This window comes from Sorex araneus, chromosome 1 (assembly GCF_027595985.1).
Source record: "Sorex araneus isolate mSorAra2 chromosome 1, mSorAra2.pri, whole genome shotgun sequence".
NCBI lineage: Eukaryota > Metazoa > Chordata > Mammalia > Eulipotyphla > Soricidae > Sorex > Sorex araneus.
Window position 1 is genome coordinate 255139775 of NC_073302.1, and position 72089 is coordinate 255211863.

Sequence of the window (72089 nt, forward strand, 5' to 3'; positions counted from 1 at the left end):
TTTAAACATTTAGTATGTTTTTTATAGACATATATTCTTTCTGGTTTTGACACTTAGCCAATATGGAACCATTAATGTACTTTGTTTTCACACTGAATAAATATAAGGCCATTAAAGGATTCTGGTGAAAAGAGGATAGGAAAGATATAAATTGTATTTTAACAATAACAGTCTGAGTGTTCCAGGTTTGAGTTTATATGAGTGTGAACAGAGGGAATCAAGATACTAGAGAATAAGAAAAGTATTGTATAACTCATATGACAGCAAAATCTAGATGGTACCAAATATGCAAGAGATCCAAGATCTTAATTCAATCTAATAAAAAATGTAAAGCCCTTTTAAATTTATGAAATAAATGAAATTGCTGCATTAAGCCTATCTATTAGCCTATTGGAAATTCTGGAAGATAGACTATGAAACCAAATCTTCTCACTTCTAAAACTTGTGGTGAGTTTCTATTAGGTAAATATTAGTTGGACAATTCTATACATCTGACAGGCTGAAATTCCAGAATGATAACAGAAAATACAGAAATTTTGTTAAGAATGAAATATATTTGGCTGCTGCAATTTCTAAATTTGCGGCAAGGAAATATTCAACTTCTCCCATGTAAGACAGCATCATTTTATATATCACTTTAAGCTCTTCTATAGAAGATTAAAAACTCCTAGTTGAGAATCGTTGCAATTAGGGTATAAATATTGCCATATTCTTATAGATTTTTATGGTAACTGTTATATTGTTATTAACTGTATCTGGAAGTAGTGCAATTAAGGTTCTTGGTCATAGTGAGAGAAATGTAATTGATCAATAACTCAGTTGCTTTGGGCTTGAACAGGAAAAAGGCAAAGAATGGGGGAAAAAGTTAAAAGTAAGCATTACCATAGATAATAATATTGCATTAGATTGAATTAGATTTAATTACAATTAGACTAAGATAGATAAACTTGAGAAAATATATATGAATTAACTTATTTTAAAGGTAATACCAAATCTATAATTTGATAATGCTTTTACCTCTTTTAGAATTTGAAATTTTTTCTCTTTGAACACTTTCTCTCTTACATTTGGAGTTCCAGAAAAATCTCTCTGGTACTCTAAATAAACATCTTATGCCTAGCATGACTTTTCATATACTCTAATTTTCACATTGCAATTTAGGTAAAATTTAAGCATTCTTCCTTGTATCTCCATTAGTATTCTATTATTCTATCTTCTGGTTTTTTCTTTTGTTAAATAATTGAATGAAATAATCCAAGTCCCAAGCTTGGAGATAGTACACAGGTATTAGAACACTGCCTTTGCTATGGAAGACCCCATTTGGGTCCTAGCACCACATATGGTCCTTCAAGTTGGGAATAAGCCATGATCATGGCTATGTGTAGTCTAACAGCAACGCCCCCTCCCTCAGCAAAAATAGTGCAGGACCTTCATTCATTTGTAGAAGACAGCAAGATTCTTTTCCTCATGTAGTAGTACAGAATGGAACAAGGGCTCCAGTAGGTAATCAAAATGTTAGATTTAGTTAAAACATTTTGAAGCAGACATATGGACAATTAAAAGATGATCTAATGAAGAAAATTAATGTGTCCTTAAAAGAGGTGATATATGGAAATTTAGAGCTAAAGACTGAAAAATAGTAGCAAAACAGTCCAAGAGCAAAGCATTTTGAACTAAAGAATCAAACAATTATAAAACATCAACAATGAAACAAATCTTACTTTTTTGTAAGGGGCCAAAGAGTTATTAACTAACTGGAATGTGGAATGTAGAAGAGTGAAATGAGGTAAACAATGTCCAAATGTATTCATTGATTAAAAGGTCATACATTATCTAACATAGTATATTTTGTTTATGTCGTAACATATTTTATTTATTTTTACAACCTAGCATGGGAGTATACATTCCTAAACATGACTGAAAATTCTGAAGTATAAAAAAGATACTGAATTTTTTGTTGATGTACTTCAACATCATAGAACTGCATGTACAATAACAAACAAGCCTGAACAAAGTTACAAATCGAATAAATTTGTAGGGGAAAAATTCACTATATATCACTGCACTTAAGACCCCTGTTTTTTTTTTTTTTTTTTTTTTTTTTTTTTTGCTTTTTGGGTCACACCCGGCGATGCACAGGGGTTACTCCTGGCTCTGCACTCAGGAATTACTCCTGGCGGTGCTCAGGGGACCATATGGGATGCTGGGATTCGAACCCAGGTCGGCCGAGTGCAAGGCAAATGCCCTACCCGCTGTGCTATCGATCCAGCCCTGAAGACCCCTGTATTTTTTTTTTAATTCAGAAAGCCCATATCATTTCAAAGCCAGTAACAGTGGCTTATGAAAATATTTTAAAAAGAAACACACTATTAAATCCCCTTTAAAACAAATGATTAAGCCTCCTTTAAAAATTAAAAGGATTTTAAAATATATAAAATGACCATGATTTACAAAGTTATTCATAATTGATTTTTAGGCAAACAATCTTCCAACACAAAGCACACCACAATTGTCAACTTCCCACTACCAATATCCTGTTTCCCCTTCAAATCCAGACTGTCTCCCCCACGGGTATGTTTTTAAGTTTAGTTGTAGTATGGATCTCATGCTTTCTATAGTATTGCTTCTTTGATTCTGGTCTATACATATGCCACAGCTCCATGCCTCAAATGTGCTCATAACCTCTAGCCTTGTTACCTCCCATTCATCTTTTCTTACTTCCCACTCCATTTTTTCTTAAATACTTCTTTTACAGTAACAGTTATGTGATTTTCCCATTGATGTATTAGTACATGCCTATCTCAATTTCTAAAATTTTACTCTAACTTCAGAGGCATTGTCTGCTGTCATTCTTTTGGATGCCAGAGATCAAATTCAATTCCTCACACATGGTAGGTACTATAGTTTACAAATTCTGTTATTGGTGGGGTTTCATGAATAAACATGCAAAACTATATCAAAGTGCTTTATTCCGCCATTTCCCAACCCCCCACCTCCCACCAATCAAGCTCTACACTCCATCCTTAAGTAAGCTTCTTTCTGAAGACCAGTTCTCAGTTTCCATTGAAACTGAGAAATTTTTTTATTCCTCTATTATGTTTCTTTATACCCCACATATTAGGGGAAACATTATGGGTCTGTCCCTTTTTGTCTGACTAGCTTTACCCAGCATGATACTCTCTATATTTTTCTACAGTAGAAAACTTCATTATTTCATTTTTCTTAAAGCCAGGTGGCATTCTATGGTGTATATGTGCCATAGTTTATCCAGTCATCTTTTCTTGGACACTTTATTTGTTCCTAGATTTTGGCAATGAACATAGTAGTACAAATAAATTTTCTGAACAGAGTATTTCAGCCTTTAGGGTACAGACCAACAAGTGGAATTGCTGAGTCATATGGAAGTCAATTCCTAGGGGTTTTTTGGTGGTTTTTTTTTTTGGACAAGTGTTCATATTGTTTTGCTAAAAGACTGGACCTGTCAGCATCCCACTAGCAGTCACTTCCTCCCCACATCCATGTCAACATTGATTGATTTTATTCTTTGTGATGTGTGCCAGAATCACTGCTGTGAAGTGCTATCTGTTGTTTTTATTTCATTTCTCAGATTATACGTAAAGAACATCATTTTTATATAATTTTGGCCATCTGTAAGTTTTTCTTGAGGAAGTTTATTTTCATACCTGTCTTTGTAGTTTCTAAACCTGAATGTAGATGTGATACAGCATAATTGGAAAATCATATGCTGCATCCAAGGCAAATGCCCTACCTACCTGCTGTGCTATTGCTCCAGCACCAGAAAATATACTTTTTAAACTTAAATTTCAATATAATAATTATGGCATAATAAGAAAATATACACTGGAGAATTTATGTAAGGCACATTCAAGTATACATAAAAGGTGTATTGCTGTGAAAGGCTAAGAAATTGGAAATAGAAGATTGTTATATAGACTAAAGTCAAAGAAATTCGACAATTTAATCTAATGTGTAATTGTTTTTGTTTGTTTTGGGGCCACATCCAACTGTGCTCAATGATTACTCCTGGGCCTCTGCTAAAGGGTCATTCTTTGTTTTGCTTGGGTGGGGTTTGGGGGAAGGGGTGTGGCAATTTGGTGCCAGGATCAAACTCAGTTCTAGTGCATGCAAGGCAAACATCTTACCCATTGTACTAACCCTCTGGCCTCCGGTGCAAGATTCTTAATGTGCAAACTTTAAATAGTCACACTTATTTTGCCTATACTTTCATCAAGAATTGATGTCTAGTCATATAATGTTCAAATACAAAACAAGACAGGATAGGACAGAACAGGACAAAAGAAGAAAAGATGCCTTAGGCCCTGCTACATAACTATGATTATCAAGGGGCAGGATGTCTAAAATGGTCCAATGGACTATGGTTAAAATATTCCTTTACCAGTGCACATTTTCCAGTGCTAGTGTCCCCAGCTTCCCTCCCAGAACTGAAACCCAACTGAAACCCAATCATGAATGCCTTGGATCAATATATCCCACAACAATTCCATTAAAAAAATAAAGAAAAGAAATGATGTCTCATCCCTTTCTCTTGAGCCAATGTTAGCTTTTAAATTGCTTAGAATTTACAATTGGCAGAGTGACTCTGAGAGTTCTCAGGCAAGAGATTTTGGCTTTATTTTAGTCTTTTGCATGCCAGATATGTGTTTTATGAAGTTTTTTTCCCCAGAAACTCAATTTTCCCCCAAGGGCTTTCATTTTTAATTTGAAATCACTTTAAAAATGTTTTGTAGGCACAGATTTTCCACTCTACACTCTCTAAAAAAGGGTCAATATGTTTCAACTATATTCCATTGGACCATTTTAGACATCCCACCCCTTGATAATCTTAGTTCTGTGGCAAGGGTCTGAAGTGTCTTGTCTTGTCTTGTTTTGCCTTGTCCAGTCCTGTCCTGTCTTCCTTGTTTGACCACATTTAGTATTAGAATTTACTCCTGGTTCTGTGCTTGGGAATCACTCCTGAACTGCTCAGGTGGTCAAAACTGAGTCAGATGCACGCAAGGCAAGGGCCCTACCAACTATACTATCTTTTCAGCGCTATAAATTTTTCATTAAGCATTATCTATTCACTTTTTAAAAATTATTCATATCCTGATTATGAGGGAAAGACCATGCAGTTTATAACTTTCTTCTGACTTATTTTGCTTAGCATGACCCTTTCCATTTCCATTGATGTTGGAACAAAAGACAGGTAGTTAATAACCACATGGAAGTTGCTCTTATGACGTGAGAAGCTTTATTAGATATTCTAGCTTTAATAATGTTCCAGCTGAATGTATTCACTTGTTACAGGCAGCCAATTTGCCAACATCAATCACACCACCACTGTCACCTTCCCTCCATCATTACCTCCATTTTCCCAACCACCCCTCAAATTCGTCCCCAGAGCAGGTCACTATAATTCATTCTACATTTCTCGTCATCACAAAATGGCTACTGGGGTGATCACAAAATATTTCAGTAAAAGAAAATATGTGAAAATTGTGTTTTACAATGGGTACATTTAGTCTTTGAGGATTTACTAAGATTTTGTGGCAAATTCAGCATTCCGTGTTAATGTCCTTTTATTGGAGACGTCCCATCGAATCTGGTGTGCTTCCACTAAGATGCAAGTACTGTAAAGTTTGCAGATGTTGATCTAGAAAATCCAGAATATTTAACTGGACTATCGAGTCAGAGGCATGACAGCGGCTATTGAGGTGTGAGGGTGGCTACCTCTGCCTGGGGTTCACCTGTTCCCATCCATGCTTCTAACACTTGCTCAAGATTCTTGATATGACTTGTGGTTCCAGGGCTGTGTATTCATAGTGCACAAAAGAACCATGCCTTTCCCAGGGCCAGTGAGACTGTATGTAAAGTGGTTTGTTGGTACTTTTTTCAAGGTGTTAAATCATGTGGAGGATGAAATAGGACTGAGATGAGGGTGGTGGTGGTGGTGGTGTTGGTGGTGGTGTGTGTGTGTGTGTGTGTGCAGAAGAAGCCACTCACCCCCAGGCTCAGATGAAACCGAAAGCCCACTTCCTCCTTCCTTCCATGAGAATGCTTGGAGTCATCCCACACCCCGCTTTCTGCTTCCTTTCTACATGAATCAGGTAAATAGATGAGGTGTAACAGAAATATATATATAGAGAGAGAGATTCTTCCTATATCTATCTATCTATCTATCTATCTATCTATCTATCTATCTATCTATCTATCTATCTATCTATCTATCTTTCTAGAGATATTCTTCCAGCTTTGGTAAGGTAGGAAACTGGTCCACCACTGTCCTTATGACGTGAGAAGCTCACTTATGACTGAGTATCTGAGAAATTTTCGTAGCTAGTTGATCTCTTTTGAGATTTATTTATGAATCTCTGGGACAAAGCAGGTAGATGAACTTAAGTGATGGGTGTGGTGGGACATGGGTGTGGCACCGGGGCTTCAGAAAGGATGTAGCAGTGCGGGGAGCTCACACATCCTGACTCTGAGTTGACCCAGACATTTCCGCCAAAGCTGGAACCCCATGAACCTGAAATTTTCCACTGCTTATCATCTCTAACATCTTAATTTTTGAAGACAGGATAATCAACTGAGCAAAATAATTCGAGGACTTACTCAAGAGTACTTTTTGTGGTACAGATTTTTTTTTTCTAAATCTATCCTATAAAAATCTATCTTATAAAAAAACGTTGTGATCGTGGACTCTGGGCTCAACTGGACCCTGGAGCAGAGATCCTCTGCCTACTTCCCACAATCTCCAGCGACCCAAGGGTCACACCCATAAGCTAGTTCCTGCCGGAGGCACAAAATCTTCTCATTAGCCACCCTCCAGAACTCACGGCTGCTCCTCCTGGAAGGGAACATGAAATAAGGCCCCCATAACAAAGCCACCGGACTCTGCACCAAGGATGCACCAGAGGTGGGCAGGTGAGAGCCCTCCCATTTCCAAGGGACCCAGCCAACCTCTACTACCCCACCACCGCTATATTCCAGGCCACTTTCCACACGCTCAGGCCGAGCCTCACGCATGCATGAACATATTCCTGAACACATCATCATAGAGGGATATATATATATACACTATATACATATATATATATCTAAAAATCCAAGAGTATTCTACCTGCACAGAAGAGCCTGGCAAACTTCCTGTGGCATATTTGATATGCCAAATACAGTAACAGTAACAGGTCTCAGTCCCCTGACCCTGAAAAGAGCCTCCAATCGTTGGGAAAAATGAGTAAGGAGAGGCTGCTAAAATCTCAGGGCTGGGATGAATGGAGATGTTACTTATGCCTGCTCAAGTAAAGTGATGAACAACGGGATGAGAGAGATACAGTGATAGAGTGATCTTATAAGATGAACTTTTCAGGCCAAAGATGAGGGTTATATATGATGACAACACATACATTATTTTTTGAGTCAACATTATTGATTTGATTTTTTTCAAAACATGGTTTGGTCGTCTGATAGAACAATAAGTTCTGGCATTTTTTTCTTTCTTTTTTTTTCTTTTTCTTCTTTTTGCTTTTTCTACCTCATAAATAGTTATAAAGTTAAATAAAACATGTAATATCTACAATTTAGAAACTGAAAAGCAGCAAAAGGTTATTTCTCTGTTTTAAAACTGCCTTTCCCTTTGTTAAATGTGAAATTAAAATTCAGGATGTGAGCAATCACTATAATAACAACTGGTTCTGACACATTCTAAGATTTAAAACAGTTTTTATATAGTCTACACCTACGTAAACTTTTTTCCTGTATTTGATTTTATTGATGGAAGAGAATGATCTTTAGTGTAACATCTCCTATACTTTTAAAACTAACAAAAGGTCATGTAAATATTTACCCTGTGTCCTGACATTTGAAAATGGACACAAGTTTGTAATATTGTCTAGATTACTGATAGCTGAAAATTAACATGCTTTTCCTAAAAACTTTAACATATTTTGGTGAATTTTTATATAATTTGTAGTAAATATTAATAGAAGTAGAAAGAAATAAAGTAGGGGTGGGGGGAAAGGAAGGACAGAAGGGATAAAAAGAAAGAGAAAAGAAAAAAAAAGGAATTTATGAATATAAATGCATCTTTAAACATATTCATTTTGTGAGTTAGTACATGCCTATACATATAATTTCATACAAGAGATATGTAAGCAAGTTATTTTCTGTCACTGTCACTGTCATCCCTTTGCTCATTGATTTGTTCGAACAGGCACCAGTAATGTCTCTCATTGTGAGACTTATTGTTACTATATTAGTGAGTTTTATCTGTAAATGCATTATTGATGAGCATAAGTTTCAATACAAATATTTTTAGCATTTGGATTTCTTTAAAGAGAATGTGGATTAAAAATATATATATTTATAATGAAGCAGAAGTTAAAATTAAGAGGAAGGCCGGATATATAGTACAGTGGCTTAAGATATTTGCCTTATACACAGTTCAACCAGGCTTCATCTCTGCTGTTCCATACTGTTCCTGAAGCACTTCCAGAAGTATGCCTTAAGCATAGCTGGGTGTTGTTCAAAAGCTGCAATGAAGGGGGCCGGAGCGATAGCACAGCGGGTAGGGCGCTTGCCTTGCACGCGGCCGACCCGGGTTCGATCCCCGGCATCCCATATGGTCCCCCAAGCACCGCCAGGAGTAATTCCTGAGTGCAAAGCCAGGAGTAACCCCTGAGCATCGCTGGGTGTGACCCAAAAAGAAAAAAAAAAGCTGCAATGAAGAAAAAAATTTACCTTGTACATATTTAAAAATTAAAGCTACTTTTAAACCTAGTCTTATAAAAATTTGTTATGCAGATGTTTGCATGTGAAGAAATCTGTCACTGTCATCCCATTGCTCATAGATTTGTTCGAGTGGGCACCAGTAATGTCTCATTGTAAGACTTACTGTTATTGTTTTTGGAATATCCAATATGCCATGGGTACCTTGCCAGGCTCTGCCATGCAGGAGTGATACTCTCGGTAGCTTTTCAGGCTCTGCAAGAGGGGCAGAGGAATCGATCATGGGTCGGCCATGTGAAAGGCGAATGCCCTACCACTGCTGTGCTATTGCTCCAGCCTGTGAAATACTATTAAATAAGAATGAATCTGTTCTATGATCACAATCTTATTATTTAGAGTAAATTTAAGACCAGTTTGTAGTAAGACTTTCTTTCAGAGATTTTCTTTCTTTATTTTTTGGCTAGGTCACCAAGTGACTTGGTATCACTGTATTACTGTCATTCCATTGTTCGTCAATTTACTGGAGTGGGCACCAGTAATGTCCCCATTCCTCCCAGCCTCTCCTTACTCATAATTCCCAAAGATTGGGGGTTCTTTCAGGGTCAAGGGATTGAGACCTATCATTACTGTTTTTGGCACATCGAATACACCATATATAACTTGCCAGGTTCTTCCCTTGCAGGCGTGATACTCTCCGTAGCTTGCCAGGCTCTTCGAGAGGTATATGTATATACATATATATACATGTATATATAGTATATATATTATGATAATATATATATATTACTCTCTATGATTTGTTGCCTACTGTCTGTACTTCATCAAATATGGTGTGGTTATTATGGAAAATGGGTAGGAAGCTTCTTATACTGTGTCCGGAAAGTGACCTGGAGCATTGCAGCTGTTGGGTAGTGGAATTCGGCTGCTGGGGCTGGGTCCCTTGGGGTGGGGCTCCCTTCTGGGGTGCCCTGAGTGAAAACAGCCTGAAGTGGAGTCCGGTGGCATGGCTATGGGGGCCTCATTTTATACTCCCGACTGAGAGGAGCAGTCATTGACATATGGAGGGTGGCTGATGAGGAGATTATCTGGTGCCGGCAGGGTGTGGCTTAAGGGTGTGATCCCTGGGTCACAAGAGATTGGGGGATAGCAGGCAGAGGATCTCTGCTTCCAGGTCCCATTGAGTCCAGAGTCAAGGTCACAAAGTTCCGCATTATCTGGATTCCGTGGGACTCCATTCATGTTTGAAGCATTACTTGGTATACTTTATATATTCTATAAAGTTTTAAAACTAGTATTGATAATCATCGAGATTCTCCCAGTTTATAAATGATTTAGTTGAAGGAGAATAAGTGCTTTGGTGAAGTTTACTAACTTTTCCAGGAGCCCATGATATCATTTAACAAATGGTAACTGTTTCTTCTCATCAATGTCCCATTACACCCAAGTCATGTATCATATGTCAGGTAAATATAGTTCTTATTTGTTGACTGAACTGGACAGATTAAAAGCCTTTCCGAAGAGAATAAAATGAGCCCAAAAAGAAAAAAAATCTACTGCCACCCAATAGTGCTTATAATAAGTCATTAGTTCATATTCCTTTCACATTACCAGAGTTCACTTTAGCATACTTCCATATTTTGCAGCATTTATTAACCTGAAACGAGAGTCAAAGCACTAAGAAATGTGCTCTTCATTGTCGATCAGAGAAGCCAATTACAACTTCTAGTAAATCCCTGTCTAAGTCAGCAAAGTGCCAGGCAAGCAAAAAGTCACTTCTCCAGGGTGTGCCTTTTCAGCAAGATTTGACAACTTATAAAGAATTATCTGAAATAGATGATCACAATCATTATGTGTCTATCACACAAGTGTTAAATGGATGCCTACTACATATATTCCATAAGAATGGGAAAGACATTTAAAGGATATTGGATTACAATGATTTCTGTTACCTTGTAACCACATTGAGCGGATAGTCCAAACATGTTGTCTTGTAATTTAACCTCTGTGAATAAAACAATGCTTTAAATTACCTTATAATTTTCATCTCCTATAAATTTCATCTATATTTTACAAAAACTTTAAAGCAAACACTTGCTGTCTGAACACAAAGATTATTTACTTATTTATTTATTTTTAATTATTATTATTTTTAAATTAAATCACCATGTGGAAAGTTACAAAGTTTCCAGGCTTATGTCTCGGTTATACACTGCTCGAACACCCGTCCCTTCACCAGTGCCCATACTCCACCACCAAAAACACCAGTATACCTCCCACCCCCCGACCCCCCCCACCCCCACCTGCGTAGTTGATACATTTCCCATCATTTTATCTTTACCTTGATTACATTACATATTTCAACACAAAATTCACGACTGTTGTTGGAGTTTCCCCCCAAAAAAAACAGTCCTGCTGATAAGGAAGCATTTGATAGTTAGTTTTCCATTGCTGAGAATGATGAGATATGAAGTCATGAGGTGTTAGCGGCTGCACAGTTTAGGATTTCTGTATTTTAGAATTTTAGTAATTAAGTCAAGGGAGATTTATGTTAGAAATTGCATCATTTCCCTTCCTGGGGCAGCATGGGTCTATGGCTTAGTTCACAGTCTAGAGACATTGGTGGAAGCAGTTGCTGGTACCAAAAGTAGTTTTGCTGGCCTCTTGATCATGGTCAGCAGCAGCAGAGTGGCAGCACAAACATGTGGCCCCCCAGGTCACATCTTGGCGGAGCGTGCACCGATATCGCCTCGGCCCGAGACTGCCCACACGTGTACTGCTGTTTTAAGTTTCAACCTCTTTTTTTTTTTTTTTCTTCCCATGCCACCAAGTTCTTACCTGCTTAAAAGTTCTCATAATATGGCGGACGCCACTCCGCTTTCCCCTGAAAAGGGAATAAAAAAAACGAGAAAGATATTTCCCCTCCTTGGCCTGCGTGGGGCTATGGCTTAGATCACAGTCTAGAGACATTGGTGCAAGCAGTTGTATCACCCCCGCCAGAGACTGCCCACATGCGCGTCCTGCTGTTTTAAGTTCCAACCTCTTATTTTACTTTTTTCTTTACGCACCATCAAGTTTGTACCTGCTTAAAAGTCCTCATAATATGGTGGAAGCCATGCCACTTTCCCCAAAAAAGGGAAAAAAAAAAAAAACAAGAACGATCTTTCCCCTCCTTGGCCAGCATGGGGCTATGTCTTAGTTCACAGACTAGAGACATTTGTGGAAGCAGTCGATGGTACCATAAGTAGTTTATCTGGCCTCCGGATCGTGGTTATCAGCAGCAGAGTGGCCGCACAAACATGTGGCCACCCAGGTCCTGAACATATAGATTATTGAATGAGCAGAAGATCCTAGAAATAAATTTCCAGTTGACAATTGCTTTGATAAAAATAAAATAAAAATATTTAATGAAATCAACTTCCCAAGAGGGGATAGACCCCACTCAAGTAGCAGAAAAAAACAGGTATGCAGGAACCCATGACTGAGATCTCCAAGCCCACTTGGATCAGAACTGGGCCTCCTCCCCCAAGCTCCCTAGTTTTCTAGTAGCTTGGCAATCACACACACACACTACACCCAGTGCCATGTAATATAATCAATGGCCAAGACCCAGAGACTATAAACTAAAGCTACCTGAAGAGAGAGCTGCAGAAGCCCTGATGCCGTGCCAGGCTGTCTTCACCAAGGCACCTTAGAGGGGGTCGGGTTGATTTTCCCTCACCACCCCAAGCAGAACCCTGGCAGCCGAAAATCTATAGAACTCAACCACTGTCATGCTCAAGGCCACTTTCCAAATGCTCGGACGAGCCTCACCAAGAGGGGTTGAACCTCACCCAAGAGGGTATGTATCTCACTCAAGAGGGGACCAGCAGAAAATCTCAGGTATGCAGGAACCTGTGACTGAGATCTCCAAGCCCACTCCCATTGGAACTTAGCCTCCTCCCTCCAGCTCCCCAGTTTTCCAGTAGATTGGCAGTCACACCCACAAACTACCCCCAGTGCCAGGTAATCTCATCAACAGCCAAGATCCAGAGATTGACCGCCGAGATGTGATCCCGGGGGCCGCACGCATGTGCGGCCTCTCCGCAGCTGCACAAGCGTGAATCCAGACCCAGCAAAACCCCTTTCGGCATGGGCAACTCCTCGCAGAATGTCTCCAGCCTGAGAACTAAGCCTTGGCCCTGTGCCCGCCCAGGAGGGGAAAGGTATTTCTTTCTCTCGCCTCTTTCTCTCCGGGGATGAAGGGCGCGGTGGCCGCCATATTAAGACGACCACAGATTGGGTTTTAAAGCCTGCAATTATCTAATATCTGGAAGAAATCTCCCTGGACTTCTTGTTAAAATACAGAAATTCAAAACCGCGCGGCCGCTACTGCGGCCGCAGGACCTTATTTGTCTTCACAGTAGGTCTGAATCTAGTGGGGTACTCCTAACAACAATAGTGAGGTTTGTGTTGAAATATTGAATGTAACCAAAGTAAACAGAATGTAAAATGAAACTTATCAGTTACAAGGTAGGGGGTGGGGGGGCGGGATGGGAGGTGTACTGTGTGGGTTTTTTTTTTTTTTTTGGTGGTGGTATATGGGCACTGGTGAAGGGATGGTTGTTTCAGCATTGTATAACTGAGACCTAAGCCTGAAAGCATTGTAATCATCCACACGGTGATTTAATAAAATAAAATTAAAAAAAAAAAGATCCAGAGATTATAAACTAAAGCTCCCTGAAGAGAGCATCACAGAATTTCCTGGAGAGCATGGCCATATTCGTGGCCACACAACCTCTTACACTCTATCTCACTTACTTATCAAAAGTAGCACACATTTGTTTAGTTTTAACATACTTGTTTGTATTCTCTTATATTCAGGCCTAAATGGCTCCAGAATGAAATACACATTTCACACAGTTTCCTCTTACTGTGGTGAAAAGGTACTCGGTGGTGGAATTGGTGGTGAATAGTATCTGTAATGTACTATTGTGAACTAATTTTGTCACTTGTCACTTGTCATCCTGTTGATCTTCAATTTGCTTGAGTGGGTGCCAGTAATGTCTCCATTCATCCATGTCAGTGCTAGTGTAGCACAATGGTATCTACTCACTCCAGGAACACGAAGAGCCTCAAACCGTTGGTTCCTTCAAGGTTTGGATGAAGAAGTCTGACCATCTCGTAGGTGGGCAGCCAGGCATTCTTTTGATGTCTCGTGTCTGGCCCATCTGATTTTTGCCTTGGCAAATGAGACAGCATGCCTGAATCTTGATCGTTGATGGAGGTTGGAACTCCGGATTCCTTCTCTCACTTGAGTGAAATGTGATACTCCAGCAGAGCTCTTTCCATTCCTGTTTGGGATACCTGAATAGCATTCTGATTCTGTTTTCATAGAGTCTAGGTCTCTGAGGTGTATGTTAGTGCAGGAAAAACGTAGTAGTCAAAAAGATGTGTCTAGAGCCGGAGGTTATTTGTCCCCTGAACCACTTATTCGACGCTCTTGAAGGCGTTCCATGCTGCTCTCTTCCTCCTGCACAGTTCTGGCACCAAGTTATTCCTCATGTTGAGATCTCGACCCAGGACACAAAGCTGCTGCATTCAGAGATGTTCTTTCCATTGAGAGCAAATGGAACTACAATGACTAGTTTGTTTTTCATGAATGTTATTTTGGTGAGATACAGCTAGAGTCTGACATTTCCACACTCACGGTCAAAGTTGGAGTCAGGGGAACAGCTCGAAGGACTCATGAGCATTGACTCAAGGCTTGCATGCTGAAGGCTGATGCTGAATCCCCAGCACCACACCACTTGGTCCTCTATGCACCACCAGGAAATGTGAGCAGTGAATCTGAGTCATCAACAGAGTGTAGCCTCTGAGCACCAATGAATATGATGTAAAAAGACAAGAAGAAAAGAAAAAGCATTAGCATTATTATATCTTATTTCTGTGTAATTATAAACCTATGGCATTTATTATAATACAAAGCTTTCACGATTACTTTATAATGTTTTAGAAACATTCTCTCTATCTCCTATAATTTTATCATTATCATTGACAAAAGATAGAGAGAAAAAATGTTACTACAAGATTTGCTTCATTTTCTGGCATCACCTGACCGTTTTCAGAGCTTACGCCTTGTTTTGTGCTCAGGGATGATTCCTGACTGGGTTTGGACAATAGTAGGTGCCAACCATTAATCTGAGGTGGGCTCCCTGCGAGGTAAGCACTTTACCTGTTGTATTATCTTTCTAGGCCCTCTATCACAATTTTATGTTTAACCAAACTTTCTCAATAATTTGCTTTCTATTATCTATGTAGCTTGCACCCTTTACTTTCCAGAACACTTATATCTTCTCTCAACATAATTCTTAGCTATGATTAGAATATTCTGTAAAATCTGAAATGGAACCTTCAGATTATCAGATCTCGTCTAACCTTCAGGTATCTGAATTATCAGATTTTTCTGCAAAAATGTTCTTTTCAATTAAAAAATAAAAAAATATGGGAACATATTTGCAATAGTGTTGGCATTTACAGTGTCACTGTACAATTTTCTCACCACTACCAAATCCCTACCCTTTATCCTTTGGTATTTTTTTTTTCATGACCAAATGTCCTTGCTTGGAATTTAAGAATGCCCTAATGTGATTTTAATCCAGTTTTTCTAGTTCCTTATTATTGTTCATTACATATATATCAGTTCACTGATGAAAATGAACTTTCTAATTTCTACCAACTATGCTTAAACTCTAAATCCTTGGTTGAGAATTTATTCCTTTATCAGCACTTTCTAGTTTAACATGAAACCCCATAGGAAAAAATTACGGGACCTGTAAATTAATAATTTGAATTACAAACTTGCTATTTTGTACTTTGCAAATTTCCTCAATTGGATTTTTAAGATCCACAAGGACAGAACCTGGATCTCATTCATTCTTCATCCCCTGCAGACGTACACTATCTGACACATAGTAAATACTATACTTTTTTAATCAGAAAGTACTAATAATATAGAAAATATATGATCAAATACAAAGTAGTTATCTGAAATTAGTCCAAATGGAATGTTTGCTGAGTCCCCATGCAGTACTCTGGAGGCCAAGGAAACTGACCCAGTGATTATTGGCTAACAGGGCAACCAATTCCCATTCTAGGACCCCAACGATGCAGCGTTATCAGGGACTGTGATGCGCAGTGGCTTCTAGGACCTCACACAGTAATAAATGCAGAATCAAGTTGTGTGGGGCTCAAATCATGGTCAGCTTGTATGATTTGCAAAGCTTGCACTGTGACCCCTGTAATATCTTTCTGTTACCCAAATGTGATTTATATATCTGTATATATAAATATTTGTAATGTATTATATATACACCATAATTCACTTAATAACCATTTTCCATCATGATCACACCATATTTGATGGGGTTCAAATATGGTGGGAACCATGGGAACACATGTAAGGGCAATTAGAGGCAGCCCTTAGGCCTCGATCCCTCTCAGAGAGCCCAGCAGTATCCTGCCCACATGGCAGAGCGTGGAAAGCTACCCCTGGCATATTTGACATGCCAAAACAGTAACAAAAATGGGCCTCATTTGCCTAAGACTGAAAGAACCCCCAATACGGCAGCATTAAGAAGGATGAGCAAGGAGAGACTGATAAAATCTCCGGGACAAACTAAACTACCAAAATGAAGAAGGACTAAAATCACTGTCTGTACTCTCAATGCATGTACGCTGGCATCAGAAGCATCCATCAATGACCTGATGGTGCAAGCGCAGAAGTTCAAGTACGATGTCATTGGTCTGACCAAAACCAGAAGGCATCGATCAAATTATGCCATTTTCACACTGGAGAAAAACTGTTCCTTGGAACATGCGACAATAGAGGTGTTGGTGGCTTCAGTGTCCTTGTCAACACGAACTTGGCCATGAGCATTGATTCATTTGATGCCTAACAACCTGCATCGGACGATTATGCTTGAATAGATGTGGCTCCACTGCCGGCAGTTTCTATCTTTGTCGTCTACGCACCAACATCCAACTACGATGAAGAAAAAATTGAGAAGTTCTACATGGAGCTGAAGAAATACTATAAAGATGACCGCATCTTCTACAAGATCATTGTCAGTGATTTTAATGCCAAGATAGGACTGAAAAGGTCGCCTGAATAACTCCACATTGGGACCCATGGCCTAGAATTGAACGATCAGGGTGAGAGACTGTCTGAGTTCATCATGTAGATCAAGACCATCCACAGTAAGGCTGAATCTAAACGTTGGATATGGGAATTTCTCAGTGGACAGTGCCGCAATGAAATTGTCCACATCATATTCAATCGATGGATTTGCCTAACCAATGTTGCTGTTGTCCCAAAATTCAAAATGGGATCAGACCACTGTCTCCTTCATGCAAAAATCTACTTCACAGAGCTTGGAGAAAGGTCTGCAAAGTTTAAGTTTAAGAAGAGAACTCCCAGAATGACCATAAAATGGGAGCTCTTTGTCACTATTGCAGCAATGTGGGAAGATGCCATCCTTGACAACATCGATGAGGAACACAATTGACTGGTTTAGCACTCCATGACTGTAAGAGGAATGCTGAGAGTAGGAAAGCCACAAACAGATGCCTGTCTTCGAAATTCTCGAGCTCATTCACCAACATGGTTTGGCACGTGCCTCAGGAAATCACAAGCTAACGTCTGCGCTCGCAAAGCTGTGCAGAGAAGCGATAAAGGAAGACCTCAAAGAGAGAAGAGCAACCGTTTTGGCCAATGAGGCAGAAGCCGGGAAAAGTATTCACAACACTCTCCTGTCCTTCGCTACCTACAAGACCAAATGACTGCCCAACAATGTCCTGAGGGATCTAACACATCTTCCAGAAGGGCAATGGAAAAGATAATTCAAGATTTCTACTCTTTGACAGATACGTCAACCAGCCCACATACCAAACTCTGCAGGATGTATATGTCATTCCCAACATCCTCCCTTCCAAAATCCAACATGCCATTTTGTTGGTAAAGACATGTACAGCACCCGGTCTAGACAAGGTCAGACCCGAACACCTGAAGAATCTGTTGCCAGTACTTGTCAATATACTGGCTCCTTTATTCATATCCTGCCTGTCCAAATACAAGGTTCCGTCCTAATGGAAAACCAGCAGGACCATTCTGTTATACAAGAAGGGAGACATTCACGACATCAGCAACTATCACCCAATCTGCCTGCCCAATCTGCCTGTTGTCCCTTGTCTACAAGTTATTTACTCGAGTCATCCTAAATAGAATAGGCAGAACACTAGACAAAGGACAACCATGTGATCAAGCTGGGTTCCAAAAAGGATTCAGCACAAAAGACCATATTCACAGAGTGACCAAGCTCATTGAAGTTTCAAGAGAGTTCAAGATGCCACTCTGTCTAACCTTCATGGATTTAAAGAAGGCCTTTGATTCTGTTGAGATTGAAGTGGTCATCGAAGCTCTAGCCAAACAATTCAATCTCAGTACATCAAGATCTCTATGAACTATATTACAGATTCACCACAAGTATCTCATCATCCTTCAAGGAAGTGATGATTGACATAAATAGAGAGGTTTAACAGGGTGATAGCATTTCACCGAAACTCTTCAGTGCGACCCTCAAGAACGTCAAGTAACAACTGGGATGGGAAGGTAAGGGAGTGAAGATAGATGATCGGCAACAACACCACCTCCGCTTCATTGATGACATCGTTCTAATAACACAAAACATTAGTAAAGCGGCACGAATGCTGGCCAGCTTCGAGCACAGTGTGGAAAGGTTGGACTGCTGCTGAATCTCACAAAGACAATGTTCATGAAATGCGAACTAGTTCCTGACGTTCCATTTGCTCTCAATGGAATGAACATCTCCAAATGCAGCAGATATGTGTACCTGGGTTGAGATCCCAACATGATGAATGACTTGGCGCCAGAACTGTGCAGGAGAAAGAGAGCAGCGTAGAACACCTTCAAGAGTGTCAAAGATGTTGTTAAGAGGATGAAGAACCTTCAGGTCCAAGAATATCTTTTAGACTCCACTGTTATTCCCGCACTAAGATAAGCCTCAGAGACCTGGACCCTACAAAAACAGGATGAGAACACTCTTCAGGTATCCCAAAGAGGAATCGAAAGAGCTACGCTTGGAATATCACATGTCACTCAAGTGTTAAGGATATATCCTTATAAGATATATCCTTTTATTCCTTATAAGAGATGAGAAATATGGAATAGCGACCTCTGTTAATAATTGAGAATCAGGGATGCTGTCTTGTTTGCCAAGGCGTCGAAAATCAGATGGGCCAGACACATAATGCAATTTTGAGATGACCACTGGACTAGAACTGTTACCGACTGGATTCCACATACATCAAAAGACCTCATGGCTGCCCGCCTACAAGATGGTCAGACTTCTTCCTCAAAACCCTGAACAAATGGTTTGAGGCTCTTCCTGTTCCTGAAATGAACAGAAACTATTGGGCTACACTAGCACAAATGTAACTTTGTTTCCAAATGGGTTTTCATGAAAAGTTGCATTGTGGAAGTTGGTACAATTATCTAAGCTCTTAGAACCCTGGTTGATAGCAGATAATATTGTGAGGGTGGGGGGTGTCCCTTTCTTCATCAAAATACTGATCTGTTAAATCACAACACAAACAAAGCTAAAAGGAAGTGTGGAAAGATCAGAGAATAAAAGTTGATATGCTATTTTCTAGCAGTTGTAATAAAGGAAAAAAAAAGAGCATGATGGTGTTTTTTTTTTTTGGTTATGCAAAGAAAAGATTTCTACAGAATATGAAGATTAGCCCAGAAATTTAAACAGTCTGGTTCAAGGACTTTAAATTGATTTGCAGTAGCTTTGTTTTAAAATTCTCTTGTCTGGTTCAGTTGTTTTCTCCTTTTTCTTTGTTTCTGGCTCCTACCCAATTAGAGAGAGGTCACTGGATAATGGACAACCTGAGCAATGGAATATGGAACTCATTCAGTTTCCCAGGAAATTTTTTATGTCCTCTGATTTCAGGGTAAAATTTTTGTAGAAAAGAAAGAAAGAAAGTAAGAAAGAAAGAAAGAAAGAAAGAAAGAAAGAAAGAAAGAAAGAAAGAAAGAAAGAAAGAAAGAAAGAAAGAAAGAAAGAAAGAAAGAAAGAAAGAAAGAGAAAGAAAGGAGGGAAGGAAGGAAGGAGAAAAGAAAAAAAGAAAAAAAGGAGGAAAGAAAGAAAGGGAAAAAGGAAAGAAAGAAAGAAAGATAAAAAGAAGAAAAGAAGGAAAGAAAGAAGGAAGGAAGGAAAAAAGAAGGAAGGAAAAAAGGAAGGAAAGAAAGAAGGAAAGAAAGCAGGAAAGAAAGAAGGAAAGAAAGAAAGGAGGAAAGAAAGAAAGGAGGAAGAAAGAAAGTAGGAAAGAAAGAAAGCAAGAAAGGAGGAAAGAAAGAAAGAAAGAAAGAAAGAAAGAAAGAAAGAAAGAAAGAAAGAAAGAAAGAAAGAAAGAAAGAGAGAAAGAAAGAGAGAAAGAAAGAAAGAGAGAAAGAAAGAAAGAGAGAGAGAAAGAAAGAGAGAGAGAAAGAAAGAGAGAAAGAAAGAAAGAGAGAAAGAAAGAAAGAAAGAAAGAAAGAAAGAAAGAAAGAAAGAAAGAAAGAAAGAAAGAAAGAAAGAAAGAAAGAAAGAAAGAGAAGAAAGAAAGAGAAGAAAGAAGAAAGAAAGAGAGAGAGAGAGAAAGAGAGAAAGAGAGAAAGGAAGAAAGAAAGAAAGAAAGAAAGAAAGAAAGAAAGAAAGAAAGAAAGAAAGAAAGAAAGAAAGAAAGAAAGAAAGAAAGAAAGAAAGAAAGAACTGAAGGAAAGAAAAAGAAAGCAAGCTATTTGTCTAAAATCTGAATCATCATTTTATCTTTTCTCAACGTAAAATTTCATTATCTATTTGACATCAGTTAATAATCTTGACGCATTGCATTAATAACAGTGCACTAGTGCTAAGTATGTAGATTTTGTCTAAAAAGTAAGGCATTGATATTAGCATAACAAATTTTTCTTTATGGTAGAGAGGTAAATGTGAGTACGATCTTTTATGTGTAAGAAATGTTTCACTGTAATACTGTTGCTCATCAATTTGCTCAAGCAGGCACCAGTTACTTCTCCATTGTGAGACTTGTTGTTACTGTTTTGGGCATATAGAATACACCACAGGTAGTTTGCCAAGGTTTAGCAAAATAAAATGTGGAATTTTACTTGCCACAAATTATTTACTCCCCCAATATTTTAAAAATTAAATCAACTTGTCTGTCAAATCTACGCCAACTTAACAAAGAAATTTTTATTTAAAAATAGTCCATAATTGTAAGCTCTTTCAGATTCATAGAAATGAAATTCTGTATTTTATTACATTTGCAAATGAAGTTAGCCTGAATACATTAGACTACAAATTGACAATACAGCAATTATTTCTTAATAAAAATGAAATGTGACATAATAGAATATTCAAAAATTAATTCAGTAAGTATAATCTTAACCAAACCAACATAGCTATTGGTGCGTAAATTATTCTTTACATACTCTTCTTGAATTTGAAATTTTCCATTTTCCTTAGAGATTAAGTTGCATAAGCATAAATGCAAATTATTATCAATTAATTGATAATTTTGTGAAAAGAACTACATCACAGGAATATCACATGGTGGAAATTAATTAAAAATATGTAACTTATTCTTTGTGGAATTATTAAGACAACTGGAATGAAAAATTAATTCTTAATGTTTAAAGGCTTTAAGTTTAGTTGGAAGATCTTTCATGCATTTGAGAAACAACTATATAAATTTTTTGCTTAACAAATCACTATATATTTTTAAGTAAATATATTTGTAATTTAAAATATTAGTTAAGCAAATTTCTTTATAAATTGATTATCAGGATTTTACTTCAATAGTTTTTAAATAATACAATGTTTAAGAATAAATATAAACGGTTATTTTTCATAAAAATTAATGTTCACATCGGTTGGAATGATAGTACAGTAGGTAGGGTGCTTGCCTTTCTTATGACAACTTGGCTCTGATCCTCAATATCCCGTATAATCCCCTATGAGAAAGAAAAGTAAGTCCTGAGCACTGTAGGATATGACCCCCAAACAAAACAAATGTTCAGAGATCCAGTATAAAACAGAATGAGTCTTAAAATGTTTTAAACTCTATATAATATTAAAGTTTTCATAGACAGGATGTGCATTAATAATATAATAAAATTACCGAATAAATTTTCAGAATCTTAGATGGCTCACTTATTCATACATTGTACAAACAATATTTTCAAGTCTGTTCTATACACTACATAGCTTAAGCACCAGTAAAATATAATTTCTATATGATTTATTTTGTTTAAAACTATAATTATATAGAAATAACTATATTGGAAAGTAAACAGTTATTTGATGAAAAATGAGTAAATAAAATTAAGTGAGCTAGAAAGTGTTTTTATCTGATGAATCAGTAAATTAGTAATCTTTGATTTAAAATCAAATCTGAAATGTTCAAATTATTTTGTTCCATTTTAGTATGTATCTTAGCATTCTAGAATTTGTATGAAAGAGGTTAACTAGGACAGTAAGTTACTCTGTGATTCTGGTAAATTATTCTTTGTCATTCTCTCGAAAGATAGCACTGTGGTAGAGCGTTTGCCTTGCACGTGGTAGACCTGGGTTCGATTCCTCCACCTGTCTCTGAGAGCCCGGAAAGATACCAAGAGTATCTGGCCTGCATGGCAGGGCCTGGCAACTACCTGTGGTGTATTTGATATGCCAAAAACAGTAACAACAAGTATAGACATTACCGGTGCCCGCTCGAACAAATTGATGAGCAACAAGATGCCAGTGACAGTGACATTTTTTGTAATGAAAACATTTGAAGGCAGAGTACATACATTTTCTGGAATATGACAATTCTCAGGGCTTATTCCAGGCTCTGAGCTCAGTGATTATTCCTAGCCAGATGTGGGGGACCATATGAGATATTAGGATTCCTGGGTGGGGTCAGCTGCATGAAAGGCAAGAGCTAGTTCTGCAGTATTATTACTATTTTCTTTGATTTCCTAGGACAAATATAGTTAATTGAAAGAACAAATTTCTGATATGTAGGAGGAAAACAGACTTTCAGATTAACTTTATAAAGAAATAGAATAATTTGTTATAGGTGTCTTGAATTTGAAAGATATGCTTCTGTTAATTTAGGTCTAAAAGTAGACTAAAATGACTTGCTACTTGATCAGGAAAAGATAAAATGTGCAAAGAACTGAAAAGAAGTGGTAAATTAAGTAATTTTGGATATTTGATTTTGATATTGATTTTGATTTGCCCAAGTAATATAAGTTTTTTATAATTTTGTTTTGAGTCATCTCTCAAGTACTTTTTAAATAACATTTTTATAATATCTATAGCTCTGGGCTGGAGCGATTGCACAGTGGGTAGGGAGTTTGCCTTGCATGTGGCTTACCCAGGTTCAATTCCACCATCCCTCTCAGAGAGCCCAGCAAGCTACCAAGAGTATCCGCATGGCAGAGCCTGGCAAGCTTCCCGTGGCATATTTGATATGCAAAAACAGTAGCAACAAGTCTCACAATGAAGACGTTACTGGTGCCTGCTTGAGCAAATCGATAAACAATGGGAGGACAGTGCTACAGTGCTATCTATAGCTCTTTTTTTTTTAACTGATGAATTTCACTTTACTTTCTATTTACTTTGGTTACATTCAATATTTCAACACAAACCTCACCATTATTATTAGGAGCACCCCACTAGAGTCAGACCTGTTGTGAAGAGAAATGAGGTTTTGGATTTCTGTACTTTACCAACTAAGTCCAGGGAGATTTCTTCCGGATATTCGATCATTGCAAGCTTGTAAACCCCATCTGTGGTTGTCATAATATGGCGGTCCCCACGCCCTTCATCCCCGGGAAGGGACGGGCGGGCATGGGGTCGCAGCTTAGGTCTCTGGCTGGAAACAATCTGCAAGAGCAGTCCATGTTGTAGTTGGTTCAGCTGGGTCTGGATTCACGCGGGTGCAGCTGTGGAGGAGCCGCACATGCGTGTGGCCCCCAGGGTCACATCTCGGCAGCGGTGGGAGGGGCCCGTGCCTCCCCACTATCTATAGCTCTTAATCATCATTGCTAGTCATTATTAGAATGTTAGCTTCTAAATGATAACCTTGGGAACCATAATATATTTAAGAGAATTTGAAGTACAATGATGTTTAATTGGTGATCCACTTTTCTTATCCTCTACTCCTTAGTTATAGCTTATTGTGTTAAACTATCAGGAAGATTCTTCTAATCTGCTGTCAGGTACAACAAACCAGACAACCAATCTTGTTTAATCAATAAACTTAACTATGCATGCCGTTCAGAGTCAGTAGTCTTCTATTTGAGTGAGTTCAATTAAAGTGAGTGAACTTTAGAATAAATACTTGATAGAATAAGTGCCCATGCTTTATTTTCCTCTATATTTATCACTGTGATCCAATGTTGATATACTTCAAAAACTTCTATAGAAATTAAAGGTTGATGGACCAAGATTAGAAAATATCCCAAACTATTAGACAAAATTATACCTGTAGTTTTTAAATTTTAAGTGAAAATTAATCAAGAAAGCAATTTTACGCAATAGTAAAATCATCAATAAGAGGATAAGAGGAAGAAAGATGCAGAACAAACCCATCAATGTAGTAAATAGAACACTCTTTAACTAAATTATAAAGATTCCTAACTAAGAATGGGGTAAAAGACAATATAAAAAAGATCATAAGGTCAAATAATTGCATGACTTTTTACACCAAGTAGAACAAACTCTTGGCAACAATACAGAGGCATATATACATATATATAATATATTATTTATAATGTGTATATAATCTGTACTATGTACATATAATATACCTATACATACTTGCACAGATATTCTTTTGAATCTCATTTTGCATCTATTGAGTAATAAAATATGCAATTGGCACTGTTTTTAATATTTGAGTCTAAAATGCAACTTAAAGATTATTAAGATGTAGACCACTCTATACTAATAACAAAAACTGGTTGCACCAATACTTTTCAGTCATGAATAATTTGGTTATGTCAATTTCTGGGCATTATATATCTTACTGGTTTTCTTATACTCAAATATAGGGTATATGTGTGTGTGCATGTGCACGTGAGTGCGCGCACGTATATGTGTGTGTGTGTGTGTGTGTGTGTAGGAGACAGAAGGAAAAGAAGATGGAGGGGATAGTTGAATGGATTTATCTCTAGTTCCCTCTACTTGCAGTTTATATCTGCTGACAGTCTTATTAAAGTGATTAGGGGAATTTGATTGTTTCCAGAAAAGTTATGAGGAATGGTTGAATAGGAGAAGTAGTCATTCATTATCTTATCTCAGTTTTACTAATGAAAATTTTAAAGCTTAAGATACTTCTCTTAGGGGCTTCTCTTTTCATAGAATTACACAGCATTGATTTTAATCCAAGTTAACTTAAAAAAAAACTATGACATAATTTAGTTTCACCTCAAACACATATTGAATAGTAAGTATTCATTTAATTTGTTTGCAAGATAACCACACACAAAATTCCTTTCAAGCCTGAGACCCAGGTGACAGTTTCACACTCTTAGATTCATCTTATTCTTCTTCTTTTGGTCAAATCTCATATAGGACACCATTGCAGATGGTACCAATTCTTAATATGCTGAACACTTTTCAATACATTATTGTTTCACATTTTTCAATTAAGCTATCCTTTTACTGTTTTACTTTCTTAAACTTTATTTTATTAAAGCATGGTTAGTTATAAAGTTATTCAAAGTTGAAGTTTTGACAAAAACAATGTTTCATAACTGATCCTACCACCAGCCTAAACTTTTCTCTATCAATGTTCCCAGGTCCTCTATTACTGTTTAAGGTATGTCTATATTTAATATTAATTAATATATAAATTCTATCTTTAAGCTAGAAAACTGTGATAAAAATTAAAATTATAGTCAGACCACAGCAAAATAGGAGTGAGCAGGCAGTCTCAAGCCGGGGCCGATACTAGCTTACGCTCCGCTGAGATTTGACCCGGGTGGCCATGCTTTTGCACAGCCACTTTGCTGCCGAATGACCAAGATCCAGAGGCCAGCTACACTAATTCTGGTCCCAGCAAGTGCTTGCAGCCATGTCTCTAGACTGTGAACTAAGCCTCTGCCCCATGCTGCCCCAGGAAGGGAAATGATGCGATTTCCAACATAAATCTCCCTGGACTTAATTACTAAATTACAGAAATCCTAGCGGCCACGCGACTTCATATCTCTTCATTCTCATCAATGGAAAACTAATTATCAAATGCTTCCTCGTCACTAGGGCCGTATTTTTGGGGGTAAACTCCAACAACGATAGTGAGTTTTGTGTTGAAATATGGAATGTAATCCAGGTAAAGAGAAAATGAAATGAAATTTATCAGTTATGCAGGTGGGGGTGGGGGGTGGGAGGTATACTGGGGTTCTTTGGTGATGGAATATGGGCACTGGTGAAAGGACAGGTGTTTGAGCATTGTATAACTGAGACATAAGCCTGAGAACTTTGTCACTTTCCAAATGGTGATTCAATAAAATAAATTAAAAAAATTAAAATTATTTCTTCTAACAACAAACATACACCTTATATGCATGTACATATATACATTCAGTGTACGTATCATGTATTTATTTAGCAAATATTTATTTAGAATTACATATGATATAAAATTTTTGTACCAAAAATTTCACTACAATGACATTTTTACATTTTTAGAGTTCAGTCTATGCTTTATTCATTTCTGCTATGTTACAGAGTAGCTAGTTTAGGACATACAAAGCAAGAATGCTCAATTAGCATATGTCTACAGAATAAATAAATTATCGTACTTTCATTTAAAGACAGCTTGCAAAGCTGTATTACAGATTCACCACCAGGATCTTACCAATCTACGAGGAAGTAATCATCGACGTAAAGAGAGGGATTTGACAGGGTAATACCATTTAACCAAAACTCTTCAGTGCTACACTTGAGAACGTCATGCAACGACTAGAATGAGAAGGAATGGGAGTGAAGATAGATGGTCTTCAACTACACCACCTCTGCTTCACTGATGACATCATTCTAATAACACCAACCCTAGCCAAGTGGCACAAATACTGGCCAACTTCGATGGTGAGTGTGGAAATGTCAGACTGCAGCTGAATCTCACAAAGACAATGTTCATGAAAAGCAAACTTGTCCCTGACATTCCATCTACTCTCAATGGAACAAACATCTCCGAATGCAGCAGCTATGTATACCTGGGTCGAGAACTCAACATGAGGAACAACTTGGTGCCAGAACTGTGCAGGAGGAAGAGAGCAGCGTGGAACGCCTTCAAGAATGTCAAAGAAGTAGTTAAGACGATGAAGAAACTCCGGCTCCAAGCTCATCTTTTTGACTCCACTGTTCTTCCTGCACTTAGATATGCCTCAAGGACCTGGGCCCTATGAGAACAGGAAAAGAACACTATTCAGGTATCCCAAAGAGAAATCGAAAAAACTATGCTAAGAGTATCACACTTCTCTCAAGTGAGAGAAGGAATCCGGGATTCTGACCTCCATCAATGATCAAGAATCTGGAATCGTTTGCCAAGGCATAGAAAATCAGATGGGCCGGACACATAATGTGATTTAGAGATGACCGCTGGACTAGAGCTGTTGCCAACTGGATTCCACAGAACATCAAAAGACCGCATGGCCGCCCATCTACGAGATGGTTGGACTTCCTCGTCAAAACCTTGAACAAATGGTTTGAGGCTCTTCATGTTCCTGGAGTGAGCAGATACCATTGGGCTATACTAGCACACAACTGGGACGAATGGAGACATTACTGGTGCCCACTTGAGCAAATCAAAGATCAATGGGATGGCGAGTGATATGTGACCACTTAAAGAAAGTAAAAGAAATGTTTTCCGTTATACACGGACTATTAATATATTTTTATTTCAATTTATTCATAATAAAGAGTGATTTAATAATGCATCATTTCTACATACCAAATTTTAGTTATCTATAGAATATCTGAATTAAGTTTTTGGTGTTTGAGGATAAATCTTTTAAAATATTTCATTATTTAAAAAAATTGAGGAGGTTCATCTTAAACAAAAATTGAGTTAAGTCACATTTATGAAGCATTTCCCGTTCAACCTTCACAAATGTGGAAACGACACAAAATGAGTATATTTTGTTCAAGGACTACAGCTATTTCTCTATAAGTCAAGGAAATTGTTCTAATTTTATATTAGACTATTTTTTCTTGGTTGAAGTGCGGAAGTAGAGGAAAGACATTCTTTGACTGCCAGAACCTACATGAATTTCCATGACCAAAGCAGGGCTCCAGTTTATTAAAATTATTTGAGCTTTTTAAGAGTCACAGAATGTTATACACCAAAAATAGTGATTATTAATCACAAAAAAACCCTTAGTACTAAGCATATATATAGGGGAAAAGCAGAAAATGAACATCAGAAGACAGCCAGAATGCAGAAGAACAATAACTACTAAGGAAACAGGATGACATCAAATAAATGGCTTCCATATTCCCAAATAAATTAGAACAAACAGAGAATTGCTTTCAAAGAAAAACACAAAAAAGGTTTATAATGTTCCATTGATTGGATATAAAAATAATGGAGACTCAAAGAGCAAGGCTCACTTGAAATAAGTGTAATTGTGCGTCAAAATAGCAAATGTTTACTTATCAAATAAAATAAATATTACTGTCTTAAAATATTAGCGGAGAGAGTTATAGGATAAAGAGTTATGGAAATGCTTTTTTGTGGTAATTACTTGAGGTTGTCACAGAAAGAAAATGAGTTCCAAAGCAAAACTGAGCACATTGAATATGAAATGCATATTATAATAAAAGACACAGCCCATTGATTGACATTTTATTATCAGTGGCACAGAGGTAGTAAAGGGGTTAGAGTACATACCTTATATGCTGCAGATCAGAGTTCCCCTCCTCAGTATCAGAGGGTGTGGACCTCTAAGCACAGCCAGTGGACTGGCACACCACAAAAGTCTGAGGCTCCTTAACTGAACCATCAGCCTTGCTGGATGAATATTAAACACAATGAGTGGCCGCTGGACTTCCTGAGTACCTTTCCTAAAATAAGGAGTTTATAACATGAGCATTCCAAAATATTTCTGATTTTCTGGAATTATAGTCCATGAAATTAGTAGCATTTAAGAAAAGTAAGGGCTGGAGTGATAGCACAGCTGGTAGGGCATTTGCCGTGCATGCGGACGACCTGGGTTCGATTCCTCCGTCCCTCTCTGAGAGCTTGGCAAGCTACCGAGAGTATCCTGCCCTCACAGCAGAGCCTGGCAAGCTCCCCGTGGCGTATTCAATATGCCAAAAACAGTAACAACAAGCCACACAATAGAGATGTTACTGGTGCCCACTCGATCAAATTGATGAACAGCAGGATGACAGTGCTATAGTGCTGGAGTGCTACGAAGCTGTTTATTTTTTCTTGTTAGACTAAAGTCATTTGTTGAACCATATTTAAAATTTGATCGTATTTTATTTTGTTAAAAATATTGGGAGTTGGGGCAGGAACCATGGTATGGAGAGTAAGGCATTTTCCTTGCAATCTGTTTACCCAGGTTCAATTCCTCATACTCAATATGGTCCTCTGAGCATTGCCAGGAATGAGCCTTGAGCACTGTGCAGGAGTAAGCCTCAAAACCACTCGGAATGGTTCAAAAAAATAAATATTGAGAGTCAGTTTAAATCTGTTCCTTTATACGTAACAGTACTTATTCTATAAGTTGGAGTTTGGATGTTTTTTTTTTAAAAAAGTTTTTTCCCAATTTTATCGCTTGATCAGTGCAGTAAATTTACATTTTTAAACAAATAAATAATAATTATTTAAAAACATAATTTTGTAGTAGGAAAAGCAATTAAGGTATGGGTACTAATTTCTTAATATCCTAAAAACATTTTAAGTTGTTCAAATTTTCTATGTAGTTTGATAGGAGATTTCAAAAAGAATAAAACCTTTTGCATTCATTTGCTTGATATTACACTTTCATTCTTCAAGTTAAAAAAATTAAGAAAATGTTGTCAAACAATTGTAAAATCAACTGATTGTTGTTTGTTCCTATTATCTAATATAAAATGATCAAAAATAAGAAAACACAATCATTGTATATAAACAAATAATTATAAAACAAAATTTAGTAATTATTCAATTTTACATAGTGAAAACATAATGTCAACACCATTAAGGGAAGGCAGATATTAAAGGAAGACATGGCATTTTAGAATTTATTACAAAATTTGTTGTACTCTCTAGGTTTGTCCTTTCTGCCTTGCCACAGGTAGCTTAGGTTTATTGGGTTACACATTGCTCCCATTCCTCTATATTTATTTGTAACTTCTTTCTTTGTGTTCTGTTAACTTTTAAATATTGCCTTTCTTTTCTCCTTAAGCTCTTTGTATAGTTTACTCAGAGGAATGTCCTTTTTGTATAGACACAGGAAGACAGTTAATGCTATATTTTTGTAATTTGGGAGTTAATTGACTCTGAATGATATTCACCCCTGAGCATCTGTTCTGTTGACTTAAGCCTCAGTTGCCCTTAATTCCTAGAACCCCAAAAGCAGTATCTTGACAAGGTACTGGATAGACCCACGACAAGCGGTGAGCCACCCTGGTATCAAAATGGGCCTGGCTATAGCACCATAATACTTAACTATACATTAAGAGCAGTGGCCATGCTAATCTTCTCTGTATCATTCCAATTTTAGTATATATGCTGCCGAAGCTAGCACAGCAGGTAGGGCGTTTGCCTTGCACGCGACCAACCCGGGTTAAATTTCTCTGTGCCTCTCGGAGAGCCTGTCAAGATACTGAGAGTGTCTGGCCACCATGGCAAACTAATCGTGGCGTATTCAACATGCCAAAAACAGTAACAACAAGTCTCACAATGGAGACATTACTGGTGCCCGCTCAAGCAAATCGATGAAGAAAGGGAGGACAGTGCTACAGTGCTACGTTAAGAGCATGTTCATGGACAAATTCTGTCATGATCCAAAAAGTACACCTGGAGTAGTTCCCTGCTAGGGTTAGGAAAGATTAATCTGGCCTGAGCACTATAGTCTGAGATCTATAGGGAGATGTCTCCAGAAGAGCCACCCTACAAGCTCAATGTATCTCATACTCATATTTTGTATCTCCATACAAAATAACCAATATTAAGAAGTAGAATTATGATGTTAATTAAAATATTAATTAAGTTACTGGGCTAAGCAAAGGACAAACACATGTGTGCTGATTTAGGTACATCAGTAGGCTAGACTATAAGAGGTCAAGTGGCCGCATTCCAGGAGCTTTGTTTTATAGTCTCTGGATCTTTGGCTGTTGATGGGATTACATGGAAGTTTTATTCTCTTATATACATTCTCAGTGCCTCTTAGAGAGCCCAGCAAGCTACCGAGAGTATCCCGCCAGCACAACAGAGTCTGGTAAGCTCCCCGTGGCATATTTGATATGCCAAAAACAGTAACAATAATGGATCTCATTCACCTGACCCTGAAAGAGCCTCCAATAAGGCACCATTGGGAAGGACAAATAAGAAGAGGCTGCTAAAATCTCAGGGCTAGGACAAATGGAGATGTAACTAACTGGTGCCTGCTCGAGCAAATCAATGAACAACGGGATGACAGTGATACAGTGATATACTCTTGTTATGCATACACTTTATTACAGGCAAAAAAATGAAGCTTTACATCTCATTGTATTTTAAATGTGCTGCAGTGATAGCAAGGGGGTAGGACATTCGCCTTTAATGGGGCAGACCCGTGTTCGATTCTTCCACCCCTCTCAGAGCCTGGCAAGCCACCTAGAGTATCGTGCCCGCACTGCAGAGCCTGACAAGCTACCCGTGGAGTTTTGGATATGCCAAAAACAGTAACAATGAGGCTCACAATGAGAGACGTTACTGGTGCCCGCTCGAACAAATCGATGAGCAATGGGATGACAGTGACAGTGACAGTGACAGTATTTTGAATAACTTGAATTCTTGCTTTGGAAAAAGATTTGGAGACATAAAGCAGTGGAAACTTGTCTTCATACAATTGTTTTAGTTCTCAGCTTCTTGTTGAACTAGAACGGAACTCAGAAATATCAGAAGACCCAGTAGCCCATATAGGTCTGAAATTAAAAATAGCTGAGTAGCTTACAGAAACTCACCCTGCTAGAATAGAGATGACTATGTTGTCTTCTAGGGTATTTTCATGAACTATTGTTCAAAGAAACATTCAGGAGACAGGACAGAGAAGTCTTCAACCTTACACACACTAGAGATAAATCCTCTTTCTCCAGCTACAAAATAATTGGTCTAAATTCCTGGTTTTATTCACTTTTGGAGGCTCCTAGTCTGCCACATGGTCTTTTCAGCAATGGGCCAAGGAAGATACTTTCAAGAAGACTAAATGATAAGAAAAGAAGAAAAGCATTTAGGTGGGTAGGACTACACAAACACTGCTCTGTGAACACTTGTGTGTGGTGGAGAGGCTTTCTCCCTGCATTCTTTATTTCAAAAGATAGTGTAGCTTTTCCTAGAAACAGAATAAAAAACATCAAAGATAGTAATTCATCTTGGAGTTCATTCCCCAATGTAAAAGAAAAATTCAGTTGATTATTTTATTTGTTTGATCTCACATATTTGCTTCTTTTGTTTTATTGCAGCACTATATATATTTTTTATGTTTGAAGCATAAAAAATTGTGTTTAGCTATCCAAACGATTGGAAGGAACCAGTGCTAACTTTGTTGGAAAAGCCCACTTTATAATGTGAAGCATAGATAACCTGTGGTTGAAGCAACTTCAATTACTCATTTATGCTTTTCTTCTATCTACTTAGAAAACTACGTGTAAGGTCATATTGATAGTACAGCAGGTAAAGTGTTTGTTGTCCACAAAGACAAGCTGGGTTCATTATTCAGCACCACATATGGTTCCCTACAATCTCACAAGAAATGATTTTGAGCACATTTGCTTCTGGACCCAAATTAAAGAATGCATATATATGATATACACACATATAAATGTATTATACATTATATATTATACATTATATTGTATATATTATACAATAATATTATATTGTCCTTGTGAATATTTTCTTTAGATAGTGTCTATGCATATGTTTGCATAGCATGTACATACACTACTATATTTTGAAAATAATAGAAACATTGCTAAAGACATTGTTTTGTTCTTAAAATTCTTTAAAAATATTTCCTCTCCTGATTAATCAGACTTCCAATTTTACTGTCTATAATAAAATTAAATAGTACATGAAATGCTGAAAATGTTTTCCTAGCAACTACAGATTCCATTAGCAATATATAGGCTTTATGTGTTCTAGTGCACTTTTGTTGTTAGTAAAAAATATATTGAATAAAATTATAGCAATAGAAAAATAGTTTCTTAAAGTACCAAAAATGTGTTGAAGACACAGGAATCAAAAATTGACCAGTTCAATACTCATTTTCTGACTCTTTTTTAAAATGTTAATTATAATAAAGCTAGATTTCCTTAAGGCTCACCAATGTGATTTAAATGAAAAATTCAGTTCTAAGTGTTACTTGATTTCAAATTGCAATCCATATGCTATGGAGACAAGCAATTTTGCTGTGTCTACTGGAGTGCCTGATGCAAATGTGATATTATTACTAATTTTTTGCTATATTTAAGTTCCTGTAATTCATAGTAGTACTTGCATTAGATCACACTGTCACACTGTCATCCTGTTGTTCATCGATTTGCTTGAGTGGGCACCAGTAACGTTTCCATTGTGACACTTGTTGTTACTGTTTCTGACATACTGAATACACCACGGGTAGCTTGCCAGGCTCTGCTGTGCCCTCGAGATACTCTCGGTAGCTTGCCAGACTCTCCAAAGGAATGGAAGAATCAAACCTGGGTTGACCGCGTGCAAGGCAAACGCCCTACCTGCTGTGCTATCACTCCAGTTCTTGCATTAGATAGCATACTTTCATCAATTATATTTTTTGGTATAGTAATAATTTGATAAATCTACTGGCATATTCCTCAAATGTTATATTTCAAATAGATCACTTAAAAGTCCACTACTGCAATATATTAAATGAATAAGAAGTCACACACACGTGTGTGTGTATATATATATATATACATATATATATACATATACATCTCTGTCATCCCTTTGTTCGTCAATGTACTTGAGCAGGCACCAGTAACATCTCTATTACACTCGGCCCTGATGTTTTTAGCAGTCTCTCCTTATTGGTCTTTCCCAATGACTGGAGGCTCTTTCGGATCAGGGGAATGAAAAATATATATATATATATATATTTGAACAATATTTTTGTTTTGCAATTTTTTGGGTAGTGTCTCCATTGTGGTTGAGACTGGGTGCCATTTTGAGCAATCCTCAACCCTATATTGTGAGTTTTAGTGTTTGGTTCTTGCTGGATTCTAGGGATGTGATCCTACTCAGGCTAGCATGTAGAGGGCCAACATTGTTACCAGAAGTGCAGCCAAAGAAATATCAGTGCTAGTGTTGAAGGTAGCATGTGGTGCTGGGTGAACCATAGGTCCAACAAATGCAAGCCAAGCACTCTGATCTTTTGTGCTATCAAGAATCCTGAACATAGTTTTTTTAAATTGGAGGATTGCAGGGGTGCTAATGGGCTGCATCCAGCTTTTTTTAGGACTTACTCTTGGCTCTATGCTCAATGATCATTTTTGGATGTGCTCAGAGGACAAATGTGGTGCCAGGGATCAAACCTGGGTTGGCTGTATGCAAGGCAACACTTTACTATATCTCTAGCCTCCAAGTTTTAAAACAAATTGCATTAATTCTCCAAACTATAATTTCATATTACAAGCTTGGGAAATACAACGACATGTGAAGCACCAGAGAAAATAACTTATCGTTTGAAGTCTACGGTCATTATCACTGCACTCTATTACCTGCCTCCAACACTTCATAAAAGTTTAAAATTTTGACCCTAAAAGAGTCTCCTCTTTCCCATCTATTTCTTATCAATCTTATTTTTAATGTAACACCTTTCATTCATCATGTCCATCATGTCTAAGTATAATTTTCAATTACTTCATTGAGATTAATCCCTTCTAATCTGTCACCAGGCATTCTTTCAGAGAATTTTTGCATGGGTTTTCTTCTTAAATGTCTAACATGACAATCATAATTTTAAAAAGGTTAAACATAATCTCAACTTTGTATTTACTCAATTATTTTTATCAGAGTAGACAATGGACCTTGGTAATACAAATTTATAAAGCTATATTGAAATATATGTGAAGCCAGTTTGTTTATCTTTTTTCCAGTTAGACAACTACAAAATTAGAATATCTTGTGATGTTCTGGGTTGACCACATTAAAAAAAAATTCCTGAAGTGTAAATCTAATTAGCTTCTAAATCTTAATTTTAAAATTTCATTGCGATTTGCCTTTTCCAGTGAATATTTGTGTCAGCTTTATCTCTTTCAGTTCTGGCTACTGTAATCACAACATTTTCTCAGTAATTAAGTTTAATTTCACTTTAGAATTAGAAACAAGGATTTAAATTTAGTACTACTAACATATTTGGTATTTATGTGAAGAATAGCCATTTTCTGAATTATTTTAGCACCTATTTCTTAGTTCTCTTGGCACCATCTCCAGTCATTCATTACTTAATTAATAAACAAATACACAAATCATTCAAACATGGACCATTATCTATTCACCATGTATATATCAATATTGAATCTCACACTGAAAATTTAGCACAGAAATTCAATAAATATATTCATCATTTTTAGTTTAAATAAATGAGTTCAGTGAGAACAACAAATAATCACATTTAATAGTTATAGAGTCTCTGGCAGATATACATGATACATTAGGCATAAAACTGATCTTTTATTTTTACATATCCCCTTACTAGAAAAGTATATATATATGATTTATATATAAGGTCTTGAATTTGAAATTTAAAAATAAAATTGGAATTCATAGTTCCAGAAACCTGATTTCATGATTCCAGTATTTTTTCAAATAATTCTATATACGTGTGCATCAGTTCCTGTCAATAATCTAGAGTGTGAGTTCCATGGTATTGTTTATAGAACAACCCAGGTAATTTCCATTTATAGTTTTATATTTTCAATGCAAACTAGGCTTTATTTTTTTTTTAGTCAGGAAGTTGCTTGACAGTCTTCGGAATAAGATGTCTTTCAAAATTATTAAGTTATCTTGTGTTCAAAACAAAACTTAATAGAACATTTAACTGGCTAAATCCAGAAATACAGTACATCGGATAAAGCCCTTGTCTTGCATGCAGCCAAGCTGGGTTTAATTCCTGGCACTACAGAGGGTCCCCTGAGCACCTTATGAGTGACCCCTCATTACAGAGGCAGGATTTAGCCTTGAGTACAGCTCAATATCAAAGAAAATCGAAAAGCAAAAATGTCTACAGGCTAATGAAGATGGTGATAAGGAAAGAAAACACTACCTGATTTGTGGTCTTTAAACATTTTAAATAACAAATACTAAAATGTATCCAGGTATCACTCTATCACTGTCACCCATGTTCATAGATTTACTCAAGTGGGTGCCGGTAAGTCTCCATTCGTCCCAGCCCTGAGATTTTAGCAGCCTCTCCTTACTTGTTTTTCCCAATGATTAGAGACTCTTTTCAGGGTGAGGAGAATGAGACTGTTTTTGTTTCTGTATTTGGCATATTGAATACACCACAGGGAGCTCGCCAGGCTCTTCCGTGTGGGCAGAATACTCTCAGTAGCTTGCCAGGTTCACCGAGAGGCATGCATGTATATTTCCTTTCATGATGATGTTTCACATTTAAAAACAAAAAAACAAAGAGAGAGCAACAGCTATGTTCATGGATGACCCTGGCTCTGTGCTCAGGAAAATGCTGGTGGGATTCAGGGCCCATGTGGAGTGTCCAGGGATCAAATCAAGGTTGACGAAGTTCCAGGCAAGCACCTTACCTGTTATACTATGTATCTAGCTCAACAAATTAATTTCTAGCAGAAAATTTTGCTTAAAATTCACAATATTGAGGGGCTAAAGCATTTGTCTTGCACGCACCTGACTCCTGTTCAATCCCTGGCATTGCATAGAGTTCCCCAAGCAGCAGCAGGAGTGACCCCTAGGCACAAAGCCAGGCGTAAGCCATGAGCGCAGCCTGATATAGCCACAAAATAGAACTAACCACAGAGCCTTTGGGCACATGCCTAGCATTTGTGGGGTGCGCAGCCTGATGTTTGGCACAAGCTGTAAAGCTGGTTGCCCCCAGCCCCACTGTGGATGGCCCCTCCTCTAAGGCAGCCCTTTTCCAGCGCTGGGGCTCGGTGCTTGCTCCCCCTGCCACCCTCACCAGAGCGTGCTGAGCCCACTACTGCCGGTGCCCAGCTCAGCAGGTGAGCCTTCTCACCAAAGACCCCCGTGCAATTTGCCTTCTTGGCCCAGTTGGCACTCAGCGGACCACCTTCATTTCTGAATCACCGATTGTTCGGTGCAATTTTCCTCCCTACCAGTGGTTCCGAAAGTCACATGGGCTTCACAGCTCAACAACCCCGTGCTGCCCTGTGTGGCTAGTCCGAGAACAGGCTCTACACTGGCTCCATCCGCCTGGAGCAGCGGGGCCTACGGGGTGAGGAAGTGACTCCCTATTCTGCTTCTCTGTCCTGATCCTAACAAGGAGATCAAGTTTTACTTGGATTCCAGACCCTTCTCCGGAAAGGGACTCATCACAATGACTGGAGCCAAGGGTGGGAGAATTTTAAGAGAAAGGGAAATTTAGCATCTACAGATCTGCAGGAAGCTTAGCTTAATTTCTTCCTCTTTCCCTTTTCTGGGGAGGAGTTGGCGTCTGGGGTGGAGAGGGCACTTCTTGGTTGGACCCCTGTGCTGGAGGGGGAGCAATAGCATAGTGGGTAGGGCGTTTGCCTTGCATACCGCCGACCTGGGTTTGATTCCTCCGTCCCTCTCAGAGAGCCCAGCAAGCTACTAAGAGTATCCCACCCACATGACAGAACCTGACAAGCTACCCTTGGCATATTCAATATGCCAAAAACAGTAACAATGATGGTCCTCATTCCTCTGACCCTAAAAGAACCCTCAATATGCCCTATCTGGCTACACTAGCATATATATTTATATTTATATATACACATATATGTATATGTATATATGTATACATATATGTGCATGCTAGTATATACATATATATACACATACATACATACACACCTCCTACACCCAGACCCCCCATTTTCCATTAGCTTGGCGGTCACACCCAGAAACTGCCCCTAGCGCCATGGAAGCACAAGGCCACTTCTGGGCCACGTGACCTCTTATAGTCTAGCCCACTGATGTGCCTGAAGCAGCACACGTGTGTTTGGTTTAAACATACTTGCTTGTATTCCCTGATATACATTCTCTGTCCCTCTCAGATAGCCCAGCAAGCTACTGAGAGTATCCTGCCCACACAGAAGATCCTGGCAAGCTACCCGTGGTGTATTCGATATGTCAAATACAGTAACAATAACAGGTCTCGTTCCCTTGACCCTGAAAGAGCCTCCAATTGTTGGGGAAGATGAGTAAGAAGAGGCTGCTAAAATCTCAGGGCTAGAATGATGGAGAAGTTACTGACGCCCACTCAAGTAAATTGATGAATAAAGGGATGACAGTGATACAGTTGATACACATACATATTGTGTGTTTATATCTATATATGTGTGTTATATATTTGTATATATTATGAATTCATAAATTTACATTTGAAAATCAAGGAAAATTTTTTAAGGGAAGGATTGGTTCAGTTTAGACCTGGAAGTGCTCAAGAACTATTCCTGTCTCAGCACTCAGGGATTACTACTGGTGCTGACATCTGGGGGTTTGGGGGTGTGACAGAATTCAGTGGACCATATATGGTGCTAATATTTAATGCTCAGGTCTACCACAAGCATCCTAGCTGCTGTACAGTTGCACTGGTCCCCTCAAGAAAAAAAAAATATTTTTTTGTTGCTGGCCATGTGTACCATTATGTGTATTATATGTATTATCTAACATGTTACTTCATTCTGAGGAAAATATCCCTACCTGAACTTTTCATTTTTTTTCTTTTTTAGCATCGAATACATAGGCTTGCTTGATCGTGTATTATCCTAGAATCCTTGTACAAAAGAAATAAAATATGTTCCATATGCAGAATAGCCCAACTTGATTTTAAAAGTTATATGCAGGACCCAAAGACATAGTTCAAGTGATCGGACATATATTTAAAATGCAATGCCCAGAGTTTGATCCCACATGGGTCAGACAGCACATAGCCCTTGAGCACCATGGGTGTAACTCTTCTAGTTCCTGAGGTCCCATGACATGAGAGTCACTTATTGCTGAGTCTGGAATAGAACCATCATGCCCACACTTCGGAGTGGTCCTGAGGACACAGAACCTCTAGTGATTGGCTCTTTAAAATATTAATGGAGCAAAACATAAACCAATCTCTTTAATCTTTTTTTGAAGAAATTTTATTATTTTTAAAATTTTTAATTTTTTTTTTTTTGCTTTTTGGGTCACACTCGGCATTGCACAGGGGTTACTCCTGGCTCATGCACTCAGGAATTACTCCTGGCAGTGCTCGGGGGACCATATTTGATGCTGGGAATTGAACCCAGGTCGTCCGCGTGCAAGGCAAATGCCCTACCTGCTGTGCTATCATTCCAGCCTCAACCAATCTCTTTAGCTAAAATAAACGTTATAATTTTTATAAGGTAAAGGGCATTTAAATTTAATAGGCATATATTTTAATGAGGTATCACAGTTGCAACCAGATTTGAAACAATTATTTTTTACTTACAATGTTGTAGCAATCCCTCCAGCAGTGTGTAATGATCCCTCCACTGCTAACTCATGGTCATATTTCCCACTCACCTCCTGCTCCCAGTGCACTCTTGTAGCTTCCTCAATTCTAGTTCCATTGATTAGTTTCTAGCAGGGATTGTTCAATCTATTTGTTTCTTTGAATCTGCCTAAGAGTGAAATTATTTGGTATTTGTGTTTTACCTTTTGAATTACTTTATATAGAATGAAAACTTCTAATTCCATCCAAATTGCACTGTCACTGTCATCCCATTGCTCATTGATTTGTTCGAGTGGGTATCAGTAATGTCTCTCATTGAGAGACTTATTGTTACTGTTTTTGGCATATCCAATATGCACGGGTAGCTTGCCAGGCTCTGCTGTGTGGGCTCTATAATCTCGGTAACTTGCCGGGCTCTCCGAGAGGGGCAAAAGAATTGAACTTCGGTCAGCTGTGTGAAAGGCGAATGCCCAACCGCTGTGCTATCGCTCTAGCCTATCCAAATTGCAGGACACTCAAAATGTTATCTTTTTCTTTTCTTCCTCTTTTTCCTATTCTTCTTCTTCCTCTTATCTTCCTCTTATCTTCTTCGTCTCTTCTCCTTCTTCTCCTTCTTCTTCTTCTTCTTCTTCTTCTTCTTCTTCTTCTTCTTCTTCTTCTTCTTCTTCTTCTTCTTCTTCTTCTTCTTCTTCTTCTTCTTCTCCTTCTCCTCCTCCTCCTCCTCCTCCTCCTCCTCCTCCTCCTCCTCCTCCTCCTCCTCCTCCTCCTCCTCCTCCTCCTCCTCCTCCTCCTCCTCCTCCTCCTCCTCCTCCTCCTTCTTCTTCTTCTTCTTCTTCTTCTTCTTCTTCTTCTTCTTCTTCTTCTTCTTCTTCTTCTTCTTCTCCCTCTTCCACTTCTTCTTCTTTTTTTCATTATAAATATACCTTAGTTTTTATCCAATAATTTGTCATTGGGCACGTTTGTTGTTTCCAGATTTTGACTTCAGTTGCAGTGGTAAACATAATTGTGCATATTCCCATTAGGATTAATGGTTTTGTGTTTTTAGGGTAAATAATCAGGAATGAATGATATTGCTGAATTGTAGAGAAACTCTATTTTTAATTTTGTTAGGAGTCTCTAAACTGGTTTCCAAAGAAGTACTTAGGAAAAAATTCTTGTTCTTCCATAATTCCTCTGTTGTTACTTTTAATGTGTGTTGTGATTTTATTTCTTCCAAGTCATTTGTGTAAGTCTATTTTTGGAACTTTTAATACCTTTTAATCATTTGACTTTAACAGCAAAAATTATCATCTTTGAAGTAACTTTTGGTTATGTTCTTGACCAAAAATTCCATGTAATTCCAAGTAATTTTCTTATAGACATAATGTAAAAAATTATGCTATTAGATGTCTATTAAATTTAAATTATGTATCATTTTTATGTAAATGTGAATTTGTCATTTTACCCTACAGAAAAGTGAGGCGAAATGACTCACGGTAATTTATCTTTGGATATAGTTGAATCATACCTATGAAAATGGTGCTATGAATAAATGAAATTAAAACATATCTTGCCAGTCTTATTTGTTAAAGAGACAATTGATATGACATAATTTTGAATTTTGGGATAAGAAATACTACTATTTTGTCTTAGGAATTGCTCTTCCAAAATTGTGCTAGGGAACCTAGATATCATTGTCACAAATATTGTCTCAGTTGGTTGCAAAGTTCAAGGTAAGGGCAGACAATGCAATGCTTCTAGAAGCCAAAAGTGCTGTGGACACCTAGAGACATATGCATTGGTTAGGGTTCACCAGACTGTCAACAGGGGTGCTGGGTTCCTTCCAGAAATACAACTAAAGTTATTTAGAGGTGCTTCTGGAGATCAAACTCGGGGTCCCATGAATACAAAAGATGTATCTCTAAACACTGACCATACTTCTAAGCTCAAGACTACCTTTTATGTTGTTGTTATTACAACCTCATAAATATTAGAATTCCATTTTCTAGTCTGTTAAATATTGATTTTATGGAACTGGATCATGCAACATAATTTGGAGAGATTAAATTCAGAAAAATCATCACTTGGCTAAAGTGATTTAATGATTGAAAATAGGAGCTACATCTTCACAGATACTGCATAGCACCAACACTTCAGTCCTGGAAGAATGTAATTTGATAAGCTATTTATATTTGGTAGAGTTTATTTGTACAGGAAAGCTTCATTTTATGAAACATTTTGTATCATGTATTTCAATGCAAACCAAATTTTATAGGCTATAAATCATATTAAAGTATCAATTGAAACATGAGTTTGAAATATGTTTTATTAGAATTTCTAAAGATTTTCCTTATAAAAAGCTTTTTTTACATTCCTAACCAAAATATAATTCATTTTTTATTTATATTTCATAGGCTATATATGAAATAAACAGTCTATTTAAAACAAGCTTTAATTTTTGGAATAGTGAAGTTTATTGTAATATTATGCATGAGAAATGCAATTTTCTTCATGTAGTCTCATAAAGAATTATACATTGTCATTATACTTAGCAATTATGTTGGAAAATATAATTACATATTATAATGCATTTTACTATTACAAGTAATTAAACTAAAAACAATTATTCTATGAATAATTCATTTATCTAAACACATGAAGATGATGATATCAAACACTTGTTGGGGACTTAAAGAAACAATGAACCAAATAGGAAGTTTATTAAAACTTCACTAAGTAACTTTGTGAATGCTGCAACTAAGTAATAAAAATTAAAAATTACTTTGTTCAACTGATATAAATCTCTGATTTTCATACCAATATTCTGAGTATGTTAATGTACTGGTAAAGAAAAGACTTTTCTAGAAAATGCCCATAAATCACCTTAGAAATTTTAGACATTATCCTAAGACCTTTGAGACTTATACTTGGTATTTTCACTGCTATAAAAAAAGATGCTTTCACTTCCATACTTTTTGATATTTACAGACTGAATATCTATCCAAGTTCAATGATTCAACTATAACAACAATCTAAAAATTCTACCATTCAATTTATTTTCCATACATTCATTTTTGTGATTCAACTATATTTATTAGGGCAGACTTGGAAGATTTGGAATTCTTAGGAACTGCACTATAATCTAACTCTTTTTTTGGTTTGGGAGTTAAATGATCTTAAACTTTAGAATAGAACTGAAAATTTTAGGAATTTCAGGAAATTCTTAAATTTCCTAAAATTCAGGAATTGATTTCCTAAAATTCAGGAATTTTAGGAAATCAGTTATGATATAATATTTAATATATACTGGCTGAGACTAATGCTCCATATAATATTTTTTACTATTTATTTTTATTAAGAAACTACAATTTACAAAGTTGTTCATAATAGACTTGTTTCTGACAGACCTGTCTCTTGACACCAGGCCTACCACGAGTCTGTCTATCCCTTCTCACTGTCCTCAATTTCTCATCTACCCCTCACTTTGCTTCCTCAGCAGTCAGGAAATATATTTATTTCATACTATCTGCTACAGAAAATCAAAGAATGGCAGATGGAATTTTTAGAAAATAAAATTTAAAAGTCAATTTGTGATGATTGATTGCTGTATCATTTTAACCTATGTACATAAATACACTCAAACATTTAATATAATGCCTAGTCTCATTTCCATAAATAAATTTCAGCTCTGGCACCTAAAATCTATTGCATTACATTTTATTTTGTTCTGGGATGTTAGTATAGTAATTATCATCTCTCCCCTGTCAGAAATAAAACTCTTTAAAAAAAATTCTGAACTAATATATACTAGTGTTTACATAAAATGAGAAAAACTTACATATGTAAAATGTATTAGGAGTGAAGAGAATAAGACAATTTAAAGGTGAAAAATCTGAATAGGTAGGCTTGTAAAAGTTCAGTGTTTTATCCTAAAATATTGAACCCTATTTTATATAGATACCGCTTAACCATATACATTAATATTATTACAATGAAATTCTCTATAATATTAAAAAAATAAGACATAGCAGATTCAATAGAAACTAGATATTAATTAATTATTAAAAGTTTATCAAATCCACTAGCAGCTTTGAGTAAACATACCTTTTATAATCTAGTAGAGAGAAGCCATGTGTGAGTCCATAGTAAATGCTATGTTCTGGGAAGTTTGTTCTATCCCTTAAAAAAGCCTCTTTGTTTCATGTGCCTTTTGGTTATCTATATTTTTTCTTTGAGGAAGTTTCTGTTCACTTCTCTTCATTTTTTGATGAGGTTGTGTGTGTGTGTGTTTTTAATAAAATTCTAGCAGTGCCTTTTATATCTTTGATATTAACCCCTTGTCAGATGGCAATTGGGTAAATAATTTTTCTCATTTTCCTGGTCTATCTTTATATCCTGGTCACTGTTTCTTTTGAAGTGCAGAAGCTTCTTATTTTAATGTAGTCTCGTGTGTATTTTTGCTTCAACTTGTTTGGTCAGTGGTGTTTCATCTTTGAAGATATTCTACATCACTAATCATCAAGAATATGCAAGGTAAAACAAAATCATTGAGAATATGCAAGGCAAAACACACCACAGAAACTGGCACATATCAAAAAGAACAAGAACAGATGTGGGGAGAAAGGAACCCTCATTCACTGTCTGTGGGGATGCCAGCTGATCCAGCCTTTTTTGAAAACTTTTCATTATTACTCAAAAAACTACAAATTAACTTTCAAAAGTCCCAAGAATACAACTTTCGGAAATATGTCCTGGGAGTCCCAAAACACGCAGCAGCTCTGCACTCCTATATTCATTGTAGCACTGTTTGCAATAGCCTAAACCTGGAAACAGCCTGAGTGCCCTATAAGAGATGACTGGATAATGAAACTATGACAGACTATGGAATATTATGCAACCATTGGAAAAATGAAGCCATATGAAATTTGCTCATAAATTGATGGATATAGAGAGTATCATGTTGCGTGAAATTAGTCAGGAGATTGACAGGCATAGAAAGATTGCACTCATTTGTGGAATTAAAAAAAAAACAAAACATAATGTCAGACTAATAGGGCTGGAGCAATGGCACAGCGGGTAGGTAATAAAGCTGGAGTGATAGCACAGCGGGTAGGGCGTTGGCCTTGCACGCGGCTGACCCGGGTTCGATTCCCAGCATCCTATATGGTCTTCTGATCACCACCAGGAGTAATTCCTGAGTGCATGAGCCAGGAATAAACCCTGTGCATCGCCGGGTGTGACACAAAAAGAAAAAAAAAAGTGAGACTAATATCCAAGGACAGTAGAAGCAAGGGCAGGAAGACTGGTCCACGTTGGTGGAGGAGATTGCCACAGGTTGAGGGGTCAGTTAGGTTATGGAAGGGACCTCTATAACAATGAGAGTTAGAAATGAGCACTCTGCACAAGAACTGAGTGCTGAAAGTAGTAAAGGGTTATACATGATTGCAAATCATGAGAGAGAGAGAGAGGAGAGAGAGGGAGAGAGAGAGGGGGGGAGAGAGGGAGGAGGAGGAAGAGAGAGAGGGGGGGGGGAGAAATGCCACCATGGATACAGGCAGGGACAAGGGTATGGGGTTGGTGATTGGGAAACTGTGGACAATGATGGGAAATGTACACTGGTGAAGGGATGGGTATTAGAACATCCTATGACTGAAACTCAATCATGAACAACATGGCAACTGTGGTTCTTGTGGTGATGCAATTTAATTTTTTTTAAAGCTTCTTGCAAAACTGGTTTTAAAGCTATGAATTCTCTAAACTGTTTGCTGACCATGAAGATTTGGGTTATTCCTTCAAACCTGAATGATAATTTAGCTAGAGAGAGTATTCTTGGTGAGGTATTCACTTTGTCGAATTTTTGTACTCTGTTCTCTTCTGGATCTTAGGGTTTCATTTGATTAGATCTGTGAATCTAATGGGCTTTTCTTTGTAGCACTGTAGCACTGTTGTCCTGTTGCTCATTGATTTGCTAGAGCAGGCACCAGTAATGTCCCCATTGTGAGAATTGTTGTTACTATTTTTGGCATATCGAATATGCCATGGGTAGCTTGACAGGTTCTGCTGTGCGGGCGGTATACTCTCAGTAGCTTGCCAGACTCTCCGAGGTGGACAGAGGAATCAAACCCAGGTAGGCTGCATGCAAGGCAAACGCCCTACCCGATGTGCTATAGCTCCAGTCCCTTTTCTTTATAAATCTTTTTTTAAAAAAAAATCTTGTTGGTTCCAATACTCTGCCTTTTCTTTTCTTTTTGTCATTTGGTTTTACATGCATTCTGTCATGGAAATATATTATATCATGGAAATACTTACAAAAGCCTAGAGGAAATTAGAAAGATCATTTCTCAAATGAAGAAAACTAGTTTAGGAAGATTAAGTTACTTTAAGTAATAAAACAATTTATTTAAGTAATAAAACAATTTGAGTCCAGGTAGACTAATCTGGAAGATGGTTTAAGCACCATATCATGCCTCAGATTTTATCAAGTAATCTTGGAATTCACTGAATATTGAAATTACTTAATTGTGGGTAATATACCTGACTAAATGGCTATGTTGGTTAAATAGTGTATATTAAACTGAGAAATTAAATACGTATTATGTAAATAATACATAGCAATATATGCCCACAAAAATATATGTCTTTATACTGTTTTTTAGGCAGTATATTTTTATGCTCAGGCATATTTTTAAAACACAGTTCTTATAAAATGAACATGTACAATTATAAACAGTTTCATATACAAGGTAATACATTTTGAAGTTCTTTGTCTCTAAGAACTTTAAATGATTCATACCCCCGGCTGTTTTTCCAATCTGCTCACTCTAAATATTAAACCTGATCACTTTGAAATTCTGCTTCAGTAGCCTTTTAATACCTTATTTGGGCAAAAAATTGCTACTCTTATAATAGTGTAGAAAAGTCATGGACTTAAAATTATGGAGACTTGATTCAATTCCACATTTTCCTAATATTATATCTATAAAATTAAAGAGTGGATTAAGGTTCTCTCATATGTAATTAAAGCAATTTCCCCAGGGTCTAATTTATTAATTACTAAATTGTTGATAGTTTCAAGATGACATTGAACACTTATATGGAGTCTATAGTAGTAAATAGAGAACTCAATAGCTTTAATTTAACTGTTAAATTTTTTTAAAAAAGCAAATTATCACTGAGCCCAAAAATAAAGTATCACATCTATCTTTTGATATGTTTTTAATTGATACTATTATTTTTCACTAGGGAATCAAAATTGCAATTTATAACTTTCTAAATACTAATTATGTAGCATAAGAATAATTTCAAAACACTCAGGTGTGAGTTTTTGGGTGATCAAATCTTATAAATATGTAATATTATTAGGATATTGCATGTAAGTGTCCCCTCTGCTTCCTATCATAGGAAAAATAAAACATAAATCGTATGTTTGTGCACAGATCCCTAGAAAATCATCTTCACTTTTGAAATGTACTTAATTACTCTTGAGGAACTCTATTTAAAAGAAAATTGGTCTTGAAATGCAAGGAAAAAGGATCTATGTCAGCATAGAAAATTGAAAATCATGGAACAAAGAGAATGAGGAAAAGAAAAAAGTTACTTTAAAAGAATGTGTGCATACAAAATAGAATTTAATTTCTGCTACTAGAAGAAAAAAAAAGTTCTCCATTTATCTCAATTGACTACCATTCTAGATATTTATACTTAACCATCAATCTCTCTTTAGCATTAGTGGAGAATCTTCATGGTGTGATTAAATTACATTTATTCTCTGTTTGTATTCATCCTGTAACAAGCCCCAGATTGATACTTGTGTACTGTCAACATCCTTGCATCTAATGGACAGTGGCAATAAAACTTTCCACATAAATTGCGCAATTACCATTCTCTTTTTCAATCTAAGCAAATGGAAAAGCCTGCCTTCAGAGTGTACATTAGCAACATCCGCTTTGGAATAAACCCTGTTATACTTCAAGGAAGTTCCACAAGTTTATCACAAAATTCTAACATGGACAGCCATGAAAAATATTGAACTCATATAAGTCAGAATGTTTATTTAATGTACCATTTTTGACACTAATTTTAATTGCAAGAATTAGAACTATATTTATAAGGGCTTTTGTATAAAGTATTTCCCATTTATGAAATCCGGAGCAGATGCACACAAAAACGGCTCCTCTGCTCTTAAAGACTATGATCTTGGGGGTCTACTAACCAATTTTGGCACCCAGCGACTTCTTATAGAAATGCATATAGACTGTGAAATGAGCTAAAATATCAGAAATCCAAAACCATGTGGTCACTGTTGTGGCCGCGTGAGCTCACATATTCTTCATTCTCAGCAGTGGAAAACAAATTATAAAATGATGCCTTTTCAGCAGGTTTGATTGTTGTGGGAACATTCCAAGTGATAATAGTGAGTTTTCTGTTGAAATATTGAATGTATGCAAAGGATAGAGAGAATAAAGTGAAGATCATTAGCCACACAGGTGGGGAGGGGGGTGGGATGGGGGTATACTGGGGTATACTGGTGTTGGAACATGTGCACTGGTGAAGGGATGGGGGTCTGATCATTGTGTGACTGAGAATTTAACCTGAAAGCTTTGCAACTTTTTCTATGGTGATTCAATAAAAAAATGAAAATAAAACAAAACAACAACAAAAAATAAAGTATTTCCCATTTGTATAGTTTGTAACTCTGCTTTATTGCTTTAGTGAATTCAGCAATTTGAGGGGCTGGAGCGATAGCACAGCGGCACAGCGGGTAGGGCATTTGTCTTGCACGCTGCCAACCTGGGTTCGATTCCCAGCATCCCATATGGTCCCCTGAGCACCACCTCAGAAAGGTGGTTCCTGAGTGCAGAGCCAGGAGTAACCCCTGTGCATCGCCAGGTGTGACCCAAAAAGAAAAAAAAAAAAAAGAAAAGAATTCAGCAGTTTGGACCACCACAAAAGGAACTCCTAATATTTAATAAAGAAGAAGAACTGCATAACTGGTAGTGTTCATTTCAATATTAAAATGTAAGACCTTCTTTTAAAATTATTAAAATTTTTTAAATGGCAATAGGGTGGTATTGAATTTGGTATAGAGTTCTCTGTGACTATATGTAGGTCAAAAGTTCAAAAAATCTGGTCCTGGATTTAGATCACATCAAAACGGTTTCCCTCAAGCACTGTGCTGGAAAAATGTCCTACAGTTATAATAGATTAATGAATTATATTTTAAATAGCTTCTCATCTGTGGATTAGGTTCTTTGATAGCAGTCCAAAAATTTAAGCCTTACTGTGCCAACAGGAAAAGAAACAAAGAAAGCAGGAAAGAGAAATCTGAATTATAATTTATTTAATTCAGTCTAAAAGTAATACTTTTATAGAAAAAAAATGAAGAGCTAATCCAATTATTTAGGAGCTGGTGAGATAGCAAAGCCTCACATTTCCTGCCTTGCATAGGCCAACTGAGTTAAGTCCCTGGGACCCCATACAGCCCCCCAAATACTCCAGGAGTTAGCTCTGAGGGCAAAGCCAGGAGTAAGCCCAGGAGTAATCCAGGAATGAGCACCACCCAGTGTGGCCTTCAAACAAGGAAAAAATTTGATTTTTTTAATTTCTGTATTTTTTTTTACTTTTTGGGTCACACCTGGTGATGCATAGGGGTCACTCCTGGCTCTGCACTCAGGAATTCCCCTGGAAGTGCTCAGGGGACCATATTGGATGCTGGGAATCGAACCCAGGTCAGCCGCATGCAAGGCAAACGCCCTATCTGCTGTGCTGTCTCTCCAGCCTCTAATTTCTATATATTTTAAGAGTATGAATTGTCAAATATTACAAATTAAAAGTCCACTTACACTTGTTTTTATATTACACTTTATTTTATAAAAAGTTGTTTAGTTATCTTTTTAAATAAATTTCAATTTTATTCTAGCTATCTGTGCAATTATAATATTGCATTAGTTTCAATAATGCTTATAAAATGCTTGTAACTGTAACATGCTTAACACACAGGAATGGGTGAATGTGTGGATAAATATATGGACAGATAGATATCTAATATAAACTGATTTTAATTCTGTACTTGAGGTCAGACAGGAGTGCCTTAAATTCCTAATCCGAAGAGAAGTTTTACATTTCCTGGTGTGTTTTCCTCATCTATTATGATCGAGAACTTATATTCATCTCTTTCTTCCATCTCACTCACATTTTCCTGGGGAGAGGTAGGTTTTCTTTTTAGTTTTGTTTTAGTGAAACAAAATAATTCATTGAAAGAAATTTACTTAGAGAAATCTGAAGAGAGATATAGAATAAAAAAAAAAGCAATGTATGTTCAAGAGAAAACACAAGCTTTTCCAGAGAGGAAAAAGCAGAGAATGGAAGATGTTTTAGTTGTAGTTGTTGTTTGTTTGTTAAATTAATTTTATTACTACTACTATTATTATTAGTTTTTGCAAGTTTTTTTCTCTGTTTCTTTTTGGGTCACACCAGAGATGTTCATGGGTTACTTCTGGCTCTGTGCTCAGGAATTTCTTATGGTGATGCTCAGGAAACAATAAGGGATGTCTGGGATTGAACTAGGTAAGTTTCAGGGTATGACTGGTTCTATCGCTCCAGCACCAAATATTTTCTGTGGTATAGTTTTTTATTTTATTTATTTTTGGTGGCCACACCTGATGTTGCTCTGGGCTAACCCTTGGATCCCCAGTTTTCCTCCCATTACCCCTCCCAGTATATTTAAGGTTCTTACTATACAAAAATAGGTAACTATGAAAATGATGAATGTGTTAATTAGCTTGATTATAGTAATCAACTCACAATGTATGTGCATAACAAGTGATCTTGTTGTGCCTCTTAAATACATAGTTTTAATTTGTCAACTATAATTCAATAAAACTGGAAAAGCAACAGAAGATTAAACAGGTTCCAATGGGAAAAGTCAATATAGAAATTCAAACAGGAAGTGTAACTAGAGTTTTCACTTTTTACCAATCAGCTATCATTGACATTCATCAGAGACTATAAAATTAAAAACGAAGAAATGGATATTTTTATCTAGAAGTGATTAGATTATGGAAGCAGAAACTCCTTATATTTCATAAAAACTACATTTACTAATATGTCTAAATATATAAATGGCAGATACTATATATTATTCATATTTTTCTATATATTATTATATAGACATATTGTATTTGATATGTTTGTATGAGGAAAACTTGCTAAGGTTAGACGGAGTCCCAACTTTAATACAGAGAATCTTGCATTCTAGAAAATCCCTCATTCACAGATAATCAAGATTTTTCTTATACCTTACTCATATTTTAATATTTTTTGAGACTTTGAATACATAGAAGATAAAATAATAGTTTGAGGGATGCTAAAATAATGGTTGAGGGATATGGCCTAGTGGTAGAGTATAAGTTTCATAGATGTGAGACTACGTGTTTGATCATTTACACTGCAATAAATATATACATAAATAAATTAAAATTAAATTTCCAAAATATTCAAAATACTTAAAATATTTAGAATAAAATAATCAACATGATTATATTAATTTGAAGATAATTTTTCATGAGATATCTTTGAAGTTCTTTTCCCCTTTAATTTTGTGATAGCATTGATATTCACTTATATTTATTAAATTAGAGACTCAGAAAATGTAGATATCCATTTAGGAAAAAAAAAGATTTACCCTTTGTAGAAGAATCACTTAAAGATGCAAATATTCAAAATAATAGAGTGTGATGAAACAATGTATGGAGGGCAGAAAATAGACATGGACAAAATGGGAAAAGGGTAATAGTTATCAGTTCTGAGTGCTTACATGGGGGCTCAGAAATACTTGAATATGTTAAAAAGGGTAACTTGAAAATAGGAAAAAAAATTCCTATTTGATTTTCAGAAAATCAACCCCCCCTGCAAATATAATGGTCAGATCACCTAGACTATCCTACTCAATAATAAAGTGATTTATTTCTTCTAAGCCATGAATGGTTTTGCCAAAGAAATGACATCACCCATCTTTGGATAGGCTCGGTAGAGAACGAAAAACTACTTGTTTTCTTTTTCATCTCCTCCTTTCATATGATTGATGTTCATATGTTTGTGACTTTGAGAGAAGGGATATACTTGAATAATCATGAGATACATTGCCCAATACAATGTCTTATGAATAATAGAGATCAAAGTAATGCTTAATGTAAGTTGTTTTAAAGCAAGCTGGTTAACTATTATTAAATTATTTAAAAAAGGAAGCAATTAGACTGAGGAAGCTCTCATCCCTTAGTTGTCTATGTAAGCAAACCAAATTCTATACCTGTAAATGCTTCAAGGTTAAAAAAAATTGAAACCAATAGAGAACCTACTACAACCAGCGAGCTAATATTTAAGATGTAGACAATCAATTATTTTCTTACTTTATTTCACCATTTCCCTACCAATGTGCTAAGACCAACACAAACGAAATTAAGAGCTGGACTCAAAGTTAAAACCTCAAACCCTTTTGAGTTTGCACTGCTGAGAATATAAATAATGATTCTGTTTCATTGTTCTTTCCCAAAAGGCCTATACAATAAAGACAGCAGGTAAGCTGTACCTTTATGCTTCAAAGAACTAGCCTACAAGGCAATTCATTGACAACATGGTGCCTCAGTCTGCAACTTGCCCTGATTCTTTTTTTAAAAATATAGACTGTTCCTTTTGATCATTCAGACAAGAAGGTTATCCAGGACATCAATCAGTCATCTTCTGCACTATCTACTTGTTGCCTGCAATGCTCTTTTTCTATTTGCCATTTTTTTTTTTCACATCAGATGGGTAATGTGCCAAGTGCATAATGCATAACACGTCTTAAGGGAGGCACATCTCACACAATCATGTGAACACCCAATCATCATGCTTAAGAACCGGAAAAGGATCTCTATCTGCCGTCTTGTCTCTTCATAAATTGCCTCCTTTAATAGCCTTGAAGCCAGACTTGTCTAAGTTGCTCTCCAATCCTCTATTTGTAGATCCTTCTCTGTAATAATTTCCTGTTTGATGTTGTCAATTATTTCAACTAAGGATTCTAAATGAACTAGTTTTTAAAAAGTGTTCTTCAGTATACATTCCAATATATATTGGATTTTTCCCCCTAAAATGTCAGTTTTTATCTTTTATATTTCCATAGTACCTTGTTCTTTTTTTAACTTTTTGGCCTTTATAATCAAAATCTACTTTTAGTTTTAAGTGTACAATCAAAGATCTAGATTGAGCTCCACATCAAAAAAATAAAAATAAATAGCAAAGTGAAAGTAAAAAAGAGGCACATTCGATAGATAATAAACCCTAATTTAAAGTCTTGTGTTTCCTTTCTGCAATTGTATCAGGCATTCACTGGTAAGAGGCATTACAGATAAAATGTCATTAGGATACACATTTTCCTCATTGAGTTCTAGACTTTTTTTTCACTTGTTAAATATTCATGAAGAATCTTATTTTTAGCTACATTATTCTGTAATTTCTGAGGACTGAGTATGTCTTTTCTAGCCATTAACTCAGTATTACCAATTTCCATTGCAATAAAGCAAGTGAATATCTCTTTTCTTATAATGGTCTATAACTAGTAGAGACTACTTATAGTCATATAACTTTTCCTAACTTAATCTGTTCATTATTTTTTCATTTTACCTTTAATTACTTTTGGGATACAATTGTATATTTTGCTCACTATTTTATGTCTTTGTAATTCTTCCTGTCATATTTTCCTTTTCTAGTATTTTTTCACATTGTTCTGTGGAGTGAGTATTTAATTCATGAATTATCTATGAAAAAATGTTTAAATTGCCAAATTTTTTTTAAAGAGAAAGGAAAAACCAAAACAACTAGCATTGTATTTACATGGAAGCTTGGTGTTGTGTCTCATTCTATTCACAGTAGTTAACAGGTGTGAATTGCTTCTTCACTAGCATAAATTTCCTGCTGTGAAGCCCTTTGTTCACTTCATGCTGCTTCCTTGCTCTATTATAACTGCAAAAATACCTGATTCTACTTTAATGTAATTTTAAATGCTTTACTGCTTTGAATAATGTTTATTTGTAAGGTCTTTCCTAAAATAAAAATGAATACAATAAGACAAACAAATGCACATACAACATAGTTGATTCCAGAAAGACCACAAAATATTTGTATATATGCACGTACACATAAAATTATATAAGTCTATATGTGGAAGCCAAAGACCTCCAGAACCCAGCCACAGCCATGCTCAAGGCTACTCTTCACGTGCTCGAACGAGCCTCACTTATGAAGGAACCAGCAGAGGAGCCCAGGTGTGCGGAACTCAGGGCTGATACCTCCAAGCCTGCCTGGATCAGGACTGGGCCTCCTTCACCCAGATCCCCCTTTTTCCAGTAGCTAGGCAGTCACACCCAAAAAATGCCCCCAGCACCGTGTAATCCAATCAGTGGCCAACATCCAAAGTCTATAAAACAAAGCTCCCAGAAGTATGAGGCCACACTCTCTTATTGTCTAGTTCTCCCCCTTAGAGAACGTGGCAAGCTACCGAGAGTATCCTGCCTGCATAGCAGAGCCTGGCAAGCTCCAAATAGTGTATTCAATATGCCAAAACAGTAACAATGATGGGCCTCATTCCACTGACCCTGAAAGAGCCTCCAATGTAACACCATTGGGAAGGATGAATAAAGAGAGGCTGCTAACATCTCAGGGCTAGGATGAATGGAGACGTTACTGGCTTGAGCAAATTGATGAACAAAAGGATGACAGCAACACAGTGATACAGTGATATGTACAAACATTATGCGTGTTTTTTTATTTCATAGAATTAAGTACGAGCTTGTGTGCACATTAGTGTGTCTATATATGTATTCATTTGTAAGAAATTTTAGTTCAATAGTACAAATGAAAAGTATTTCTTTCTAACTTTCCCTAAAATCTTGGATTACAAAGTTGCTCATAGTACAGTTGTTGTGAACAACTCCTCCACCAATGCCACACCTGTGTGACCTTCTCTCCACCATTGTTCCCAGTTTCTCATGCACCCCTCAAGTCTGCTCCCTTAGCAGGCATGAAATAATTTATTTTATATTGCTAGTCATAGCAAAGGACTGGAGCAATAGCAAAGCGGGTAGGGTGTTTGCCTTGCACGCGGCTGACCTGGGGTTTGATTCCTCCATCCCTCTTGGAGAACCCAGCAAGCTACTGAGAGTATCCTGCCCGCCTGGCAGAGCCTTGTAAGCTCCCTGTGGCATATTCGATATGCCAAAAACAGTAACAATGGAGACATTACTGGTACCCACTCAAGCAAATCAATGAACAGTGGGCGACAGTGCTACAGTGCTGCAGTCATAGCAAAGTGATAAGCAAAATTATCAAAAAATAGTTCAGGAAAGGAAAATTGGTAAAGATCGTTACTTTTTTTCCTTGTGTTAGTAGTTGTCTGAGGACTTGCTGAACTGTTTTTTGCTAGTTGAGGCTTCGGTGTTATTATTATCACTTATTGATGTTAGTGGGCTAGAGGCTACTTTTCCATCTATTCTGCTGTGTTCCTGCTGGTTTGTCAGTCCAATGAAATTTGGACAAATTACCTGGCTGCTTGTGTGATCCAAGAGGTGTAGAACTAAATCTGCCTTCTTCTTCAGGAGACCTCAGAATTTTCAGCCCATTTGTACCTGTGGCTTTCATTGGCGTGGCATCACTTTCGAGACTAGTCATGAAGTTGTCAGGCTAGGCCATTCACATGGCAGAGGCTGTGGGATGTAGTTGTGACTACTGGGCTTGTGGAATATTGGGTAGTGGTGGAGGTTTCCTACTCTCACTCCAAGAAGGTCCCAGCATTTTCATCCTGAAGACCATCATAACTGGGGGTTTTGTTGACTTGGAGTCTCCTCCAAGGTAGACATGAAGCAGTGAAGTTGGACCCTTCATATGGTGGAGGCTATAGGGGGTGGGGGGGTGGAGGGAGTGGCCGTGGCTGCTAGGGCATCAGCAGGGTAAGCTCTCATCTGCTCCTCTCCTGAGGAGTTCCCGGAATTTCAGCTTGAAGACTGTGTATCTGAGCATCTCGTTGGACTGGCATCTCATCTGAGGCTATTCTGAAAGTATTTCTTGTTATCTATTCTATCTTTCTTTGAGTTTTAGAGAACAATCTTGGAGATTCATTTGACTGGGAGGAAATGACTTCTGGACTTTTTTATATGCTTAGCACCAATGGTAAATATATGCTCATAAGTGCAACCTATTAATAAGGCTGTAAGAAACTCGTATATAGTAAATTCCCATTATTCATTGCCCCATGGATTATTTAATATATGTTTTTCATCTGCTGAGCTTTCGTAGTCCTTTCTAGCTAGCTTCTTTCTGGAGCTCCATTCTAGACTTTAACTAGAATCTCTTATTTCAGAAAGATACATTCTTCAAAAGTCAGCATACCAGAAAATATAACTGATTAAAAAAATGATTCTTTTAATCATTAAAATTATAAGAAAGACTTCAATCACGAAACTTGTGATAAGTGTTAAGATGACTCTAAGTCCTGAGGTTAGGAAGCTAGACTGAAAGACTAGAGAGCATATTTTGCAAGTAAGGGCCTAAATTTCATCTCTTGCAGGCATGGTCCCCCTGAACTGCAGGGAGCAATCAACAGACAACAATTTGGAAGTATGACCAGTATACCCCGTCACCCAAACACACAGTATGTGGTTTATCACCCCAAAAGAAAGCAGTATAAACTGAAGTCCTCACTTAAAACTATTGATGAAGATCATGTAAACTGACATTACTTGAAATGACATGTTAAAATCAAATATTGTTGATGAATTGATATCTATAAAAAATAGGTTCCATTTGCATATTTCTAATTACTATAAAAATCACCAAAATAAAAAACCCTCAAACACCCCAAATGTTAAATATTAAATATTAATCCATATTTATTTATTCATTTAGTCATTGATTTATTCATTTTCATAATTGACTCTCTCAGTTCATGGTTTCAAGTAAGTGAAGTTTAAATTAGCAGTTCCCATACAAGAGAGGAAACTTCCCTGGACAAGGCATATTCCATTGTAAGGTTTACTCAAATAGGCACACACTGGAAATTCACATTGTAGTACTCTAGTTATACCAATTAACCTAACATGTACATCTTTGTGGTCTGATAGTAAACCAGAACACTGGAGAAAACCCTCAAAATCCAAGGGAGAATGAATATCTCCACATAGACAGGAACCTTCGCCAAGAACTAATTCCTTCTTCCCAATATTATTACAAAATTATGTTATACTTGAACTTACTTTAGCTAATAAGAGAAACTGTTTATCTTCAAGTTTCCTTCTCAACTAACTTAGCATGGTGATAAAGTAGGCCAGGGATATAGAGTAGGAGAGTTTATTTAAACTCATTTAATTTTTGCTAAAACTGGACTCTGTAAAGACAGACATGAACATGCAAGAATGAGATATCACTGAAATGCAGACACAGGGAAGACTGACAAACATGTTTTTATTTAGTTAGTTAGTTGGGTCATAGTCAGTGATACTCAGGGCTTACTCCAGGCTCAGCAATTAAGGATTACTCTTCACAGGATTTGGGGAACCATATGTGGTGCAATTTACCAAACCCAGGTCTGCTGCATCCAAGGCAAAGGCCCTACTCTGCCCTTTCACTTTGATTCCCACAAATTTAATTAATGAAAAAGCCATAAGCTGGGGGAGTGGAAGATACATTTTCAATGGACATATACACATACATTGGACACACCTTCCACTTTAGGAATTTCAGAAATAGTATTCAATTGGGGCGGGTGTGAGAGTACAGTGGGCTATGCATGCTGCCAACCTAGGGTCAATCTTTGACAGCCCATATGGTGCCCTGAATATTCCAAGAGTAATCCCTGAGCATAAAACCAGGATTAAGCCCTGAGCACTGTCAGGTATGAAACAAAAACAGAAACAAAAAAGAAATAGTATTAAATAGATCATGACTTTAGTTGGGTACTAGTAACACAGGTAGATTCATATCCCCTTCTACCTGACTTTTAAGGACAAATCTAGACATAGTTGGATTAATATTTGTTTCTTTTTTGGGGGGGTGGGGTGGGGGTCCTACCCAGTGATGCTCAGGAGTTACTCCTGGCTCTACACTCAGGAACAACTCCTGGTGGTGCCTGGGCATTATACGGGATTCCATGGATGGAACCTGTGTCGGCCACGTGCAAGGCAAATGCCCTACCCCTTATACTATTGCTCCAGCCCCTTAATTTCTATGTAGAGGTTAGAAGAGAACCTTAGGTAGACTAGTACTATGAAGCAACAGAGATTTATCCTAAAAAAGCAAAGATTACCGCTAGAAAAGAAAATATGGAGAGCTTTGTGTGCTAAAAATTTATTAGCATTATGAAGAATAACTGTGAGTGATGAAAAAAAGTGAGCCAGCAAACTTTTTGTATGCAAACAGACACTTCAAATAGGGAACCAAATATTACACATGAATCCATACATCATTTTTCCACTATTGGGATTATGGAATATTGATAAATTAAGATGGTCTCATATTAATTTTACCCATAGTGTGGTGAAACCTTGAAATTTCAACTACTGAACTAATAGTCCAAAACAAATTCATACAAAAAATGCTTACATAATAAAAATCTCAGTAAGATGAAAGTATATCTTCAAGCTACCTTACCAGTATCTGGACTATGAATGACATAAGTGATACATTTGGTGAAAATAGTAACAAAGGAGAGAAGATTCAATATGACATCAAATACAAGAACAAATAAATAATTGGAATACATAATGCTGCCACTGTACATGAGTTTTGTAGCATTTCTACTTCTGGCTCACTGAGATAATGATGGTTATATGTAAAAACTAAGGCTCGCCGAGGGGCGAGTGCACTCGCGGGCTCTCTAGGCGGCTCTGTCTCACCGCCCGCGTCCTGTGCCCCAGAACCGCTGTGTGTGCTGTCAGTCGAGGGCAGGCGACGGAAGGAAGAAGGAAGAAGGCCAAACTGGTTGCTCGATCCGTTTATTTCATTCTCTCTCTCCGCTTCTCTCCCGCTCTCCTGGATCTCTCCCTGTGGATCTGGCCCTCGTGGATCTGGCCCCCATAGATCTGGCTCCCGTGGATCTGGCCCCCCAACCCACTCTTACAGGCTAGTTAAATCTCCCCAGCATCAGGGGGTTGGGGCGTACATATAGGTGTGGTCACCATCAACAGGATAAGGTCCTTTCCCTTAGGGGATGCTTCTCCTAGGACTTAATTCTCTTTCAGCAGGAGGATCCACCCAAGGGCGGAGTCCCATGAATGTGTTTCTCTTCTCCTCAGCCAGCAAACATATAAGAATTCATAATATTAATTATTTTGTATGGACACAATAAGAGATGCATTAAAGCTTATAGAATTGCTCTCCTGGGGCCATCTCAATCTCAGACTACAGTGCTCAGGCCAGATCAGTCTTTCCTATCCCTGGCAGGGTCCCAGTATCATAATTACTATTGGATCATGACAGCATTTGTCTATGATCAAGCTCTTAACTTATAGTTAAGAATTAGGCACTTTGGCCAGGCCCATCTCTATGCCAGGGTAGCACATAACTCACCGCTTGCCCTGGATCCTTCCCGTCCCACGTCGGGGACCCTACTTTGGGGTGCTAGGAACTGAGGGCAACTGAGGCTTAAGTGGAGAAAGCAGATGCCCAGGAGGGAATAATATTCGAGGCCAATTAATTCCCAAGTTATAAAAACACAATATTGTCTTCTTGTGTCTATACAAAACAGTCATAGCTTTAAAGTAAATTATTCAAAAGGCATAAGAAGAGGAGAAAGGCAATATTAAGTTATATAATATAAATTCAGTATCCTAGGAAGGTCTGACCTTGCAAATTAGCAGAGTCAGATTAAGGGAAAGCTGAGGATTAACTCTTTTGGGGAAGAGAGCATGGAGAAGTGATTATAGCTAAACAAAGGGATGGGAGAAATTCGGGAACACCTTGATGGGTGTGACTGGGGTAAGCCTAAACTCTGGGTAAAACCGGGACAAGCTACTTGTGGCAAGCGGGGAGAGGACAAAGTAATGTCATCCTACAGTTATAGGACAAATCTTTCAATAATTTGCATCTGTTTGTTCATTCATATTTTTCTTGAGGATGTATTCTTTATGTGCTCATAAGAATTTTCAGTCCCATTACAATTATTGGAAATCATTTAGTGACTGCCTGGACACCTTTTCATGCACAAATGACCTAAAACTAAATATTGTCAGAGGCAATCCCATTGTTAGTAAATAAATTTGCCACTTAACAAGAACATAAGAGAGGGGAAAACATCGTGCAATTAGTGATTATGACCAATAAATCTATTTCTGAAGGGAACCAAGTTCAGGTTGATGGTGGCCCTCCTGATGCTCTCTGTGTTGACACAGTTCTCTGGAAGGAATTTCTGGGTTTATTCTAACACACATTCAGCACACACATGGCTTGTTCTGACACACACTCAACAATCAGTGTGCAGATATTTATTTATTTATTTATTTTGGTGCCTGAGATCAACTCAATCCCAGAGATGCATAAAGGAAGGAAAAGACCTTTTTCTGTCCTCTAAAAACTTTTGGTGGCATTAGGGCAAAAGATTAACATACATGATTAATAAGTGAACTACAGAGATATTTAATAGCAAAGCACTAATGCATAGAATATGGAGCTTTCCATTTCATGCTACAAAATTACTTGCAGCTTTGATTCTGCTATTAGTATGTGATTTGGGGCACTACTTATTATATCTGATTCTCAATGACCTCAGCAGTGAAATGAGGGGATTTGATTGCGTGTTCCCTTAGGTGCTGTCCTTTCAAGGTTCACAGTTTATGAGATTCTTTTCCATGCACCAACAGAAATAAGTTGTTTTATTTAATCACATAGAATTTTCTCTCTACTTATGATTTGAATTTCTGTTTAAAATTATGCATCCTTTAAAATCAAATTATGTAAATGTATTTAAAAGTTACATACATCATTATTTACCTTTAACTTTCACTGATCCACTCTTAAGTTATCACAACAATCTGAACCAAAAATTCAACTATTACTTGCAGTAATGTGAAATATATTATTTACTATTTTATCTTGGGCTGGAGCAATAGCACAGTGGTTAGGGTGTTTCCCATGCACACAGCCGACTGGGGTTCGATTCCTCCACCCCTCTCAGAAAGTCTGGCAAGCTCCTGAGAGTATTTCACCCTCATGGAAGAGCCTGGAAAGCTATCTATGGTGTATTTGGTATGCCAAAAACAGAAACAACAAATCTCACAATGGAAACGTTACTGGTTCCAGCTTGAGCAAATCGATGAGCAATGGGATGACAGTGATACCATTTTAGCTTATTCAGTTTTTTTTATAGATTAGGACATTGTACATACAGAAAAAACTTGGTTCTCAATATATAGACTGTGAATTAAATGTTCAAAACTTGCCTTTTAGTGAAGGGCGAAACATACACTGGCAAGAGTGACCTAGTATGTACAGCCACACATATCATAGTCAAATACTTGAAACTAAAATTTCTCACTAACAAATTGGACTTATACAACTAACCAAAATTTTAAAATCATAACTTTTGTTATTATTTACCTTAAGGAATTGGCAATATAGTTCAATTTCTTGAGCTTCTTTTATCGCTTTGTCAATATTTAATGTATAATCTTCAATACTTTCCTGTTATACATCACCTCAACTATATTCTAGGAATGATAATAGCTCTAAGCTGATTATAAAGATGAAATTATTTTATATTAAATGCCAAGTGCTTTTAATGTGCTAGAAATGAAATTATTATGAATTATAGCATTAGCAACAACTCATGATCACAAATCACAAAAATCCCATTAATCACTGATTTCTCGGGCGGGCTCAGTAACCTCTCATTTTGTCCTTTCCCTGAGATCTTAGAAGGCTATCTTGACTCAGCCCTCCCAATGATGTCACACTAGGGGCTCTTTCAGGATCAGGGGAATGAGATCCAGCTTGTTACTGGATTTAGCATATGAATACATCATGGGAAGCTTGCAAGGCTGTCCCATGTGGGCAGGAAACTCTCAGAAGATTGCCAGTTTCTCCCAGAGGGAGAAGCAGGCTACAAGATATCACTTCTGGGAGCTCGCTTTTAAGTATCTCTCTGGATGTTGGCCGTTGATGGGATTACACACACCTGGGTTCCTCTGTGGGTACCTTCATGCATGAGGCCTATCCGAATGTGTGGAGAGGGGCCTCCAGCATGGCTGTAGCTAGGTTCCGGTGGTCTTAGGCTGCCAGGAACTCTGCTCGGGGTGGGGAGAGAAGTTGGAGCCCATCCCCTCTGAGGGGCAAGACAGCCAGGCATGCGGGCAAGAGACTCTGCATTAGCAACAACTATGGGTATTATTTTTAAAATTTATTACCAGAACCAATCACAGATGCTGAGATTTGGAAAACTATTCACATATTTATACAGAGTTTCTAATGTATAACAACAACGTGCAAAACACTTTCTCTAGCCTAATGCTTGTTTGCAATGGAATATATATAAAGGCTTCAAAAGGCTCTCAAGAGTTATGCAATGTTAATCAAAATAGTGTAGGATTAGGTAGGAACAAACATAAACCAACTTGGAGAAGAGGAAACAAAGGCAAAATCTTGAAGAAGTATTTCATAAAAGAAGATATAAAATGGTCAGTATACAAGAAATTCACTCCACATAATTAGTCATCAGAAAGTATCAGGGGAAATAACCATGCGATGCTATTTTATATTCTCTAAACTGGCTAAAATATAAAAGGATCGTATATTAAGTACTGATGAGGATATTGAGTAAGTTGTGGGTAGTTTTGTAAAAATGAAATAAATTCTTATAAAAATCTTATAAATCTAAATATGTGCTTACAATATAACCTAGCAACTTCATTCCTAGCTATTTGCATAGAATCTAAAAAAGTACTTGTCTATTAAGATTACTGAGTCATGTTATTTATTAGTTAAAGACTAGGAAAAATAGTGCCAATCAACAAATTTATTGATAAACATATTTGATTATACTTATTCAAAGGAGCACTATTTATCTCCTTTGAGTAAGAATAAGCTACAGAAAAATACATAACCACATATAAATCCCAACATGTTAGGTTGAATGAAAAAAGACCAACAGTTAAATATTGCCTTATTCTATATATTGAAGCACTGCAATACGCAAAAATAAACATATAGTGTAAGATAATTTTAACAATTGTTGCTGAAGCATGGAGAGTTAAGAATGGATGTGTGAATTTCAAAGAAACATAAGGAAAGTTTCTGTATAAATATTTTGTATTTTAATAAGAGTAGTGCATTTGTACAAATTATTATTTTAAAGTCATCAAAAGTGGGCGAGAGACATAGCATGGGTTAAAGTGCTTCTCTTGCATTCAGCCAACCCCAGTTAAATTCCCAGTGCCACAAAGTGGCCCAAGCATTGTAAAGTGTAGCACTGAAAGACCTCAAGAACTATAAGCATTGCCTGAGTAATCTCCAGGATTATACTGTTTAAGCAGCACCTATTCCTTTGGATCTTGCATTGAACTGCCAGTCCCAGTGGCCAAGAATTGCAGGAAGGGACCCACAGCTCCCCCTGAGCACTGTTGGGAGGCCAAATCATCATCAAAGAGTGCATTTAAATATTTGAATTTTACTAGATGAAAATCTGATAACAATAAAATTGATTCTTGAGAAGTCAATGTTTCTTTGTATTTTATGGTATATTTTAATGAAAGGTAAAAAAAGCAATCACATTCCTTTGTCATCATAGCAAAAATAAGAATCAATCATTTTTCTTTGACAGGGTTTCTTTAAACACTGCAACCAAATTCCCATCTTTCATCTGGGATGGAATCTACATTTGGCAGATCAATGAGATAGCAATATATAAAGTAGAAACAGTCACTCATAAAAGGCATGTGAGATAAATTGATAGCCATTGATGTTTTTTCCTTACAAATAAAACACTGTTATGAGCCTTGTCAAGTGTGTTTCTTCACTACAAATAAAATATTGATATACTAAATGGAAAAATAGTAAATGGTATGAAAATGTGTAATGCTCTTGGATTAGAAAAATAGCTAGTCAGTGCCAATAAAATTGGATTTAATATAATAGCCATCTACATTTTGGGTGAAAAAAATTACTGAAAATTAATCCCCACAAATTACTTTTAACAAGATAAAAAGTTAAAATAGCCTAACTATGAGCAATTCTGACCATAAAGAAACCCCAAAATGAAGCAGACTATAGAAAAAATTTTGAGTTTTATCAAGTATCATGACTCTGTTTTTGATTGGAAAAAACGAGCAAATTATTTTGGCAAACTGGACTCCAAGTTCATATACATAGATATGCACAAACTCATACATATTATTCATGATGTATATAGACAGCATCATATAAACATCATATATACGTTTTTTAAAGTATCATGAGCAATATATTACTTGATGTTAAAGTAGTGGCTGCAGGTCAAAGAGATACAGGAGAATATAGGAGTTAGGGAACTTGCTTTGCATATGATCCACCCCCTTGTTCACCAGCTCTACCAACTTCCCCTAAAGCATCACCATGAGTGTGGTCCCTGAGTCCAGAGCAGGATTAAACCCTGAGAACCTCTGTGTATGGTGCCCAAACAAAAACAACAACATCAAAGTAGTGGTTGGTTACATTACTTGTAGCATGTTAACCATTTCTCTCATTAACTTTATAAAGTAGTTCTCACTTTGCTAGATTGTAGCTAAATAGAATTACTTCATAGTAGCTCATGTTCTGATATTTTGGTGAAGATATATTAAGAGTTAATCACTGTATCACTGTATCCAACTGTGTAGGGAGCCAGAGCACGTGGAGCAAAGATGGCGCCGACTCCGGCTGCCCTAGGTAATAAATAACCTCCAGAGCGCGGGCCCCGGCATCGCCCCCCATGGGGTGATTGGAAGGCAGCCAACTGGCGAGCAACACGTCAGAAGTGAGGGGTCTTCTCTATAAAAAGGGTATCGCTCTGAGGGTCGGGGCCTTCCTCCCCCATTTGTGTAAGTGTGGAGATCTCCAATAAACTGCTGCAGAAGGACCCTCAACCGGTGTCGTCTCTCTTTGCTGGCAAAGGGAAACTGCGACAACGCGATTAACACAACTGTCATCCCATTGTTCATCAATTTGCTCAAGCAGGCACCAGTAACGTCTCCATTTGTCCCAGCCCTGAGATTTTAGCAGCCTCTCTGTAATTGTCATTCCCAATGATTAGAGGCTCTTTCAGGGTCATGGGAATGAGACCTGTTATTGCTAATGAATTTGGCATATTGAATAGGACATGAGGAGCTTGCCAGGTTCTTCTGCGTGGGCAGGATATTCTCGGTAACTTGCCAGGCTCTCCAAGAGGGACAGAGAATGTATATCAGAGAATACAAGCAAGGATGTTAAAACCAAACATATGTCTGCTGCTTTAGGCACATGAGAGACTATAAGAGGTCATGTGGTCAAGAAACTGCTGCGTACTTCCATGGCATGGAGGGGGGGGGGCAGTTTCTGGGTGTGACTGCCGTGCTACTGGAAAATGGGGGGTCTGGGTGGGGGAGCCCAGTTCCGATCCCAGCAGGCTTGGAGATCTCAACCTGGGGTCCCACATGCCTGGCTTCCTCTGCCTGTTCCTTCATGCGTGAGGCTTGTCAGAGCACGTGGAGAGTGCCCTTGAGCATGACTGTGGTTGGGTTCAGGAGGTTTTTGGCTGAGGGGGCTCTGCATTGGGCGGGGAGGGAAACTCAACCTGCCCCTCTCCGAGGGGCTCCAGTGAAGAAAGCCTGGTGTGGGGGTAGGAGATTCTTCATTAAGAATTAATATACTGTAGAAATCAAGAGAGTTTTATATTGTAAAAAGAATAGACAAAGACACGATTAGAACAAATAAGAATACCAAGCAAAAGACCCACAAAAAAGTAAATTAGACTTGAGAAAGGAATGAAGACAATAAAATGATGCAAAGATAGTGTTTTCAACAGGTAGAAACTAAGATTAAAAAAAAAGATTCATAATAATTAGTTGAGATGAATTATGGACTGAGATGTAAAAATCTAAAGACTTCTATTTTATAGGAGAAAAAATGAATTTTAAAATTCAAATTTCTGCTTTGTAAAAGAATGTCAAAGGACAAGAAGATAAGTACAAAACATTTGCAAAATAAATATCCAATAAAGGTTAGTTTTCCAAACTCACTGCTAAAATTCAATAAGAAAACAACATAAATTAAAATAAGCTAAAATTGTTTACAGACACCTTGCCAAAAAAATAGAGGTAAATAATCATATGAAAGAAAAAACATCATATTGGGCTAAATACGGAGTACAGGAGAGAGTTGGGGAGATAGTTCGGAGAGCTTAAGTAGTTTTCTTGCTTGTGGTCTAACAATTTCTATCCCTAACACTGCATATTGCTCCCCCAAGCACCACCAGAAGTAATCTTTGAGCATAGAGACAGGAGGATTTTCTGAACACTGCTGTTTGTGTGTGACTCATTCGCATCCAACAAAAGATTAATACTATATGTCATGAGGAAAGGCACAGGAACAAAATAATTGAATAACTCCATACATCAGCAAGAATGAAAAAAAATTAGAAAAGTGTTCATATACATGCTTGCATGTATAGAACCACTATCATGTTGAGCAGTAGGAACTCTCATTCATTGTTTATGGGAATATGAAACAATACAGTCAATTTGGAAGACAGTTATAACGGTAAATAGACTCATCATTTAATCCAGAAGTCATGCTTACTGGCATTGGTCCAAAGGAGTTGAAAGTGTGTATCCATACAAAAATGGCAAATTGATGTTTATGCCTTATTCGTAAATATTAAAAATGAACATAATTAAAAGGTGTTTTCTTTTGCTTTTGGGCCAGCCTAGTGATGCTCAGGGTTTACTCCTGAATCTGTGCTTGGTTATCCTCCTAGAGGTACTTCGGGCACACAGGCAAAACCAGGAATAATTTTGGGTCAGCCATGTACAAGTTAATTCTTACATAATTCAACAACTGTTTTAATTAATTCAAAAAATAAGAAGAGGCAAGTAAAACTATAGGAATTCACAGATAACTTTCCCTTTGCATGTTTCTCTAAAAGTTGTTCTTTTAGATTAAAACCTGTGCTATCAAACCTCAATTAATATGACTTTAAATGTGTGAATAGAGAAATAAATTCTAGGACATCCAATAAAGGATTTTTTTTGTATTAATGTTTAGTTTTTATTTGTTTTGTTTAGTATTGTTCAATACAAAATCAAATCAATTTTAAAGTTATAAAAATCATGGAGGAGATTTAAATGTGTATTATTAAGTGCAAGAAGCCATCCTGAAATGGCTATAATATATCATATGATTAGAATCAAGTGGCATTATGAAAGAATAAACAAAACTGTGAAAATAATAAAAAAGATCAATTTTGCCAAGGTTTGAGGAGGTGGGTTGCAAAGTAAAGTGGAGCACAGAAGATTATTTAGGATAGTTAAATTACTCTATATAATATTATGATGTTGCCTACATAACAAAATATAGTTATTCAAACCACAAAATTAACTCTAAAAATGAATACTAAAGTTAACGACCAAACTGGGTTGATGATGATATTGCAATGTTGCTTTAAACATTAAAAGAAATATACCACTAATGGGGAATGTTGAGAATGTGGAAAGCTGTGCATGTATAGAACCAAAGCAAATGAGAAATCTCACTATCTTCCCAAATTTGATAGAACACAAAACTGTTTTGGAAATACTTCAAGACATATAAAATATGATATTTTATATTTAAAAATATATATTTAAAAATATAAAATATGATAGTGACAACTTTTCTTCAGAGACTATTAGTATATTGCAATATATCTAATTGGTACATTACAACTATTATTGGTAGGGAGTATTTTGGATTATCCTGGTTTTATTTTTCTTATATGTTTCTCAAGCTAGTAATCTAAATAGTCCTTACACTGCAAGCTATTTTAGTTGGAAACATTCATCATAATTCTATTCCTGCAAAATAGAAAAAGCACATTGATCACAGATTTTCTGCTATAAAGAAGATTCTTTTGAATTGTGAATATTCTCCTTATCATCATTATGCATTCATTTTGGGAAACTAACTCTGTAGAGGTAAAGAAACCAAATGGTGACTAATATGTTTGTAAACAACACCAACATAAAGGGCCTGCTTCACTGATCAATAGGCATTAGTTGTGTTGTGCAGGTTCCCAGCAATTGAACAGTATGGATCTCCATTTACAGGGTATATTTTTGTGGTTCACATGCTTGATTTTGCACAAAATACTGTGTTTTATAGAATCACTATCAAGGAAACACACATACATATGCATCATATAAAATAGACCCTCACAATTTATAGATTTATGGCAAATATTTGAGAATTATTTTAGTTAATTCAAAAAATAAGAGGAAGAGAGTAAAACTATAGGAGTTTACAGGTAACTCTGCCTTGACATGTCTCTCAAAAAGTTGTTCTTGTAAATAAAAGTATATTGCCAGATTAAATTCCTTTGGAAAAGATAAGTCCATACTGAAGAAAACAATGCTCATAGATACAATACACATTTAATATTTCTTAATGCATATGTATGTAATAGTATAAAATCATATGTGAGATATGATACTGATGTGTCAAAAAGCATGCCAGTTTGATTAAAATGAAGAAAAATTATTAAACGTATTGTGGACTGGGGAAAATGTATGTTTCATTTCTAGGTTGTATAGTATTGATGTACATACGTATATTTATATTGCCAGATTGCCTCACCTAATAGTTGTTTTCATCTAATTAAACATGCCTGCTGCTTTTATAATTTTATAATAGTCCTTCAATTGCTGCTGATTTCCTCTGCTTCTGCTCTAGTTAAATGTCTTTTTCTTTCTCACCTTGAAAAGGTTGATCCAAAGTTTCATACTTTCAGGCTCCTTCAGTTCTTAAACAAATACCTTTCATAAGAAATGTCAGACCAGTTTTTTTAAGGTAAAGATTTAGGCAAATTTATACCCCATTTGAACATCATCCATTTTCCAACCCATGTATAGGAGAAAAATTTCCAGACTCATCTTTGTATTCAGATTTCCTCCAGATGTGTGCACACTTTCTTTCCAACTCATCTACTTCTTTATTTCTCTTGATTTGACTAATCAAATCTATTCAGAATCCCTGTGACATGCATTGCACTTTTCCACTTCAATATTCCTGCTCACATGAATCCGCTTTTTAAAATGCCATCCTGTACACTCCATTCCTTCTCATCTTATCACCAAGTCAAAGCACACAGAATGCTTAAGCAAAGGAGACTTCCTTTTTGGTAAACGGAAACAATATTCCTTTCTCCGAAGTAACGAGAGCACCAACTTACAGAACTGCAGTTCCTAGAAATAATGTGGAGATACAACACTTGGTCTGTGAAATAACAAAAGTAACACATATTAAATAGCATTTAGAAGTCCTGATAAAATACACTAACAGGTAAATTCCTAGTCATATTTCTTCAAGCAGGATTTCATAGAATGGATCATTGACAATGGAATCCATGTTGTTCAGAGGATCTAATGAGACTGGCATTTCACCAAGCACATCGTGAGAAAACAGTCTATGACAATTTTGAAATATATATATATGGCCTGAATTATTAATTTTTTTCTTATATAGAAATTTTAATTTTGTAACTGAACAAACTCCTTTCTTTGTGTTAATTTCTAGAATTTTCAGGCTACAATTACTGTACTAACATTTTTCCTGGTTGTTATTTTACTGTCTTTGATGTCATATTTGCCGCATAGTTCCAATATTTTTATCTTGATATATTTTTAATTACTCCAGCCACCGTATTAATTTCCCATTGCTGTGTAACTAATTAGCACAGATTTTGTAGCTTAAAACAACACAAATTTATTATCTAACTGTTCTGGAGGTCACAGCCTAAAATGGGTCTCACTGGACTAGTATCAAGGTGTCAGCAACACAGCGTTTCTTTCAGAAAGCTCAGGGGATAATTCACATTCTTGCTTTTTCTAGCTTTAAAACTCTGCTCTTGCTTTTCTTCCTTGATAAGTGACTCCTTTCCACAATAGGAACCAAAGATGTCCAGCTATTGTTCTTGCTCTAACTCTGACTCTACTATCTTCCTCATTCTCTTTGAAAGGGTCATTGTGGTTACATTAAACGGACACTGTAATCCTATATCCAGTTTCAAGGTCAATTGCTTACCAAACTTAATTTGTTTGCAGTTGTTTTCCTTTTGCTTCCGAAACAACATACTCACATATTCTGGGGTTACTCATGCATATGACTATCTGGGATAGATGTTAATCTGTCCACAATATATCTAAAATTAGACTAAGTTTTAAACAAACATGTTGCATACAAAGTATAAAACAGGAACACATACAGTTGAATTGCAGTGTTCTTTGAAACATTTGATTTTTCTTACATTATAACTGGTAAAATCTATATATAATTTTTCTGAATTTTATTTGGTGTTTGATATAGTAAAGCAGGTTCATATTCGGTCATTAAATTCAAGCCTATCTTATTTAACCTCTATAATTTTATGGGCAGATGTAGAGAGTCTCTTGCCCTCATGCCTGGCTGTCTTCCCCAGGGACCCTCGGAGGGGATGGACTCCAGCTTCCCTCCCTGGCCCAAGAAGAACTCCCAGGGGCCGAAGACCACCGGAACCTAGCCACAGCCATGCTCAAGGCCTCTCTCCACACATTTGGACAGGCCTCATGCATGAAGGTACTGGCAGAGGAACCCAGATGTGTGTAATCCCATCAACGGCCAACATCCAGAGACTTAAAAGCAAGCTCTCAGAAGCGGTATCTTATAACTTACCTTTCCTTCCGGGAGAAACTTGCAACCTACTGAGAGCTTCCTGCTCACATGGGACAGTCTCGCAAGCTTCCCATGATGTATCTATATGCCAAAGCCAGTAACCAGCTGAATCTTATTCCCCTGACCCTGAAAGAGCCTCCAATGTGGCATCATTAGGAAGGCCGAGAAGAGAGAGACTTCTAAAAATCTCAGGGATAGGACGAGGTTATTGAGACCGCTAGAGCAACTCGATGAACAATGGGATTTTGTAATCCTGATCGTGATTGTGAATTTAATGGGAATATATGTATTTATATTTATAAATTTTTATATTAAATATGAATATTGGCTATGTAAAATGTTCAGTAGTATGCCAAATGGTATTTTTCTATGTATGATATCTCCTGTTTTACATTTCATCTAATATGATTTACATATAAAACTAGCAAAAAATGTATACAATGTTGAACTGTTCTAGCACTCATGATTTAAAGACTAATATATACACATTTTTTTTTTTTTTTGCTTCTGGGTCATACCCAGCAATGCACAGGGGTTACACCTGACTCATGATGCACTCAGGAATTACTCCTGGAGATGCTCGGAATAGAACCCGGTCAGATGTGTGCAAGGCAAACGCCCTACGCGATGTGCTATCACTCCAGCCCCTCCCCATAATCATGAAAACAGAGCTTTTTCCCCACTGTCATAAAGTTGCATTTTTCTACAAAATTTCCCCTAAATCAGAATGGTAGAGCTAAGGAGCAAGTGCTATTAATTTGTATGTGAAAAAAATTGTGCTCCCATTAACCACTAGGACTTACCAATTATATCAAATAACACATAATGCCTAATAAAAAACTTACATATAATTAAAACAGGGATGGATCACACCAATGTAGCCTGTAAAGAAACTCTCAAGAAAGGTATTCAGCAGTGCCACTTTTTCTGCTCTGTTTGAGCACTAATTCTGGAGTATATACTGCAAAACAAGACCCCTGTACACAATTTTTGCTTTTTGTTATCATCATAAAAACAACCATACTTTTGAAGATTTCTGATAGTGAAGAGAGAAACCAATGTAAGACTTTTGTTAAAAGAAAGTGGCTGACTCAAATTTTCAAAAACCAGGGGGTGTAAGAGCATCTGGGAAAATGAGAGAGCTAGATTTTTGTTAAAGAAAACATTGAACATTACATTAGTAGAAAGTACATAAAAACTGTTTATTTATTACATGAAATTTAATTCAATGATGAACAAATTAAATTTTAATTATAATATTATAATATCAATAATTAGGATACCTGTTTTCCAAATTGAATAGAGCTCAATAGACACATCATGACTCAGATTTACATTTGCTGCTATTATTTGAAAAGTGTGTAATACAATAATTTTAAAGTACAGCGCAATTCTGTATGCTCTGTTTCTATTACTGGTTGCATGACTACATAGCAATAATCAAAGTGGGATAGTGTGAAATAATATCCTAAGAACATGGTCTATCAAAGGCTGTTGCCATTAAAATCTC

General features: G+C 36.9%; 2 pseudogenes; both read right to left on the reverse strand.

The window, feature by feature from the left end:
- Nucleotides 1-30479: 30479 nt before the first annotated feature.
- On the reverse strand, nucleotides 30480-30577 carry LOC129401445 (U6 spliceosomal RNA; annotated as a pseudogene).
- Nucleotides 30578-52467: 21890 nt separating this feature from the next.
- Nucleotides 52468-52578, reverse strand: LOC129401028 (small nucleolar RNA U13; annotated as a pseudogene).
- Between the last annotated feature and the right edge of the window lie 19511 nt (nucleotides 52579-72089).